This window comes from Schistocerca serialis, chromosome 2, assembly GCF_023864345.2.
Source record: "Schistocerca serialis cubense isolate TAMUIC-IGC-003099 chromosome 2, iqSchSeri2.2, whole genome shotgun sequence".
Taxonomy (NCBI): domain Eukaryota; kingdom Metazoa; phylum Arthropoda; class Insecta; order Orthoptera; family Acrididae; genus Schistocerca; species Schistocerca serialis.
Window position 1 is genome coordinate 765,258,848 of NC_064639.1, and position 72,089 is coordinate 765,330,936.

General features: G+C 45.0%; 1 protein-coding gene across 1 annotated transcript; it reads left to right on the forward strand.

Annotated features, from left to right (window-relative positions):
- Positions 1–13,087: 13,087 nt before the first annotated feature.
- LOC126457986 (uncharacterized) lies at positions 13,088–53,594 on the forward strand. The gene is made up of 3 exons (XM_050094751.1): positions 13,088–13,194; positions 25,965–26,127; positions 52,007–53,594. The coding sequence occupies exons 2-3, from the start codon at positions 26,054–26,056 to the stop codon at positions 52,272–52,274; spliced, it is 342 nt and encodes a 113-aa protein (XP_049950708.1). The 5' UTR covers positions 13,088–13,194; positions 25,965–26,053; the 3' UTR covers positions 52,275–53,594.
- Positions 53,595–72,089: the final 18,495 nt, after the last annotated feature.

Here is a 72,089-nt window from a genome sequence, read left to right on the forward strand (position 1 = left end):
TATGATAAACACATAAGTAAATAAATGTTTTTAGCTAAATATTGCTGTCACACTTGTAAGCGCCTATATGGTAATATGGTTTGTTGCGTTATTCAATCGTACCAACCATTTTCAATCCATCAAGCCAAACTGTTTAGCCTATAATCGTATATACATATTACGAACTTAAAGAAGTGAGATGTGTTCATACGTTTGTTAATACCTACCTGTCATACAACACACTTATTTATTTTTTATTTACATGTCAAGTTCAAATGGTTCAAATGGCTCTGAGCACTATGGGACTCAACTGCTGAGGTCATTAGTCCCCTAGAACTTAGAACTAGTTAAACCTAACTAACCTAAGGACATCACAAACATCCATGCCCGAGGCAGGATTCGAACCTGCGACCGTAGCGGTCTTGCGGTTCCAGACTGCAGCGCCTTTAACCGCACGGCCACTTCGGACAGCATGTCAAGTTCCGTAGGGCCAAATTGAGGAGCAAATCTCCAAGGTCATGGAACGTGTCAGTACATGAACTTACAACATAAAAGTAATAACAGATAAAAATAAATGTTCATGAACCTGAAAGAAAATCAGTCCATAAGTTTAAGCAAACGCTATCAGCAATACAATGAGAATCAGCTTAATTTTTCAAGGAACTCCTCGACAGAATAGAAGGAGTGACCCATGAGTAAACTCTTCAGTTTCGATTTGAAAGCGCGTGGATTACTGCTAAGATTTTTGAATTCGCGTGGCAGCTTATTGAAAATGGATGCAGCAGTATACTGCACACCTTTTTGCACAAGAGTTAAGGAAGTCCGATCCAAATGGAGGTTTGATTTCTGCCGAGTATTAACCGAGTGAAAGCTGCTCATTGTTGGAAATAAACTAATATTGATAACAAGAAACGACAATAAGGAATATACATATTGAGAAGCCAATGTCAAAATACCCAGACTCGTGAACAGAGGTCGACAAGAGGTTCGTGAACTCACACCACTTATTGCCCGAACCGCCCGTTTCTGAGCCAAAAATATCCTTCTAGAATGGGAAGAGTTACCCCAAAACATAATACCATACGACATAAGTGAATGAAAATAAGCAAAGTAGACTAATTTACGTGTCGAAGTATCACTCACTTTCGATGCCGTTCGAATAGTGAAAATGGCAGTATTAAGTCTTTGAACAAGATCCTGAACGTGGGCTTTCCACGACAGCTTACTATCTATCTGAACACCTAGGAATGTCAATTGTTCAGTTTCACTAATCATATGCCCGTTCTGTGAGATTAAAACGTCAGGTATTGTTGAATTGTGTGTTAGGAACTGTAAAAACTGAGTCTTACTGTGATTTAACGTTAGTTTATTTTCTACAAGCCATGAACTGAGGTCATGTACTGCACTACTTGAAACCGAGTCAATGTTGCACACAACATCCTTTACTACCAAGCTAGTGTCATCAGCAAACAGAAATATTTTACAGTTACCCATAATTTTAGAGGGCATATCATTTATATAAATAAGGAACAGGAGCGGTCCCAACACTGATCCCTGGGGCACCCCCCACTTGACAGTACCCCACTCAGATCCCACATCGGAGCCGTTATCAACATTGTGAATAATGACCTTTTGCTGCCTGTTGCTAAAGTAAGAGGTGAACCATTTGTGAGCTACTCCCCTTATTCCGTAATGGTCCAACTTCTGGAGCAATATTGTGAGATCAACACACTCAAATGCCTTTGTTAAATCAAAAAAATACGCCAAGCGTTCGAATCTTTTTGTTTAGCGAATCCAGTACCTCACAGAGAAAAGAGAATATAGCATTTTCAGTTGTCAAACGACTTCTAAAGCCGAACTGTACATTTGATAGCATCGTGTGATATAAAATGATCAATTAACCTTACATACATAGCCTTTTCGATAACTTTTGCAAAAACTGATGGCATAGAAATAGGTCTAAAATTATCTACATTATCCCTTTCTCCCTTTTTATAAAGCGGCTTTACTACTGAGTACTTTAATCGCTCAGGAAACTGACCATTCCTAAAGAAAAATTACAAATATGGCTAAATACAGGGCTAACATGTGCAGCACAGTACTTTAATATTCTACTACACACTCCATCATAACCTTGAGAGTCCTTAGTCTTCAGTGATTTAATTATTGACTCAATCTCCCTCTTGTCTGTATCACAGAGGAGTATTTCAGAAGTCAATCTCAGAAAGGTATTTGCTAAGAAATTTATATGATTTCCTGTAGAAACTAAATTTTTATTTAATTCGCCGGGAATGCTCAGAAAATGGTTGTTAAATACTGTACACATATCTGATTTATCACTAACAGAAATATTATTACTGCAAACTTCCTTCACAACTGACCATATGGCTTTAATTTTATCCTGTGAATTAGCTATTCTATTTGCATACCACATACTTTTTGCCTTGCTAATAACATTTTTAAGCACCTTAAAATACTGTTTGTAATGGGCTACTGTAGCTTGATTGTGACTACTTCTAACATTTTGATATAATTCCCGCTTTGTTCTACATGATATCCTTATCCCACTAGTCAGCCAACCGGGCTGTCCATTACTGCTAGTACCCCGTTTAGAATGTTCTAATGGAAAGCAACTCTCAAAGAGCATGAGAAATGTGTTATGGAAAGCATTGTATTTATCATCTACACTCCTGGAAATTGAAATAAGAACACCTTGAATTCATTGTCCCAGGAAGGGGAAACTTTATTGACACATTCCTGGGGTCAGATACATCACATGATCACACTGACAGAACCACAGGCACATAGACACAGGCAACAGAGCATGCACAATGTCGGCACTAGTACAGTGTATATCCACCTTTCGCAGCAATGCAGGCTGCTATTCCCCCATGGAGACGATCGTAGAGATGCTGGATGTAGTCCTGTGGAACGGCTTGCCATGCCATTTCCACCTGGCGCCTCAGTTGGACCAGCGTTCGTGCTGGACGTGCAGACCGCGTGAGACGACGCTTCATCCAGTCCCAAACATGCTCAATGGGGGACAGATCCGGAGATCTTGCTGGCCAGGGTAGTTGACTTACACCTTCTAGAGCACGTTGGGTGGCACGGGATACATGCGGACGTGCATTGTCCTGTTGGAACAGCAAGTTCCCTTGCCGGTCTAGGAATGGTAGAACGATGGGTTTGATGACGGTTTGGATGTACCGTGCACTATTCAGTGTCCCCTCGACGATCACCAGTGGTGTATGGCCAGTGTAGGAGATCGCTCCCCACACCATGATGCCGGGTGTTGGCCCTGTGTGCCTCGGTCGTATGCAGCGCTGATTGTGGCGCTCACCTGCGCGGCGCCAAACACGCATACGACCATCATTGGCACCAAGGCAGAAGCAACTCTCATCGCTGAAGACGACACGTCTCCATATGGCCCTCCATTCACGCTTGTCGCGACACCACTGGAGGCGGGCTGCACGATGTTGGGGCGTGAGCGGAATACGGCCTAACGGTGTGCGGGACCGTAGCCCAGCTTCATGGAGACGGTTGCGAATGGTCCTCGCCGATACCCCAGGAGCAACAGTGTCCCTAATTTGCTGGGAAGTGGCGGTGCGGTCCCCTACGGCACTGCGTAGGATCCTACGGTCTTGGCGTGCATCCGTGCGTCGCTGCGGTCCTGTCCCAGGTCGACGGGCACGTGCACCTTCCGCCGACCACATCGATGTACTGTGGAGACCTCACGCACCACGTATTGAGCAATTCGGCGGTACGTCCACCCGGCCTCCCGCATGCCCACTATACGCCCTCGCTCAAAGTCCGTCAACTGCACATACGGTTCATGTCCACGCTGTCGCGGCATGCTACCAGTGTTAAAGACTGCGATGGAGCTCCGTATGCCACGGCAAACTGGCTGACACTGACGGCGGCGGTGCACAAATGCTGCGCAGCTAGCGCCATTCGACGGCCAACACCGCAGTTCCTGGTGTGTCCGCTGTGCCGTGCGTGTGATCATTGCTTGTACAGCCCTCTCGCAGTGTCCGGAGCAAGTATGGTGGGTTTGACACACCGGTGTCAATGTGTTCTTTTTTCCATTTCCAGAAATGTATATTATCGGCACTATAAACATCTTGCCACTCTTGTTCCTTGACAGGTTTTGAAAAACTCTCTATTGCTGTTAGATTAATTTTCCTACGTAGTTTGTAATTAAATACGACATTGGTTTGAGTACAAAAACCTTTTAATGTTAAAATTTGTGCATCATGGTCTGAAAGGCCGTTCACCCTTTTACTAACAGAATGCCCATCTAGTCATGAAGAATGAATAAAAATATTGTCTATGACTGTGCAACTGTTCCACTGCACCCTAGTTGGAAAAAACACAGTTTGCATTAGATCATATGAATTTAGGAGATCTACCAACATCCTTTTTCTTGCACAATCATGTACAAAATTAATATTGAAGTGACCACATGTAACTACTTTCTGGTACTTCCTACAAAGTGAATCAAGAACGCTCTGTAGCTTAAGCAAAAATGCTCTAAAGTCGGAGTTAGGGGACCTATAAACAACAGCAATTAGAAGTTTAGTTTCACTAAATTCAACTAATGCTGCACAACTTTCAAATATCTGTTCAGTGGAGTGTCGTGATACGTCTATGTACTCAAATGAAATACTGTTTTTTACATACAGAGTCACTCCCCCACCCCGGAAGGAACTCCTTGAGAAACAGCCAGTTAATCTGTAGACTGGTAAAGGAAGTCTCTGAATCATCAAATTATTTAAGTGGTGACCTGATAAACCAATAATTTCAGAGTTAACATCTATTAGCAGTTCACTAACTTTATCTCTAATACCTCTTATATTTTGATGAAATATGCTAATTCCTTCTCTACTTGGAAACATTACATCCTCTGGAGGTGAGCCCTTAGTTAGAGGCACTTTCTTTAAGCAGCTACACCTATCAGCTGACTTCAGTCTAAAAAAAGGTGCAGCTCTAACACCAACTGCTACAGGAAGTTTTCCATGAGTGATACCACTACCACCACCACCACCACCACCCACTACACTGTCACCTATAAGCTTAGCCAGCCACCCCTTCCCATACCTATTGAGGTGCAGGCCATGCCTAGTGAAACCCCATCTACTGATAGTTTAAATAATGTGTATAGGGACGATGACCTCAGCAGTTTGGCCCCTTGGGAATTCACACACATTTGAACATTTGATAACCCCACCCACTGAATATTATTCAATCACCCCTTGATGGTTTGTCTGCTGCAATCACTGTCCGTACTACAACAGGTCATAGCTGAGAGCGCTAAGTATACTCGTATATTCAGTGGGTGGGGTTATCAAATGTTCAAATGTGTGTGAATTCCCAAGGGACCAAACTGCTGAGGTCATCGTCCCTATACACACTATTTAAACTAACTTATGCTAAGAACAAGACACACAATCATGCCCGAGGGAGGACTTGCATCTCCGGCGGGAGGGGCCGTGCAATCCGTGGCATGGCGCCTTAAACCGCGCCGCCACTCCACGCGGCGGTAGCGCTATCGAATAATGTCCCACAAAGTTCATAGATAAGTTCAACTGTAAGTTGATTTTTGCAAAAAAAGATAACAGCAATCAGTCACTGTTAATAATGCCATTTATTTAGGCAAAAAACGCCGTTACCTGTTTCGAACCGACAGATTCATTGTCAGTCGGCTGTTCTCGTTCAGTCATTGTTTACATTAATTTTCTTCTATTTTTTTTTTCCACCTTGTGGAAAGCTTCACGTTACGGTAGTGCCACACTACATTTCAATTGTCTACGACTTTCTTACATTCGCAGCACCAAATTTGTACCTGATGGTCAAATTTGGAACTTTTTTTTTCAGCGTGAATCGGTTTCGCACTAACATATTAGAATATCTACCAAGTTTCGCTGTCATGTATGTGATGATTACAGCCCACGCTGTACCTCGGTGAGTAGCTACTAAACAACCACCTGGTATACAAAGCTGCAGCGTTCTTAATGCGCAGATAAATCGAATTAGTTTCAATTTAAGTAGATGAACAATTCAGTATAGTGGAAACACAACCTGTCTTAGGCAGTATGTCAAATGTAAATTTCAGCAAATGAAAAAGATGTGTGTTTAGATACAGTCATTCCCTGTACTTACGGACGTTACTTTTATGTTTTCGGACTGAAGAAGAAAAGTGAAAAGGCTTCCCAAGGCTTCCCGACTACTTTCAGTTCATACAGCTCATTTCGCTCAGAGTTTTCGGAATTTTCGTCGCGGCAGTCTGCTGCCGATTGCCGGGGAAAATTCAGCAGCTGACTCGGCGCCTTTGATAGCGGAGGAGGGCTTTGTGTAGGACAGGCCGCGCTGCGCTGTGACAGTCGTAAGCCGCTCAAAGGAAGTCCCTGCCTGCCGCCGCCGCCGCCGCCGCCGCCTTGGGCGCCTCCGCCTCCACTACCAACACGCCTCCCTAATGCAATTTGCTGGCCACTGCTGCCTCTCGCTGCCCCGTCGATACCTGCCACTATTAACATTTCTCCCCGTCCCCTACCCGCCATTAAGCGTCACTGGCATTTGGTTTATGACTGGCTGGCCCCAACCATGTTTGGAAATTAAATTGTGGGAACTGGGTTCTGTCTGATTATGGAAACAACAATATTTTCTTGCTGTAACGGTTTAGCACATTTGTGCCATCAATAGTGGGGCATATTTTATTCAGTCTGGTTAGTAAATCTTTTACGGAATAGTTACCTAAAAACATTAGACCCAAAATATTTTATGACTACTCTAATCCTGAACTTACAGCAGCGTACGGTAGTTAGCTGGAAAGCGAAGCGTTCCTGTAGATTAGAATCCAGATCATTCCCATTTACAAGAAGGGTAGGCAAACATACCGTCAAAACTACAGGCTTATGTCGTGACGTCAGTGTGTTGTAGCCTATCAGAACACGTTTTATTCTCGCGTAGTACACTTCTCGAGACTTAAAATCTCCTCTGTAGATTCAATGTGGAATCTGCAAAGAACGAATGCATAGAACCCAGTTTCCCTTTTCGTGGTCGACACCCGGAAGGCAGTGCATACCACCGCCCGTTGATGCTTTATTCTTGGAACTCCAGAAAGCCTTCGATACAATTCTGCACTGTCACCTAGTGGATAAATACGTGCGTACGGAATATCAGACGAGATTTGCGGCTTGAGTTCCTAGCAAACAGAGCATTCTTAATGGAGTGGAATCTTTATAGATAAAAGTAACTTGACGGTACCACAACGGAGTGTTATAGTACCGTTACTCTTCACAACATTTACTACACTGCCTGTTACGATTAGTCGTAGTTCGCTACGCGTTCACAAGGCTGTCCCCTTTTCGTTTTGTCGGAGGAATACAATTTTGAGAATGGGGTTTCCTGCAGTATGGAGATGGGGGTTAATTCTAAAGTCATTGAATAGCATTTTGAAACATATGATTTTCTACCTATTTTGACTTTTCCATTTATAGCGCCATCTGCCGCGAAACGAAAAAAAAAAAGTTTCAGACAAAACTTGCGTATTTTTTTCTGCAGAATCCGAATCTCTAATAAAAACTAGGGTTCCCATTTAAGATTTCAAACTTTCCACGCGCTCCGCCCTCTCCCCCCCCTCGCCCACTCCCCCACTCCACACACACACAGTCGGGGTAGGATGGGAAGTACAGTTTGGTGTTATTGGATGTGTTAGCTCCCCCCCCCCCCCCCCCCCCCACCTCCGTCGAGAAGAATAAATTTTATTTTTATCATAAATTGTTTGGATCCGATGAGAAGTTATCGAGATATTTCAACGTCTTCAGATAAACTGAACACCCTTTATATCAGTAAACGTATTTGCACATCTCAAAAGGAAACAGGCAGTGGCCCACTGGACAATAAAAAAATATGTTTCGGTGACACACAGCTGGAATGGAAATTGAGAAATTCATCTAGGATTTGTAAATAAACTTGAATTCTGCGTTCATCTTTACTCCACAAAGAGAATATTAGACCCGGCTGTCCAGGAGCTAACTTGGTCACGTCGTTAGGTACAGCCAGTTTCCATTAGCATATGTTGAAACTCACCACCATTCATCTCTTGGCACTTCTGAGCCCTGATCAGCATCGAAGCTGGACTGCTAGAATTATTGCAGCCTCATCCGAAATGTGCTGTTGCAGTTCTTGAAAGACTATTAGGATTGTTGTGATACACCTTAGACTTGAAGGCTTCCCACACAAAGCAATCGCACACTAGCAGATCAAGCTGGGGCCGCGACCAGACTGACCTCTGATAACTACTCTGTCAGCTTAGAACATAGAGCAAATGTGCTCTAAGGTTCGGCCGGCTGTATGGGCACCTCTCCCACTAATGCTGCCACAAATTCACGACCAATCGTATGCACTCATCTGGGCCACTTTTATTTGCTCCACCCTGTACAAGTTGAAATACGTGCTTCCAGATTGAATATTCACTCTGCGGCGGAGGGTGCGCCGATTTCAAACTTCCTGGCACATGAAAGCTGTTTGTCGGATTAGACTTCGAACCTGGGACCTGACGGAGGTAGGGCTCGAGGCGTGTTTGCACAGCTTAGTTAGTAGAGCACTTGATCACGAAAGGGAAGGTCCCTGGTTCGAGTCCCTGTCCGGCACATAGTTTTAAAAAGCCAGGAATTTTCAAGGCTGAGGTCCTTTTCTAAATTACGTTTAGGATCGAAGTTTTCATTTAACCTATAAAATTTTCAATGTGCCCTCCACTTATTCTCAAACTTCCATACGATAGTAAAAGCCGTCCCACATCTTGCTTGTGTTCTGTTACTTTATTTTCTGCAGTTATTGACACTGGCGCTGCAATATCGTGCCCGAATCATGATGGCCGGACGCGGATTTTGAACTGTCGTCCTTCCAAATGCGAGTCCCATTGTGCTAACCACTGCGATGACGATATGACTGTCTGGTACCGGTTCTACATCGTCGGCGCTAACCAAAGCGACCAGTCTATTCCTGTAAGGTCATTTTTGCAGCAGCTGTTTATAAATTGCAGCGGTATCAAGAATAACACTTTTGCAAGTTGCGTTTTAATTTTTTATGCATTCATACGCTTTTCGCCAAGCCATCTTTAGCGAGTGTCCTGGAATATTATAGGACGTTTTCGTTGTCACATATTGGTTGTATATTTCAAACAGTTCATAGGAATTTTTCATAATTAAATAGAAAGGTACTTACAGATCAGCGTTCAATTCATTCTTTGAAAACCAAGTAGCCCTCCCTCATGTGGAAAACCGGTCGAAAGCCTCCAATTTTTCTTGTAGTCGCCGGCCGCGGTGGTCTCGCGGTTCTAGGCGCGCAGTCCGGAACCGCGCGACTGCTACGGTCGCAGGTTCGAATCCTGCCTCGGGCATGGATGTGTGTGATGTCCTTAGGTTAGTTAGGTTTACGTAGTTCTAAGTTCTAGGGGACTGATGACCACAGCTGTTAAGTCCCATAGTGCTCAGAGCCATTTTTTTTTCTTGTAGTCAATGTGTTTCCGTAGCGTAACACTTTAACTGCCATTATCTGGGTGTAGTGTGTCATTTGTGTTTGCAAGTGTTGCAAACTTTCACTTGTTTTTTTTGTTTGACTATACGTGTTGATGTATACTGTTTAAAGACAAGTTGTCGTTACCAGAAATGTCGAAAAGGTCTTGATCAGTTTACTTCAGATTTATAGACGATGCTCATATAAACTTTCGGACTGAAACTTGCTCACATCTAACATATTACGGAGAAACTTTGTTAGGAGTCCTTCTGCAATTTATTTCAAGTTGTTACACAGTCCTATTCGAACGCCAAAGCGCACTTTTCTAAACAGTAATGTACGGTTTTCCTTTTAAAATTGACTGCGAGAAAGAAAATACTGTGCTGTGAAAATGCAAGGTTTCGTTTGCATTCCAGCAGTCAGTTTTAGCTTAACTATGAGAGCATTTAAACCATTGGACAAATTTTTTCTTCCACATATATTCTTCCTCCTAATATATAATTTTAAACGAAAATTATGTACAAAACGGTGTGTTGTTTTGTTTTCTATGTTTAAGAGGAATAACGAATGTTGTATTTATAGCTTATCGACTTATGATTAGAATACTATCATGGAAACTTTGCAGTCCTAGCCGGTCACAGATTAAAACTATGAGAAAAATTGTCGTTAAAGTTACTATCATCACACATCATGCAGCGTAAGAGGTCTCTCGCCCACCACTTTATACGGGGTGTTCAAAAATTCTCTCCGCAGTGCCGTTTGATTGTGAGCTGCGCGTGCCGTTATGATTGTTCGCCTGCCTGGATTTTTCAACGAAACAATAAACGCTCAACGATACTGCAGTGGTATTCTGTACCCATTCATTGCAGAACTTGTGTTAGGTGAAATACTGAACGGTTATTTTCAACAAGATGGTGCAACCGCGCGTAGAGCTCGCGTTTCAATGTCAGTGCCTGCTGATGTTTTTGGTGATCGCACGATTTCACAGGGACTTTGGCCTCCTCGATCGCCTGACCTAACACCACCTGACTTTTTCTTCTGGGGTGCAGCGAAAGCAACTGTCTATAAAAACCATCCAAAATCCAACTGAAAACTGCAATATCCACTTTCAGTGCTTCTGTTACAGAAGGAATGTTACAGCTTTTGTTTGGAAACGTGATTAGACGAGCTGAATTGTGTATTCAACAACAGGGTGATACTTTCACGATTTAATTTGAAAACTTCTAAGTAAAAATGAATATTCAATAAATTAATAACTTGTATTTCACTGAGTTTCATTTCGTTATATTCACTGCGGCATAGAGCACGCGCGGCTAACGATCATACGGCGCTGCGGAGAGCTTTTTTGAACACTCCGTATTAATGATAACAAGCGATTTACCCATTCAGTTTGTCTTCATTTCCCAACTGTGGTTTCAATAAACAAGGCTTAAAGTGAGATAGAGAGATGGGAAGAGGAGATAGATAGCGAGGGGAAGGGGGGGGGGGGAAATGGACAGAGAGAGGAAGAAGGAGGACATAGACAGAGAGAGAGACGAGGAGAAGATGGGCAAAGAGAGGTGGAGGAGGAGATTAGGACCTATATACAATTTCCGAACATATGTAGCTGTTGCGAAGCATTGCCGGGTTCGCTAGTCTTTTACATAGTCAGTTAGTGTAAACAGTGAGTGGTTGGTCATATTCGCTTGGTAGTTTAGTAGTAGCTTCTTTTCTGATGGTTGTTTTGTAAATGTTTCCTCTACAGTTAGCAATGTCTTTCATTGTTTGTTCTAACTATTTTGATATATTTCTCTATTGTAGTAGGCTTTTGATTCATTTCTCTTAAATATTCTCTAGAAGTTGAATACCTTGTACCAGATTCCCATGGTCTGCTATGTGGTTTACATCGGTTGTCGAATGTTGTGTTGGTTTTTCCTATATACCTTCCGCCACATGTGTTGCATAGTAGTTGTAAACTATTGCAATTTAAAAGTCTTTTATTGGCATGGTATCTCTATGTCGACTCGACTTACATTGAGTAATGAATGAACGAACGAGCTAGCTCCACCTGGGAGTCTCCTACAGGCAACTGCATAAACCCGCAAGTTACAACTGGCGCCAGCGTTAATATTTCATTTCAATGCGTAAATTACCATTTACCCTCATCCGTATAAAATGCGCAGTCTTGAGAAAAGGCATGAGCGTTCTTCAAATGCCTTGTAGTTTCTAGCCAGTCACCCCATTCTTGGGGATACAACTGCTACACAGTGGCGTGATGCGAAAGAAGATACTGGGGACGATGACTGAGCTAAATGAAATAAAATCGTGATCACTTCTGAATTAGGACGTTCAAGCTGCAAGTTGGCCGCGATGCACGCTACGAATTAGTATGAAACTTCCTGACAAATTAAAACTGTGTGCCGGACCGAGACTCGAACTCGGGACCTTTGCCTTTCGCGGGCAAGTGCTCTACCAACTGAGCTACCAAGCACGACTCACGCCCCGTCCTCACAGCTCTACTTCTGCCAGTATCTCGTCTCCTACCTTCCAGACTTTACAGAAGCTCTCCTGCCGAAGGTCCTGAGTTCGAGTCTCGGTCCGGCCCACAGCTTTAATCTGCCAGGAAGTTTCATATCAGCTCACACTCTGGTGCAGAGTGAAAACACCTCTTTCAAGAATTAGTATGATTTGGTTTAGCGACGAAGCCCACTTTCATTTGGATGGGTTCGTCAATAAGCAACATTGGTGCATTTTGGGGACTGAGAATTTGCATTTCGCGATCGAGAGTCTCTTCAGCCTCAATGGGTAAATGTGTTGTGTGCAATGTCCAGTCACGGAATAACCGATGCGATATCCCTTAACGGCACGGTGACTACCGAACGGTAAATGAAGGGTTTGGAAGATGATTTCCTCCCCATTATCCAAAGTCACCCTGATCTCGACAAGATGTGGTTCCTGCAAGACGCAGCTCGACTCCCATCGAAACAGGAGAGTGATGTCTTGGAGGAGCACTTTAGGGAGCGAATTCTGGCACTGGTGTACCCAGAGGCCCCTGGCATGGGCCTCGATTGGCCACCATATGCTCCGGATCTGGACACACGTGACTCCTTTTTGTAGGGCTATATTAAAGACAAAGTGTACAGCAGTAAACTCAAAACCATTGCTGAGCTGAAAACAGCCATTCAGCAGGTCATCGACAGCATCGATGTAATGACGATTCAGCAGGTCATGCAGAATTTCGCTATGCATCTGCGTCACATCGTCGCCAATGATGGAAGGCATATCGAACATACGAATATCTTAAGTGCCGTATACATGTTGAATAATATGCTCGCACGCCGTAGTTTGTAACTAATCTGCTTTTTTTTTTTTTCATGTAGTTCAGTAATCGTCACCTTGTCGCTGCGCTGTGTTGTTGCTGAGAGGTTGGTGCGCCTGTGTGCAGGGTGGCGCGCCACCTGTCCGGCGTGCCCGACGGCGGCGAGGGCGGTGCGGAGCCGCACCGCGTGCGCCACGGCAAGGCGCGCCACCACCAGCACCAGCACCAGGGCCGCCCCGCCCCCGCCCCCACCCCCGCCGCCCCCGGCGCGCCGACCGCAGCCGCGGCCGCAGCTGCCGCCACCGCCGCCCCGGTCGTCGCCGTCGCCGCTGCCGCCGTCGCGCCCGACGTCGACACCGTCCCTGACGCGGCCACCACCACCGCCTACAGTCACGAACCGGGTAATGCTGCTTGCCTCTGGCCCAGGCTGCCAACTACACTGTCTGATCAAAACTAACCGGACACCTATTATTGGCCATTAGTGTGTGTCCACCTTTACGACGGCTTGAACTCTGCTGGAGGCACTTTCAGTGAAGTGTAGAGGAATGGCCGTCCATTCTTCTTCAATAGCCGAAACCGTGAGGGAGTGAGGTTGGACGCAGGGTTTGGAGCGACATCGATGTCGTAACTCACTCTAACGGCGTTCCCTCGGGTACAGTTCGGGTCTCTCGGCAGGAAAGTCCAGTTCAGTAATGGTAATGTCCACAAACCATTGCCTCCTAGGTGCTTTATGATAAGCTGCATTGTTGAGATTATACAATCATCGTCTCCCCACTGTTCGTCTACTGTACACAATACTCATTTCTGTAAAATTTGTTCATATTTTTGTGCATCAAACGTTTCCATAAGCACGATGAGAGAACCACACTCCAACCACGAAAAATACCCAATCCCTAATACCACCATACCTCACTTTTAGCACTACACAAGATACAGGAAACGTTCTCCAGGCATTCGCCAAATGGCTTCAAATGGCTCTGAGCACTATGCCAATTAACTCCTGAGGTCATCAGCCGCCTAGAACTTAGAACTAATTAAACCTAACTAACCTAAGGACATCACACATCCATGCCCGAGGCAGGATTCGAACCGGTGACCGTAGCGGTCGCTCGGTTCCAGACTGTAGCGCCTAGAACCGCACAGCCACTCCGGCCGGCGCATTCGCCAAACTCAAGCTCTTACATCCGATTGCTACAATGCAAAGCGATTCCTCACTCCAAATCACGTGTGTCCGGTCAGTCACTGTCCATTGGCGTCGGTCTTTACACCACCTCAAGGGCCGCTTAGTTTTGACGACAGAAATGTGTGGCTTATGATCTACCACAAGCCCATTGTTTTTAATTTCCTACGCACGCTAAATACGTTAGCCGGACTGATGGCAGTACTCTGGAACTGAGGAGTGACTACTTCCACTGATCTCATGCGCTTCTTAAAACCACCCTACGCAATGTTCGACCATAGCTGTCCGCGAGTACATGAGGTCTCTTTGGTCTTGGTTTAGCTGTGTCTGTTCCTCCTCATTCGCACTTCACAGTCACATCACCCACAGTCCACTTGGGCACCTTTAGACAGGTTGAAATGTTCTTCATGGATTTGTAACTCATGTGACATCCAGTGACTAATCCAAGTTCTAAATCACTGAACCTTTTTATATGCTGATGAGTCCGCCTGTCGTGATATCCGGTGATCATCTCCGCATTTGGATATCCGGATACTTTTGATCAGCTAGCGTACTTAACAGTGCCTGAATGATTACATTCTGCCACTGTAGCTGTCATTGGAAGGATTAAAACACCCCTTTATTTTGTTTCCCTTACTACAGTCTTTTGACTGTGAAGACTTACATATTTTTGGCCCACTTACAGTCATTTCTATGTATTGTGCTTACGGAGAGTCGAAGAATAAAATCATTTAAATAATACTGTAAACGTATTAATATGGCCGTATTCCAGTACTTCACTTCAGAAGCATGACAAGTGCATCTTGTACTAATAATATGCGGAAATTCACGGAGTTACACTTACATGGATATGGTTTCTGTTCTTTCGGACATCTCCGCAAGAACAGACACCATTGATGACTTGCAGCCGTCTACAACGAAATTAGAATTATATTAATACATTCAGCTGCTAACGGGCGTTAATATATATCAATGGGGAAAGGTGAAAATGTGTGCCCCGACCGGGACTCGAACGCGGGATCTCCTGCTTACATGACAGACGCTCTATCCATCTGAGCCACAGAGGGCACAGAGGATAGCGTGACTGCAGGGACTATCTTACGCACGCCTCCCGCGAGACTCACATTCTCACCTTGTATGTCCACACACTGTATTCGCAGTGGCCCGCCGCCGCGACCGAACCCAGTTCCCTCTGAGCAGCCATAGCGTACGGATCTGCGTGCCAGCACGTTCACAGGAGCTCAGTCCGTCAGTTCACCTGATGATGGCGACATGTATGATCGCCGAAATATTGTGCCCGTTGGACACTGTAGACCGGCAGTACACCCGTGGATATTTTGATTATCAAATACGCCGGGAGAAACTCAAGAAACACATCATACACCTTCACGGGAAGGAGATGTACCGCAGCATGAAGTAATTTGAAAAGTTGCGCCACCGTAGATGTCGTTTGCTAAGTACTTCTGCCTTTCTAAAGAGCTGTCGTTCCGAGAATGTTGTTCCAAATTTTGCTAACGTTATACATCACATCGATTCTGCAGCAGCTAAGAGAACCAAGAAACGAGCCAGCCTCGCATTGGTACGTGAGAGAGTGCAATTCACCCGCGGGAGCCTTGAGTTTATCTCACAGGAACTACTCAAACTACATTTGCAACTGGCTAGTAAGTTCACTTCCTTTTCCTGGGATTGGATTGATGGTGTCACCTGGGTGTCAGCTGATTCCGCCCATAAGAAGGCAACGGGACGTCTAACAGCTAAGTTCTCACGTCTCCTTGACAAACCATCTCTGCAGGTTCCGTGCAAGACTGTCGTCAATTTGAGTGGCATGGTGTTGAGTGATGATGCGGTCTCGGTTTTGCAGAAAGGTCTCAACTTCGCTCCCACCCCCAATTTCACTCCGGTCGCAGAAATTGTTAGTGCTGTTGAACAGGTTGCAGCTCGACTTCCGCCTGAATCAGCTGAGGAAATACGTCGTGAAACTTGTCATGCGTTGACGAAATCCAAGCCGATGAAGTCAAATATCACCAGTAAAGAGAGGGCGGACATTCGTGATCTGAGGGAGCGCTCTGAAGTTGTTGTCTTACCGGCTGACAAAGGCAATGCTACAGTTGTTGTCTCCCATAAGGACTACACTGACAAGATGCAGAGCCTGCTAAATGACGATTCCTACCGGAAGATCAGCGTTGACCCTACAAAGAAGGTGGAGAACAAGACGAGGTCGCTTCCCAAGGACGCAGATTTACCCGAGGGTGACGCTAAGAAATTGTTACCCCAAGGTCCGGTACCGCCTAGGCTATATGGACTCCCGAAGGTTCACAAAGAGGGGGTACCATTACGCCCCATTGTCAGCAACATCAGGGCACCTACATATTTGTTGGCCAAATACCTGACTGGAATATTAAGTCCTTATGGGGGTAAATGCCCTCATCACATCCGTAATTCCGTGGATTTTGTTAAACGCCTTGATAGCTTCAGGTTGGATGAGTCAGATATCATGGTGAGTTTTAACGTAGTTTCCTTGTTTACGAGGGTACCCCTGCGAGAGTCACTAGAATTGATTAGTCAGAAGTTTGACGAGAAGAACACTGAACTTTTTAGGCATGTCTTGACTTCCACGTATTTTCTTTTTAATGGAGAATACTACGAACAAACGGAGGGAGTCGCCATGGGTAGCCCACTCTCACCGGTGGTAGCGAATTTGTACATGGAGAACTTCGAGGAGGAAGCCCTGTCGTCATCCGAATGGAAACCTACTTACTTTTTCCGTTACGTGGACGACACGTTCGTCATCTGGCCACATGGTATGGATAAACTCCTTGACTTCCTTACACATCTAAACTCCATACACCCCAACATCAAATTCACTATGGAGACTGAAACGGAGGGTAAATTACCTTTCCTTGACGTCTTGGTCAAGAGAAGGGCTGACGGCACCCTAGATCATGGGGTGTATCGGAAGACTACGCACACTGATCTGTATTTGCACGCAGACAGCTGCCACCACCCTTCACAGAGGAATGGGGTACTTAAAACTCTAGTACATAGGGCGCGCACTATCTCTGACGCAGAGAGTCTACCCCAGGAATTGGAACATCTGAGAACTGTATTTCGAAAAATTGGGTACTCAGAGTGGCAGATTCAACGTGCTCTCCGCCCAACCACTGCAGCACAACCTCTTGAGATGGATGAAGTCACGAGGGAGGAGGTAGGCACTGCATTTATTCCATACACAGGCGCACTCTCGGGGAAAATCGCTCGCATTCTGAAGAAACACCGGGTCGGAACTGTGTTTTGTCCTCCAAATAAAACTCGTGCACTGGTGGGGAGCGCCAAAGATGACCTCGGTTTGAGGAAGGCCGGCGTGTACCAGATTCCGTGTCAATGTGGCAAGTCGTATATTGGTCAGACGATGCGTACCGTCGAGGATCGATGCCGTGAGCACCAGAGGCACACTCGTCTGCTGAATCCGAGCAAGTCGGCGGTCGCTGAACATTGTTTGTCGGAAAATCACGCCATGGAATATGACCGCACGAGGATTCTGGTACAGGCGTCGAGATACTGGGACAGCGTTGTTAGAGAGGCCATCGAAATTCGCACCAATGACGACCTCATAAACCGTGACTGTGGCTATAATCTTAGCAAGGCTTGGGAACCAGCGATCGGGTTAATCAAGAGTAAATCGAGCAAACGTATAGTTGTGACGACCACGGCGGACAGAGCCATCACTCCGACGTCATCTCAGACGCCGTCGCAATCTGTTCCACCGCGCAACCGTGGCGCGGGGCGCGGACGGCGGAGGGAGCGCGCCGCGGGCGGAGGGTATTTAAATCGGCCGCCGCCGCGACCGAACTCACCAGGAGACAGAGTACGCACGCAGATCGCGGCAGACATTCCGGATTCGCGCGAGAGATGTCGAAGCGAACGGAGCTACGTACTGCGAAGGGTGTGGCAGATCGCCGTCCGGCGGAGCTTGCTACGTCGGCGACCCCATCTGGCCCCCCACTTATGACGGACCACGCAACGAATGAGGACATGATGGATATCGCTATGGATGCGCTTACAGTTCCGCTTCCGGAGTCGGAAGAAGACGAGCCGTCTGCCGTACCACCACCTCGTCGGCAATCCGGCAAAAGCAGAAGAGAAGACGATACGGCCCCTACCGGCGGGCGCAGCTCCCCGGCTGAGAAGCGATCGAAACGAACGCCTGCTGACGATGCTGACGGATTCACTCGCCCGAAGCGACGCCATACAGCGCGACGACGGGTGCTGTCCACCCACGAGCCGGCATCCACTGCCAACACTTTTGCTGCCCTTGAGGATGCCCCAGAGGAACCACCGCGCCCTTCCACGGCGCCAAGGCGGGATGCGCCACTTCCGCCGATCGTTCTGAAATACGAACGGACCTTCCGACAGCTGCAACAGCTTCTCAATAGCTGGACGACGGCAGTCTACAATGTGAAGGTCGCCGGCGAGACATGTACAAGATTACGCTGCGCTCAGCAGACGACTACCGACGCGTGACGCAGGAGGCTTCTGAAAGGGCAATCCCTTTCTTCACTCACGCCACCACACCGGACCGCGTCCTGAAGATTGTCATCCGGCATCTGCCCTTCAACATGGAGCCGGATCACATTAAAGAAGAACTCGAAGAGCTCGACTTCAGTGTCAGAACTGTGGTCAAGATAAAGCAGCCCAAATCACGTGACTACATGCCCCTGTTTCTCGTCATCGCAACCGATACAATCGAGAACAGGAAGCTCTACCAGCTCACCCGACTCGTCAACGTCTCGGTGACCAGACAAGACTTGCGCGCCAAGAGAGGCCCTGTTCAGTGCTACCGGTGCCAGGGCATCAACCATGTCGCCCGGCATTGCTCCATGCCTGAAAAATGTGTGAAGTGCGCCGGTGCACACCCAGCGAAGGACTGCCCCATCCCTCGGAAGCAGCAGCCAACGTGCGCTCTCTGTGGGGGCGCTCACGTTGCCAGCTACCGCGGCTGTGAAGCTTGGAGACGCGCCAGCGCTCGTCAGCGAGGCCAGCCAGTCGCCGCGAAACAGAAGAAGTCTGCCAAGGCTGAACCTACAATCTCCCACGCCACGGTTGTCGCCAGAGGACTGGCGCCCTACCGACCCAACAGCGATGACGCCGACCATGCAGGCCCTCAGGCACGTCGCCGCAATGAAGACTCCCACACCCGCGATGTTTTTGAAGACGCAGGGGCACGACATCCACTACTAAACTGCGCCACTCCACCTGTGCAGAATTCGTCGGACCCGGAATCGGGCCCCTCCTCTGCTGCCCTACCCGTGACGTCTGGTGCACGCCCCCAACGCCGCGGCGGCCGGCGCAAGACGGGGGGTCGCACAACCAACGCCCCAGAAGAATACAATGGCGAAGAGGTGGCCACCTCCATCGGCGCCAGAGAAGATACGACTCCTGCCGCCTCCGCCACGGACGTCGCCAGTCTGATTACTCAACTCACCGCACTTGTGGCGAGCGCAACAAAACTGCTTGATGTCCTCACGCAGCACCTGACCGCTGCACAGAAGATTGCCGCTCCGGCAGCCACCAGACGCTCCTCCACTACTCATTATGGGAAGTGTTAGAGGACTCACGGTCGTCGCGTGGAACACCCTCTGTCCACGCACACAAGCTGGCGAATTTCGTCAATTTCTTCGTGATGAAGCCGTGGACATCTGTCTGCTCAGCGAAACCCGCCTTAAACCAGGCATTGCAGTCAAAGCGCCGAACTACTCCTGTTACCGTGCTGACAGGCCAACTGCCGGCGGAGGAATGGCCATCTACATACGGAATGGGATCCGTCACCACCAGATTCAACTGCCGCCGCTCGTGACTCTGGAGGCGATTGGAGTTGTCGCGCACACGTCAGCGGGAGCCATAACTTTCATTGCCATCTACAAACCACCGTCGCATCCTTGGGTAGATGCGGACTTAGAATCTCTTCTCTCCATCGGAGGCAAGCTGTTCATCGCTGGAAACTACAACTCCAAGCACGTCGCTTGGCGTTCACGACTCACCAACAGAGACGGACGCCGCGTCCTCCGAATCGTGGATCGCAATGACGCCGTGGTAGTGGGTCCCTATGATCCCACCATCTTCCCCGCTAATGGACAACCGGACATCGTCGACTTCGCGGTCGTGAAAGGCATTCCGCACCGCATCCTCGCCTCGACACGGAATGTTCTCTCCTCTGACCATGTGCCAGTTGTTTTTGACGTCGACCTCGACCCACCGCAGTTACCCAGGCGTGGGGTGTCACTCTCTGGAGTCAACTGGGATCTCTTTCGCCACACCGTGACCGAGTCCCTAGCTGGGATGCCACCTGTAGACGACGCAGAAGCTGAAGATTCCCTCCTCCACTTCACAGACGCCGCCCTCGCCGCTCTCGCCGCAGTCAATGAGGCGGCTCCGCCCAGACGCGAGCGCCAGGACCACTCTCGACAGCTGCCCCCCGCTCACCTTGCACAAATTGCCGAGAAGAACAGAGTGTACCGCGAATGGCAGCGTACACGGAACCCCGCCACCAAACGGCAACTCAACCGTATGCGGCGCGAAATCACGGTGGCTGTGGACAATCACCGCAACTGGGAGTGGGCTAGCCGTGTGGCGACTCTTCAGCTTGACGACGGGTCTGCCTGGAGGACCGCGAAACACTTCCTACGGCGAACGCAGCGTATGCCGCCTCTCCGAACTGCAACCGGAACTGTCTGTGAACCAAACGCGATGGCTGATGCCCTCGCCGATGTTTTTGGAGAGAACTTCAAGCCTGTAGAGGATCCACTGGACGCAGAACATGAAGAGATGGTCACTGACCGGCTCCCTCGCTATCTGGGAACGGAGGGCGATGATGACATCGAGGCCACAACTCCTGAAGAAGTCTCGGCGGCTCTGAAGGCCCTCAATCCAAAGAGAGCTGCAGGCCCTGACGACGTCTCCACTGCCATGCTGAAACAACTGCCTGAGGTCGCCTCTACTCACCTGGCTGCAATCTTCAACAAGATCTTTCGCACCGGTCACTTTCCCCTGCAGTGGAAGCATGCTGAGATTGTGGCTATTCCTAAGATGGGAAAAGATCTCCGGCAGCCGAAGAGCTATCGCCCGATTAGTCTGCTGCTTGCCATCTCGAAAGTTTTCGAGCGCATCTACCTGAAGAGGCTACAGCAACACGTCACCGCCGAAGCTCTACTCCCAGATGCCCAGTTCGGCTTCCGTAAGGGCCACTCTACGGAGCACCAACTTCTACAACTCGTGGTAGAAGCCTTCGATTCCCTGGAGAGGCCCGAATACTTCGGAGCAGTCTTCCTTGATGTCTCGCGCGCTTTTGACAGCGTCTGGCACGATGGGCTGCTCTTCAAACTTCTCGAAATGGGGGTCCCTGGATCCCACATCCGTCTGCTACGGTCCTTCCTCGATGGACGGACTTTTCACGTCCGTGCAGAAACTGGCCTGTCGACAGCCCGTCCCATCAGAGCAGGCGTGCCACAAGGGTCGGTCTTGGGGCCGATCCTGTACACGCTCTACACGGCTGATACGCCGACGGTCCCTCGTGTGCATCTAGCACTGTACGCCGACGACACTGCGCTCTACTCACGAAGTATGCGCGCGGACACACTTCGCCAGAGGTTGCAGCACGCTGTCGTCACCCTAGCCGATTGGGCCGTCAAGTGGAAACTGCAGTTCAATGGCGCCAAGACGCAATTTTTCATTGCAACCCGTCGTGTCATCCCAGCCGCTCTGCCCCCACTCGTCGTTGGAGGCAGTCCTGTCAACTGGCGACCGACAGCGCAGTATCTTGGGGTCACCATAGATCGCCGCCTCACCTGGGGCCCACACGTGAAGGGCGTCGTAAACAAAGCAAGGGGTCGACTTCTCCAGCTCTACCCCCTGCTCAACCCGACGTCGACTCTTCCTCCGCGACTGGGCGTCACGTTGTACAGGGCGCTAATCCGCCCTGTCTTCGATTACGCGGCTGTCGTCTGGGGGAATGCGGCAGACGACCACCTGAAGAAACTACAATATCTGCAGAACAGGGCTCTCCGCCTCGCGCTGCACCTGCCGCGGGACTTCCCATCTGGACCACTGCACGACCTCGCTGAGGTCCGCAAAGTCAAGGACCACGTCCGTATGGTTGCCCGCCGCTTCTACGAACAGGCGCGGCAATCCGAGAACCGGTACATACGCTCTCTGGGGCAGAAGATACGGCGCAATGCCAACGCACGCTGGCCCCAGCTCCTTACGGCATAGGCTGTCACTGAAGAAGAAGACAGAGTGGAACCAACCGGAAGCCAATCACCTCTAGAAGACGCACCACCAGAATAAATAGGAGGCAAAACATGTATATGTTGTGAACTCCGCTTTACTCGAAGACAAGTTTCTTCGCGAAGAAGCCACGCACCCGACCGAACCCAGTTTCCTCTGAGCAGCCATAGCGTACGGATCTCCTTGCCGGCACGTTCACAGGAGCTCAGTCCGTCAGTTCATCTGGTGATGGTGACATGTATGTTCGCCGAAATATTGTGCCCGTTGGACACTGTAGACCGGCAGTACACGCGTGGGTATTTTGATTAACAATTCTTGTAATCGAGGGCCAATGTTGTGAACAGCACTGTACAGCATATCGGTAGGTATGATGAACTATTACCGGCTAGGGAGGATGCGATTCTGTAACATATCGGCGTACCTCGCACCCGTCATGATGACAGTTCGAAAAGCAGCACCATGCATTTCCGAAAAAAAATGGGTCCGATCACAACTGTTGTAGTAAATCCACACCATGCCGTGACTTTCTCGTCATGCAATGGAGTTTACGCAACAACTGTAGGATTTTTGGTAGCTCAGATTACATAGTTGTGGGTGTTGACTAATCCTCAGAATGTAAAATGGACTTCGTCGGTCCTCAAACAATCGTTATTTTCCCCCAGTTTTTGAAGTGGCCACACCGCAAACGTTCTCCGCGTCACAAAGTCGGTGACTAACAGTTCATAATGACGTTGGATTTAGTACGGATAGCACTGGAGGCTACGCCTTAGTGCTCTCCAAACAGTAATGCATGGAATGCCGAAGCGACTTCGGTATTCACGAGCTCTGACTTGACCACATGGAGATGAACCGCTCAAGTCTCCATTGCTTCCTGAACTGACCGAGCAGCAGGAGTACTCGTGTCTGGTCACCATATATGGGCCCGATCCTCTAAATAACCCGCAGCTTTGAACATCGTGATCATTTTCTTCACAACACTTGTCGCAGGATCTTTACTCGTTTGACTACCCATCTTGTGGCAATAGGATCGTAAGGCTGTAGTTGCGGATACTCCATTCTGATAGCAAAGCTTCACTAACAGTACCTTTTCTGGTGAAGTCAACATGCCACTATTGCTGGCACATCTGACTCCCTCACTCACTACAGTTCATCTTACACACGATTCTTATGCAGCGTCACTGACGTGTTGTTGTCCGGCGCTCTCTCTTGGCCGGTTTGTGCGCTCGTTTTTGGTTTCAATAAAACTTCATTCCATTTCAAGCATGTGTGTCAAGTTTTACCCCTCTATGTACGTTATTCGGTGAATTAGTGCATTTTCAAAAAATAACGGACTTTTGGATCACTCTGCACATGAAACCATTCGAAATAGGGCGCGTGCCCATAGTAGTTTCTTGCTTCAAATGATCGTTCCTGTCATATCCCTAGATACTGACCATTTCTCCTGGGACACCGCGTGTATACAGACCGTCTTCGAGAACCGTCAGTTTCAACGCCCCAGAGTATTGCTAAAAGCACGAAACACTCGTTCTTATTTTTAGCGAAACAAACAGCAATGTGGAAAACAATGAAGCGCGAAATAGACTGGTATAGGAATGTGTATTCAAATACAGAGATACATAAACAGGCAGAATACGGCACTGCGGTCGGCAACGCCCATAGAAGACGACAAGTGTCTGGCGCAGTTGTTAGATCAGTTAATGCTGCTACAATGGCAAGTTATCAAGATTTAAGTGAGTTTGATCGTGGTGTTATAGTCGGCGCACGAGCGATGGGACACAGCATCTCCGAGATCGCGATGAAGTGGAGATTTTACTGTACGACGATTTCACGAGAGTATAGTGAATATCAGGAATCCGGTAAAATATCAAATCTCCGACATCGCTGCGGCCGGAAAGAGATCCTGCACGAACGGGACCAATGACGACCGAAGAGAATCGTTCAACTTGACAGAGGTGGAAACCTCCCGCAAATTGCTGCCGATTTCAGTGCTGGGTCATCAAGTGTCAGCGTGCGATCCATTCAACGAAACATCATCGATATGGACTTTCGGAGCCGAAAGTCCACTCATGTACCATTGATCACAGCCCGACACAAAGCTTTACGCCTCGCCTGGGCCCGTCATACCAACATTGGGTTGTTGGTAACTGGAAACATGTTGCCCGGTCGGACGAGTCTCGTTTCGTATTGTATCGAGCGGATGGACACGTATGGGTATGGAGACAACTGTATGAATCCATGGACCCCACTTGTAATCAGGGGACTGTTCAAGCTGGTAAAGGCTCTGTAATCTACATCTACATTTATACACCGCAAGCCACCCAACGGTGTGTGGCGGAGGGCACTTTACATGCCACTGTCATTACATCGCTTTTCTGTTACAGTCGCGTATGGTTCGCGGGAAGAACGACTGCCGGAAAGCCTCCGTGCGCGCTTGAATCTCTCTAATTTTACATTCGTGATCTCCTCGGGAGGTAGAAGCAGGGGGAAGCAATATATTCGATACCTCATCCAGAAACGCACCCTCTCGAAACCTGGACAGCAAGCTACACCGCGATGTAGAGCACCTCTCTTGCAGAGTCTGCCACTTGAGTTTGCTAAACATCTCCGTAACGCTATCACGCTTACCAAATAACCCTGTGACGAAACGCGCCGCTCTTCTTTGGATCCTCTCTATCTCCTCCGTCAACCCGATCTGGTACGGATCCCACACTGATGAGCAATACTCAAGTATAGGTCGAACGAGTGTTTTGTAAGCCACCTCCTTTGTTGATGGACTACATTTTCTAAGGACTCTCCCAATGAATCTCAACCTGGTACCCCCCTCACGAACATTTAATTTTATGGTGTGGGGCGAGTGCAGTTGGAGTGATATGGGATCCCTGATAGGTCTAGACACGACTGTGACAGGTGACATGTACGTAAGCATCCTGTCTGGTCACTTGCATACATTCGTGTCCATTGCGCATTTAGACGGATATGGGCAGCTCCAGAAGGTCAATGCGACGCTCCACACGCCTAGAATTGCTACAGAGCTGCTCCAGAAACACTCTTCTGAGTTCCGCTGGCCAGCAAACTTCCCAGACATGAATATAATTGAGCATATCTGGGATGGGCAACTGCCTTGCCGCAGTGGCTACACCGGTCCCCGTCAGGTCACCGAAGTTAAGCACTGTCGGGAGTGGCCGGCACTTGGGTTGGTAACCATCCGGGTCGCCACGCCCTGTTGCCATTTTTCGGGGTGTACTCAACACTCGAACGAGTAGTAGCGGCTCCGGTCAAAGAAAACCATTATAACGGCCGCGAGAGCGGTGTGCACATGCCCCTCCTATCCGCATCCTCAGCTGAGGTTGACACGGCGGTCGGATGGTCACGATGGGCCACTTGTGGCCTAACGACGGAGTGTGCATATCTGGGATGCCTTGCAACGTGATGTTCAGAAGACATCTCCATCCTCTCGTACTGCTATGGATCTATGGACAGCCCTGCAGGATTCATGGTGTCAATTGCCTCCAGCACTACTTCAGACACCAGTCGAGTCCATGCCACGTCGTTCTATGTGTTCGCAGGGTAGGGGGGCAGTGCGATATTAGGCAGGTGTACCAGTTTCTTTGGCCCTTCAGTGTATATTGTGATATGTTCCGATAGTTGACACAGCCAGAAGCTGCTGCGACGCCTGCAGCTGGACTGAGTGTGTGCGGCGTATGTTGGCAGGCGAGCAGCGCGCCGTGTCGGGCGCGTGCTACGGCGGCAGCGAGGTGCTGCTCGTGGTGGCCGCTACCTGCGCCGTCAACCTCACCTTCATGCTCGCCGTGCTGGCCATCGTCCTCGCCTGCAACAGGCACTCCAAGCCAGACCCCGATTGGAACGCCGCCAGGTGAGGCCCGCTCTACAATCCCCACTGTGACTGGAGATTAAAACCTACATTGTCTGATCAACCGCATCAGGATACCTGTTACTAGAGATTAATGTGGTTGCCTCCCTTCACCTTTACCATGGTTTGAACTTTGCTCGAAACACTTACAATGAGATGTGTGAATGTGTGTAGGGCAATGGCTGTCCTTTCTATCCGTTCTACCTAAAGAGATGACACCAGAGGAGGACGCTGGGGTCTGGAGCGAAGTCAACTTTGTAACTCATTCCATAGGTCTTCTGTTGAATTGAGGTCGTAAATCTCGGCGGATCAGTCCATTTCGAGAATGTTACTGTTCACAGACCACTGTCTTACAGATGTTGCTTTATAACAGGGTGTATTGTCACACTGATATAATCATCATCTCCAAATTTTTCCTGCACTGTGCACGGTAGACAATGCTGTGAAATTTATTCGTGCCCTTCCACATGTAGCGTTTCCTTAAGCGCAATCGGGAGGACACACTCTAACCGCGCGATTTTTTTCTTTATTGTCATTTTACCCCTTACACAAGGTGGGTTGGCAGCGGCAACAGTACGCCGCTCTTCAGCCACAGGTTGTGCAAGAGAAAACAATGGTGACACAGAATGAACATACCATAACGGGGGACAAAAACCAGTAGACATAGTAACGAAATAACACGAAGTCGCTCACACGGAAAGAAAACCAAAGAAACTGTGAGCACTGTACACGAATACTGATGATGGAGATGACACACGTAAACGATGGAGTGTGGGCGGCGAAAAACACTGAAGCACAAATACGACGACATACACACAAAACCGATGGCGATGATCTCCGGCGCGCTAATGTTCACTTAACGTGTGGGAGTCTGGGGACCTGCCAAAAGGGGGAAAAGGTGGGGGAGGAGGGAGAGGGGAGAGAGGAGATGCCAGTGGCAGAGGAGATGGGGGGAGGAAGGAAGGTATGGGGGTAGGGAAAGCCCAGAGGTGGAGGAGGGAGGAAGGAAGGAGGGAGGGAAGGGAGGGAGGCTGCCCTGAGGAAAAAAACGTGGGAAGTGGAAGAGGAGGATCAAAGTTGATAGGAGGGGTAGATGGAGGGGAGGAGGGCATCATCAGGCAGGAGGAGCTGGCGGAAGCCACCTTGGGAGAGGGTAAGGAGAGTGGAGAGATGGAGAGCAGGTGGAACGTGGGAATACAGGCGCGGCAGCGGACAGGGGTGGAAGAGGATGGGAGAGACAAGTGGGTGAGGGGGATCTAGTTTACGGGAGGTGTAGATGATCCGTATCTGTTCGAGGAAAAGGAGGAGGTGTGGTAATGGAATAAGGTCGTAGAGGATCTGCGTGGGGGAGGGGATGGCCATAGATGGTGACATAGAAGTCGAGGAGACGGAAGGAAGGGATGGTTTTGCCTACAATGATCGCCTGTAACCGCATGATACACTCCCATACCGTAATACTACTTCCTCCATACTCCTCTGTAAGCACTACACGTGATGGCAGATAGTCTTCTCCCAGCATTCGCCAAGCCGAAACCCTTCCATCGGATTGTCACAGTATACAGGGTGGTTCATTGATAGTGACTGGGCCATATATCTCACGAAATAAGCGTCAAACGAAAAAACTACAAAGAAAGAAACTTGTCTAGCTTGAAGGGGGAAAGCAGATGGCGCTATGGTTGGCCCGCTAGATGGCGCTGCCATAGGTCAAACGGACATCAACTGCGTTTTTTTTAGATAGGAACCCCCCATTTTTTATTACATATTCGTGTAGTACGTAAAGATATATGAATGTTTTAGTTGGACCACTTTTTTCGCTTTGAGATAGATGGCTTAGTGCTGTCCGTGCAAAGCCTGGGCGTGTTGTTAATGATTAATAAACATCTCACTGATACCCGTCATCCTGCCACTCAGGTAACGTTAAAAGTTCTACCGCTGCTGTGGCATCATTTGACATAATCTCACTCTCTCTCGCTCATTTTCATTTTGTTGCACATTTCAGCACTTACTGTTTCTGATTTTCTCGTGTTTACCGAGCAGGGACTGCCTGCTCAGTGTCCTGCAAAAGAGAACAGTTTGAAGACAATTTTCCACTCATTTCAAAGATGTCGTATTAACTGATTGGATGTATTTCATTTCGGCGCACATATTCTGATTAAGTCCTTATCGAATTATGAAAAGCTTGCTGTATCATGTTCCGATAAAAGCCACTGATTTCGCGGTCATTCCTCATTTTTCAGTGCAGGACGTTTGCTGTACATGTTTCTGTTACATTGTTATGACGGACAGAAGTCGCAAACATTGAGACCTGGAATGTTTAAATGAAATGTAACCGCCTATCTGAAATTTCGTTCCTTCTAAAAAATTGTCAAATGGTTTCCATCGACTGTAACGCGTTAAGAGAATACGAAGCGGCTCCGTCCAGGGGAAACCATGTTTGCGAAGGCACTAACAAACAGAGCCAATATCATTACACAGTCCACCATGACGGTTGCGTGTTAGCATGTAATTATCTTTTACACAATAAGGGCTATTCTGTTCATGTCCTCATAAGCAGAGATTATGTATTTTTACATGGCTGCTAAGATGGAAATCTGCTTTGTCTAACTTAAACAGGAAGTTAGTTAAAATTTACGAGCATAGCACTTTTCATAACACCCTTTGGCGAAGTTCCAAAGACAATACGTGTGTTTCGAGGATTTAATTCCTTTATCACCTCAAAGTGTGTAATTCAAGTCGAACAGCGTCGTTACTCTCAGGTGCACAACTAAAACATATTTCTTTTTCTCCCTAAAAACTACGCACCGATGATGACCTAAACTCTGGTGGTCGGAGGTTCAAATACCCGTTCAGGCACCCTTTTTTAGCCTCTGTTTTTTCTCTTAACCGCTAACGACATATACTTGTATAGTTCCTGTGCACATAATGCGACAAACTTGCTCACTTACTTTTTACCCAACCTTTTATCAAGCTTGTGTTGTGTCTCTAATTCTCAGTGCATCACCACATTGTAGCCTTCGCCCCTACTCCTCCCTCCCCCCCCCCCCCCCCATTCACCCAGCGTGAGGTTGTTGGTTTTTACCCCACAGTATTTCATTCCAGACAGTAAGTAATATGTGTATCAAGTTCAGTTGAAATCAGTTCACAGGCTTAGCAGGAGGTGTTGAACATATGCATAAGTGACATAAATTGCGCAGATGTGAATCTGATTCTGTGCTGTTTTACACCACACGACTCCTGAGAGGCTGTTAAATTTATCAACCGTATGGGCTGATTTAAGGTCACGAAACACGTTCACAAAATTATTGTCTCACTTTAGTGGTCATTCTTGCGATCTTGTTGAAAAACTGAACAGCACAAATAAGAGAGAAACTGCACTTCATACTTTTTAGCGTATTCCACGTCAACTAATTACGGGAAATAAATACCAACAGGTCGTTTTCGAGCCTTTTTACTTCACCTCTTCTCATCTAGACCCCTTTTCCTGGCGGTATTGAGGAATCTTACTCCCACAGCATTTTTGTAGAAATAATGTCATGTGGCTAACAAAAAGGTTGAATTTGCTCTAGGTGTTCCAGAGCTATGCTTCAGTGTCACCCATTTCTTATCCCCACCCGTATGGAATGTAGGTCGTTCTTCCTTCACAGTGCATCTTTGCCGACTGCAAGTGATATATGTATCAAATTTGGCTGAAATCGATCCAGTAGCTTAGGAGGATAAATGGAACATACATGCATACTTACATACATTTTCGTGAAATAGAGAGATTTTCCACTTGTGTATTTATTTTATCTGGCGGCATTAAGACTTTCAGTTTTATATCCAAACAGACATCTTTAATAAGTTAGCATTATAGTATGTATAGTATGTGAGTAGTAAATGATGTTCATATCCTAATGAATATATAATATTTCTGAGATACCGGTCTAATTAACACAGCTAAGTAAATTCCTCATTGAATGTTTGTCGAATGTGAGTAATGACAAATAACAGACATGTAAGGCAGCGATGCAGAAGGAATGAAATCTGGGGAGGAAGATGACTGGAATGGAGAATAGTGAGGAATCGCGAGACGAGGATAGCAGACGAAATAGAAGAAAATAACAGAAATAGATAGAAATAGGAAAGAATGGATAGTCTTCACCTAAAGAGATTTAGGAAACCGACGGGAAACTTAAATCTGGACGGTCAGAAATGGATTTGAACCCGGCTCCACCCGAATGAGAGAACAGACTGTTAGTATGAGTTCAATGTGGGTTTGTAATGCTCTCTTCGGGTAACACAGGAAAAAGCGACATTTAGCAGCTTTTCACTAGATCTAGAGGTAATCTAAGAAAAGTAAAAGACTTAACTGGTCAGTACATCACCGACAAACAATTAAATGAATGGATTCCTGATGAATGGCAACTTGATTGAGGCACAGAAAGTACTCCACGGCGGGTGCGTGGATTTTTACCGAGCGTTCGTGAAAGATTTCAACCTTCCATAGGAATATTCACAATACGAGTATTTATGTAGAATTAACACAGGCGTGCAACTGGGGATTGGTTGGGTACCTCAACATATTTTATTTAAATGTGATCAATACATTGAGGCCGTGTGCATAAGATCAGGTAGTGTTTGTGGCATAGCCAGTAATGAAGAAATTTGGCGGTTACTTGCTATTCTAGCGAATAATACACTACTGGCAGTTAAAATTGCTACACCACGAAGATGACTTGCTACAGACGCGAAATGTACCCGACAGGAAGAACTTGCTGTGATATGCAAATGATTAGCTTTTCAGAGCATTCACACAAGGTTGGCGCCGGTGGTGACACCTACAACGTGCTGACCATGAGGAAAGTTTACAATCGATTCCTCATACACAAACAGCAGTTGATCGGCGTTGCCTGGTGAAACGTTGTTGTGATGCCTCGTCTAAGGAGGAGATATGCGTACCATCACGTTTCCCACTTTGATAAAGGTCGGATTGTAGCCTATCGCGATTGGGGTTTATCGTATCGCGACATTGCGTTGGTCGAGATCCAATGACTGTTAGCAGAATATGGAATCGGTGGGTTCAGGAGGGTAATACGGAACGCCGTCCTGGATCCCAACGGCCTCGTACCACTAGCAGTCGAGATGACAGGCATATTATCGGCATGGCTGTAACGAAACGTGCAGCCACGTCTCGATCCCTGAGTCAACAGATGGGAACGTTTGCAAGACAACAGCCATCTGCACGAACAGTTCGACGACGTTTGCAGCAGCATGGACTATCAGCTCGGAGACCATGGCGGCGGTTACCCTTGACGCTGCATGACAGACAGAAGCGCCTGCGATGGTGTGTACTCAACGACGAACCTGGATGCGGGAATGGCAAAACGTCGTTTTTCGGATGAATTCAGGTTCTGTTTACAGCGTCATGATGGTCGCATCAGTGTTTGGCGACATCGCGGTGAACGCACATTGGGAGCGTGTATTCGTCATCGCCATACTGGCGTATCAACCGGCGTGATGGTATGGGGTGCCATTGCTTACACGTCTCGGTCACCTCATGTTCGCATTGACGACACTTTGAACAGTGGACGTTACATTGCAGATGTGTTACAACCCGTGGCTCTACCCTTCATTCGATCCCTGCGAAACCCTACATTTGACCAGCATAACGCACGACCGCATGTTGCAGGTCCTGTACGGGCCTTTCTGGATACAGAAAATGTTCGACTGCCGCGCTGGCCAGCACATTCTCCAGATCTCTCACCAATTGAAAACGTCTGGTCAATGGTGGCCGAGCAACTGGCTCGTCCCAATACGCCAGTCACTACTCTTGATGCACTGTGGTATCGTGTTGAAGCTGCATGGGCAGCTGTACCTGTACACGCCATCCAAGCCCAGTTTGACTCAATGCCCAGGGGTATCAAGTCCGTTATTACGGCCAGAGGTGGTTGTTCTGGGTACTGATTTCTCAGGATCTATGCACCCAAATTGCTTGAAAATGTAATCACATATCAGTTCTAGTATAATATATTTGTCCAATGAATACCCGTCTATCATCTGCATTTCTTCTTGTTGTAGCAATTTTAATGGCCAGTAGTGTATATCTAAAGGTAAACTATATAAATGTCAAAGTATACGATGTCTCGAGCAAGGAAATGAAGTCAGTAGCACTCAAAGCAGTTGATTAGTAATTAGGGTCCAGGAAGTTTTAACTTCCGCACATTGAGAAACATAACTAGGAGTTATGTCAAGATCAAGACGATGCGAGTAGTCGAGATTCTACGGAACGTCAGGGACAAAAGACAATTTCTGTGAGTCCATGGGACCAAGTCGGGCATTCGTTGCCTAGCTCTCCCGTGACGTTGGAGGAGAAATGAAGTGAATTCTGTTGAGTGCGGTGGGGACGCGGCATTGGATGCTCTGAGGTCGTAGAGGCGACAGTGTTGTGCCAGGAAAACTTTCCTGATAAGCCGCTCAGAGCGAGGAAAAAAATTATTCTCCGAAAGTCTTCCAGAGGACTCGATAATGTGCAGTGGACAGAGTAAACCATTAGTAATCTGATTTAAATAATATAGCATATGGTTATAGTCTGTAGTTGTACTTAGTTCTTCTTGAATCATTGAATATAGATTCTGAGTACATGGCCACCTGTCGTTGCAGGAATACTAGTTCAGAATTCCTATATAAAATGGCGCATCTACTAAACGTAATATAATACTGATATTTAGTTTTAAGCGATTAGAAAATGTGTGCTTAGGATGAATTATTTTAGCTGTAGAAATTTTATTCAACGCCGAATAACGATTGTATGAAGACATGCTTTAATATCTCTACAATTACATTTCGTGTTATACGACCTGAAATACGCAACGAGACTACACCTTTAGTTTGCTAGCAGCAATAAATAAATAACATATAGCTATAGTCAAAGACAGCGATTAAGAGCTGAATACTGAAACTCGGAGATAGAGAGGTCATGAACGAACTTTCAAATCAGGTGGCAATAACAAAGAAAGGAAGTGGTACGTCTTATATTCTGTACTGCATAATCTAAAATTTACCTACATTTTTCTGTTGCGAGATGTCATTTGTATAGCAGGCCGTAGCTTTTGATGTGGGTGTTTCACACGTATATTCTACCTACAACTCTTTGTAAATGTTCATGAAAAAGTAAAAATCAGTATAACGTCGCAGGACCAACCACAATCAAACGACCTAAGTACCTTTCGATAGTATTTTCTAGACAGCTGCTACTCTGTGCCAGACAGCTTCAGCGAACAAACATTATTATCTAACTCGTTTGGTTTGCAAGCAAACAGGAACTCACGTACTTGCTATTTAGAACAGAGAACATTGAACTAAACAATCAGTTCTACCGAATACGTACTTTATGTAAATCATTGAAACATCGTTGTTTTGTTAGGTCAAAATCCATTTAGGTGTTCAAAAACATTTCATTCAGATTGACACCGGCTTTGAAATCCTACGCACTTATAACGTTGGTTTGCTCCCGGGAAGTTACCGATTGGCCACTCAGTTATTCAAATGGTTCAAATGGCTCTGAGCACTATGGGACTCAACTGCTGTGGTCATCAGTCCCCTAGAACTTAGAACTACTTAAACCTAACTAACCTAAGGACATCACACACATCCATGCCCGAGGCAGGATTCGGACCTGCGACCGTAGCGGTCTCGCGGTTCCAGACTCTAGCGCCTAGAACCGCACGGCCACTCCGGCCGGCTCAGTTATTCATATAGATATTTGTTTAAGCAGTAATTTCCTATGTCCAGTTGGCACACATGCTCTTCCCTTGTTGCCAAAGGACGTTGACTGTTGCTACAAATACGGTGCTATAAGCTTATTGACAAGCAGAGAGATAACGCCTTGTTTATATGATAATGACTCGCAGGATAACATCAGATATCTCGCCAGTAAACCACCTCATATTACTGTCTGGTTTGCACGATTTGAGCGTGATGGCTCTTGAGGGTGATCGTTGTCAAGCATTGGTCGTAATGTTGATTTGGGGCCGTTATCGTAATGTGTTTGCGAGGAGGGCTACTCTGTCGGCTAGTAGATGTGTAACAGTAGCGGTACAGTGTACCACATAGCTAATGACTAGTTTCCTTAAATATAAATACATCGCACTGCACTTGGCCGACAGTAGCAATGTGGGACTTCGACATCACAGCACTGCATAAAATCGTGTCACAAAGTAGATGCGCAAGTAAACAGAAACTGAAATAGTCCCGTAACTCGAGGTAATCTGATTGGCAGCCGTTGTTCAAGCACTGCACTGCATAAGAAGCGAAGAGGACATCCGCTATGCGTGGGATTACCCACATTTTAGTGGGAGTGTGGAGAGTGGAGGAATTTTGAGGTCTCCTCTTGTCCTTGCTTTATACTTAAAAGTAGAGGTATTAGCAGAAAACATTGGAAAATACAGCGTCACAGACAAAAAAATCAACAGTGTCTAACGAACAGGCGATTCCCTTAAGCAACCTCATGATAAACTTGTACTTGGCAAAAGATTCCTGCGGAGCGCAACTTAGGAAAAGCTAACGGTCTGAGAACTGATACGTGGAAAGTTAGAATGAACAAAGTCTCCAACAATAAAATTCTGTGAAGAAGTAGATTTAACACATGAATTTTTATTTACTAAGGCCCAGTGAAATTTAATATAAAGACGAGTAAGACTTCTAGGAGTCGACTATACAAAAGTTAACAACAGCGGCATGTGTGAATGGTATGGCAAGCGTTTCTATGCAATGCCGTAGCATACAACCTTAGATTATTATTAGTGACTCACTGAATCTTTCCAGGTTAGGAATGACGTCGGTACAAGCCACTATTGTACAAGTTTACGCGTCCACGTTACTAGCTAAACAAAGAAATTAGAATGCTATCAAATTTTGATTCAAGAATGAAACACAAGTTTCTGAAAGTGTGTGTCTAGAGGCTAGCACGTATGGAAAAGTATGTAGACCATAGGCAAACCGGAGTAGGAGATACTGGAATCATCAGAATTGTAGAGTTATTAGGGGTTGTTCGACATAAATAAACGCATAAACATTTTAATCAATACGTTCTATTAGGAACAACCCAGGAAAGGAGGCTATGCCTACTTCAGCTAGAAGGAGGTTATAGTATATGTTCTCAGGAATCAGGATTACTAAAATTAACATTCCAAAAATAAGTGTAGAGTGAACATTTTACGAGCACAAAAAGTTTAAAATACCCTTACCACAGTCCAGAGGTCCTTACGCATTATTTGTGGTAAGTATGAAGAGACTGGAACAGCAGCACAAAACAGATAATGCGAGTAAATAACGTTACACCACTTCGGATACCTGAAACAAAATTTTTATTGAGATGTTACCGATGCAAGTTTTTTCCTCACGCGATTTATGAATAAATGTGTAGTATAAAGAACTGAAATAGTCGAGAAAGCTACCTACATTTTCTGTAGTTCTTGTTCGTCTACTCAAATGTCGATTCAATTGTTAACATTAATGACTGTAAGCATAACGTGCGCGACCGAAGAAAATTCTTAAGTGGTGCAGCTATTAACTGACTCATTTACAATGAACCGTTATCGTTGTATCTCTGATACGCAAAGCAGTAGCATGAAAAACTAAAACACAATTATCTTGTAGGTAAGCCAAAACGGTAATGAATTTAGACACGGGCTGTAACAGCTAAATTACTTATTTAAAACAGCCCATCAAATCTTGTAAACGACGTGATTACGTTCACGATTATGCTCGTCAATTTAGATTCTCCGTCAAAGAATTATCGAATTGAAAATAAGTTCCGCGGAGATTAAACCTGGCGCCTTTTCATACCCTTCTAACAACCCTATCTGAGTCTACTCAGAGAACCAGGGCATAACTCATCTAATAAAATAGATGGGCGAGTGATCTTGCTGAACTTAAAACACAGCTAGTGGATACAATGGTGCACATTTGATTACATAAGATGCTCCACGGTATGAAGAAACAATCGGCGTTGAGTTTATTGCGAAACCTTTGATACAAGCCAGGTTCCACAAAGAGTATACACCCGTGTCCAAAATGTTTAAGAGGATAGAACAGGTAGCCTACAGTGACAGAACACGTGGTCGACCGTCACCTTGATTAAGGAACCATCCCGGCATTTGCCTAAGAGATTTAGGAAATCGATGGAAAACGCAAATCAGGATGGCCGAACAGAGCAGCTCCTTCCTTCAGAATATGAGGTCAATGTCTTAACAACAGCCCTGCCTTATTCGGTAATTCTCTATTGTACTCGATAATTCTCTACTGTTTTCTGTTTTGTACGTAATTAACGCTGTTTTAAATAAAATCTCCAAGAAATCCTTAATAGAATAAAAGGAAAGATGTCGTCAGAGTCTTCCAGACTGACGCATATGCAAAACAGGGAGTAGGACCCCAGAGTAAATGCGAGTGAAACGGGAGTGCTAGACAGTGAGAGTGAAGTTACCAGTGACTGTGCTACTGGAGCGATCATACCTTCGTAGCATGTGTCCTCACTGTCGACAACATTCACACTTAAAAGTTACCTGAATGACAAAAAAGTTTGTACCATATGTAGCGTAGATGACATTAGTGTAGCTTAGATTTGTATTATCTAATAATAGCAGTAGGTGCGATGCAAGCCGTATCAGATGTTGGGCGGTTCAACAACATTTTTCCACCCGAGTGACCTATCGTTCGCCTCCCTCAGCCCTACTGCCTCCTCTCCCTCCTTTTCCCTCGCGTCTGCAGCTCGTGAGGAGGAGGAGGAGGAGGAGGAGGAAACTAGTGTTTAACGTCCCGTCGACAACGAGGTCATTAGAGACGGAGCACAAGCTCGGATTAGGGAAGGATTGGGAAGGAACTCGGCCGTGCCCTTTCAAAGGAACCATCCCGGCATTGGCCTGAAACGATATAGGGAAATCACGGAAAACCTAAATCAGGATGGCTGGAGACGGGTTTGAACCGTCGTCCTCCCTAATGTGAGTCCAGTGTGCAAACCACTGCGCCATCCCGCTCGGTCCCTGCAGCTAGTGGTCTAGTGGCTAGCGTTGCTACCTCTGGATCACGGGATTGAGGGTTCGATTCTCGGCCGCATTGGGATTTTCTCCGCCCTGGGATTGGGTGTTTGTGTTGTCCTCGTCGTTTGATCATCATTCGGTAAAGTGGCGAGACTGGACTTCGTAAAAACTGGGGATTTTTACGAGCGCTGATAACAGCGCAGTTGCGCGTCCTACAAACCAAACATCATCGTTATCTTCCCTCATATACTTTCGCGAGTGTCACTTTTCGCTGCTAATTGTGATACGCACTGTACACAAATGTTGCACTTATGTGCCCCTGGCACCTCTCGCAACTCGGCGCCCCAAGTGGCCACAATTAATTGTGAATCTTCCAGCTGTGACACCTCTGGAGCCCTCTTACATTGGCACCTCAAATGGCGGCTTATGTCGCTTGGGCTTTAAACCAGACCTGTTCGCAGCACCCACTATTGACACAAGATATCACTCCAGACCCCAGTTGACGGTCGCAGGGTAGCAATAACAAAAAGCGCGGCGGGACCCGCGGAGAGGCCTGCGAACAACAACAACACAACGGGAGATGACGGACACGACCAACGAAGGGCAGAACGAATACAACAAGATCGAACAACGGAGTCACAAGGAAACAAACACTCGTACACAGAACAAGGAAGCAAGCTGTCTAGCGCGAAGCGAGGTGTAAACCGACTTTTTATTTATTTATTTATTTTTTTTTTGTCGTCAGTCTACTGACTGGTTTGATGCGGCCCGCCACGAATTCCTTTCCTGTGCTAACCTCTTCATCTCAGAGTAGCACTTGCAGCCTACGTATTCCAATCTCTGTCTTCCTCTACAGTTTTTGCCCTCTACAGCTACCTCTAGTTCCATGGAAGTCATTCCCTCATGTCTTAGCAGATGTCCTATCATCCTGTCCCTTCTCCTTATCAGTGTTTTCCACATATTCCTTTCGTCTCCGATTCTGCGTAGAACCTCCTCATTCCTTACCGTATCAGTCCACCTAATTTTCAACATTCGTCTATAGCACCACATCTCAAATGCTTCGATTCTCTTCTGCTCCGGTTTTCCCACAGTCCATGTTTCACTACCGTACAATGCTGTACTCCAGACGTACATCCTCAGAAATTTCTTCCTCAAATTAAGGCCGGTATTTCATATTAGTAGACTTCTCTTGGCCAGAAATGCCGACGTACGCGAGATTAGACTGGCTGGCTGAGCGCGAGGAAGGCGCTTAAGTACGCTATCTGGGACGCCGCTATTGGCCGCTGGGACCACCTGTTCCACTGTTGGGCCCTCACACTAATAGCGGGCCAGGAGGCGCGCGCTGCCACAGCGTACGGCGCGATGGTGCAGAGACCTCTATGGGTCTTCGACGTCCATGACGTCTGGCGCGGATTCAAATTCCGCGGACTCGCGGTACCAGATCCCTCCCCCCTGAAACTTGCGCGTAGGGCGGAAACGCCCCGGACGCTGTCGAGGTGCGCGGCAGTGGGAAGAGGAACTGTGCGTATCAATCGCAAGTGGCGGGGAGGAAGGGACGCCCGACGTATCCATGACAGCCGATCCAGAGTCCAGGGCGGAGGAGGGAGCCGCCGATCCACCCGGAGGCGGAGAGGGCTGGCGGCAGGTACGCGGGGAGACGGCTACCGGGGGCTGGGACGGTGACTCGAGGACCACGCCCTTACCCGAAGGAGGTAGGGAAAGAGGCGGCGGCGCGAGTCCCGTGGCAGCACGAGGGCGGAGGTGATTATGATGGCGCCGCTCCAACCCTTTCGATGTCTGCACTGACGTCACACGCCGCCCATGGGCCGCGACGACCGTGACGGGTGTCCAATCCACCTTGGGGCCGTACGCGCGGGCCCACACGGCCGTGCCAGGGGCATAACACTGCGAGGGCCGGGAGTGGGGGGCCGGAGGAGGACGGCATCAGCAAATGGAGTAGGGTCCGCGGCTGCCTCTCATGAAGGGGCTCTGCCGGACTGCGTCTGTCAATTGGCATAGTGCGATAGGTGCTCAAAAACAGGGTGAGGGTCGACGTGGTTGAAGATGTGTCGAGTGCCTTAGTCAACTGGTGTTTAAAAGTGCGGACAAGCCTCTCCGCTGCGCCATTGGACGAAAGATATGTTTGATACCGTTGGCCTGACAGAAGTTGCGGAAGGAGGATGCTGTGAATTGGGGACCATTATCGCCGGCAGGGTCGCGGCGGGTAGCCGAAGCAACTTCAGCAGCCATAAGAGGAAGACTGTCCAGCGCATCCCGGCGGGCGGAATCAATGTGAAAGCAGAAGACCTGTTGGTCAAAGGCAGGATCGGGGCCTGCTGGGAGACGTGACAGAGCTTCCGCATTAGCATGGTGGGTGGTGGGCTTGTACCGGATGGTGTAAGCGTGATTACGTAAAAACAATTCCCAGCGCTGAAGACGTTGAGCCGTCCGCTCGGGAAGGTGAGAGTGGGGTCCGAAAAGTGTAACCAAGGGTTTATGGTCCGTCAGGAGGGTGAACTTTGCCTGAAAGAGATAGGTGTGAAATTTTTGGATGGCGAACAGGGTCGCCAGGGCCTCCTTTTCAATCTGGGCGTAGTTCCGTTGTGCTGGGGTCAACGTCTTAGAGGCATAAGCGATGGGCTGTTCGGAGCCATCGGCATCCCAGTGCGCGAGGACGGCCCCAATGCCGTATGCCGACGCATCAGCTGCCACAACCAAGGGGCGGTCCGTAGAGAAGGGAGTAAGACAAGGGGTGGACTTCAGCATCGTCTTTAAACGGAGAAAAGCCTGGTCACAGGCAGGAGTGCAAACAAAAGGTACCCCTTTGCGACGCAAGTGATTGAGGGGTTGAGCAACGGAGGCAGCCTGGGGAAGAACTTTAAGTAATAAGTAACCTTGCTCAAAAACATGTGCAGTTCAGATAAGTCATTGGGACGAGGAAGGGCCTCAATGGCCGCGACATTACGACCCAAAGGGCGAATGCCATCTTTGCTAAGCCAGTGGCCTAAGTATTCCACTTCCGGTTGAAAAAAAAAACAACACTTGTCCAGCCGACAGCATAGACTAGCAGACTGCAGAGTATGAAGTAAGGCGCTGAGGTTTTGCAAATGTTCCTGGCAGGAACGCCCGGTGACTAAGATGTTATCCAGATAATGCACACATGCAGGGATAGGCTGTGTAAGCTGCTCCAGGAATAGCTTGAATATGGCCGGCACCGAAGAGACACCAAAGGGAAGGCGCTTGTACGTATACAGTCGTGTGTTGATAACCATGATTTTCTGAGATTCGGCATCCAAGGGCAACTGGTGGTACGCCTCAGCCATGCCGATCTTGGAAAAATACTCTCCCCCGGCAAGCTTGGCAAGAAAGTCTTCCTGTCAGGGAATGGGGTAAGTGTCAACGAGGGACTGAGCATTGACTGTAGCGCCGAAGTCCCCACACAGCCGAAGGGACCCATTGGGTTTCCGCATGACCACCAGTGATGTCGCCCATGCACTGTAAGTTACATGTTCCAGCACGCCATCGCCCTCAGCCGATCAAGTTCCTACTTGACCGCTGGCCTGGCCTGGAAAAAGCGAGGCTGTGCATCTGGCCATAGGATGATGTGCGCCTGAAAGCCAGAAGCACATCCGAGATCTGGTGCAAACAACGATGCAAAAGCGGAGCACAGATCGTCCAAGTCCTGAAAGGGAACAGCCATGGAAACGACCTTAACTTCGTCGGAAATTGAAAAGCCAAACAGTTGAAACGGATCCAGGCCAAAAATATTCGAAGCCGACGGATGGTCGACGACAAAGAGAGTAAGGAGCCATGGAACACGCTTGTACGTCGCGTGGACGACGAACTGCCCATGAAGGGGAATAGAACCGTCTCCGTAGGCGACCAAACGACGAGAGGGAGGCGACAACGTAGGAGAGCCCAGCCGTGTATATGTCGCCATATTAATCAGGGAGACAGTAGCCCCAGTGGTGACCTGAAAACTGACATCCTCTGTGAAAATGCGGAGCGTGATGAAAAGCTTCCGCGCTGATGGGTCATCCTGTGCGACGACCAATTGCAGAGCGTGGACGGTATCTTGAGGCCCAGGAGGGGCAGGACTGGATCGAGTCGAGCGACTACGACAAACCGATCGGATGTGGCGCTCCTTGTTACACAGCGTGCACTTTTTCCAGCGGTGGGGACAATCAGCCCGCGAATGGGCAGTAAAGCACTGTGGGCAAGATGGAAGTGGGCCGCGCGACCGGCGACGAGGGGCGACCGAAGGCGCCGACGCAGTAGAGACGTCGAAACACGAGGAGTCCCGACGGCGCTGGCCCCTGTCGGCCGGGCCACGTCGACGTCGCGAGGGCGGAACCTGCCGTGACGCCGCAATCGCTGCCACCTGCGGTCGCGCCATAAGACGCTCGTTAGCCACTTGAGCAGTTTCAAAAGGAGTGGGCAATGTAGAGAATCTCTTCCAAGGAGGGGTTGTCGAGTTTCAACGCCGCATTACGGACCTCAGGGTCGGGAGCCAGCTGAACCACCACATCCTGGATCAGGGAGCCCGCATACGAAGCCTTACACTGCTGAGTGGTGCATGTAAAAATCTCATTGACGGCTGAGACCCTGCAAGTCCGTGACCCAGGAATGATACGATTGACCAGGCTGTTTATGGTACTGGTGGAACTCCAGCCGAGAGGCGACTACATGGTAGCGTTTGGAATAATAGTTTGTCAGCAAAAGGCAGATCTCCTGGAAAGAGAGAGCCACAGGATCGGACATGGTTGCCAACTTGCGGAGAAGAAAGAACGTGTCCAGAGAGGCCCAAGACAAAAACAACGACCGCTGCAAGGAGTCGTCTGTGACTTCAAAAGCCGTGAAATGTTGTTTCAGCCGATGTAAGTAGGTTTCCCAGTCCTCTTTAGCGTCATTAAAGGGTGGAAACGACGGCGGACGCGGGACAGCATCGGAAACCCGAGGACTCTGAAGCTGGTGCGGTAACGCGTCCCGGGCATCGACTTTGTCCGTTAGAAACTGCAGCGACTTTTGTAAGATGTCTAACTGGAGTTGCTGCTGCTGCATGAGCTGCTGCTGTTGCTCCAGCAGACAGGCCAACTTCGCCTCCTTTCCATCCTCGTCGCCAAAATGTTGTAACTGCGACCTGGGCGGTCGCGGATTAGCAATGACGGAAAGCGCTGCGGGACCCGCGAACAACAACACAACGGGAGAGGACGGACACCACCAACGAAGGACAGAACGAATACAACAAGATCGAACAACGGAGTCACAAGGAAGCAAATACGTCCACTCGTACACAGAACAAGGATGTAAGCTGTCTAGCGCGAAGCGAGGTGTAAACCGAAGTACGCAAGGTTAGACTGGCTGGCTGAGCGGAGACAGGCGCTTAAGTATGCTATCGGGGGCGCCGCTATTGGCCGCTGGGACCACGTGTTCCACTGTGGCGCCCTCACACTAAAAGCGGGCCAGGAGGCGCGCGACGCCACAGCTTACGGCGCGATGGTGCAGAGACCTCTAGGGGTCTTCGAAGTCCATGACGTCTGGCTCGGATTCAGATTCCGCGGCGCGCGATATCAGACCAGTCAGATATAGAAAACATAACATTCATGCCTCCTGAGGACTTTTTTGATGTAATGTAAGCTGCATGAAAGTGATTATATTCATCTATCTAACGTTATTCTCTGAAGTTTAATCCTAACAGTATGCACTGGTCTGTAAACTAAATTATCATTATGCCAGATATGTTATCAGGCCGTAGAAACTTAGTGCTACGTGGAGCTGCGCTCTACTATAACCACGGTTCAGTAGTTTTGGTGCAATACGTAAATGGCGTACTAAATGGAGGATTACCAGTAGTATCGGTACGGAAAGAAACCTAAATGAGTGTGTAAGAGTGTGACTGCGAGTTGACAACTTCTCTTTCATTTTTTGTTTCTTTGTTTGCTTGTTTGTTTTATACATTATTAGAACTGCAAATCCGTTGTAGTAGCGATTCCGTATTTTATATCTTTACAGAATATGAACTGCGTTTTACAAGTAATAAAAAATAGCTGATCGCTTAACTTCTGCGCTTCTGTGCAAGCAAAGCAATTACTTTTGATGCAGGTACAGTTTACGTGCACAAATATAAAAGCATGTATATTTAGTTGTTGTTGTTTTGTACTCAATAGAGCGTTCTTCGTCATGATCAAAGACAATAGTTTCCTCTTATTATCCATATACATGCGAAAGTTGTTTATGAATAACAGAGACATGTTTTATATACGTTCGACGAAGTATTGAAGTAATGTTCGCTATATCTTCGTTTTGAGTTTTCTGTAAAATTTTATAATTTTTGTGGAGGAAATTTAGTTTTCAAGCGCGAAAGATTTGTATTCTTTTCTTTATTTTTAGTACAACAGCCGTATGTTTCACTTTACAAATCAACGATTTTCGAAAAAAGTGTGAATTAATCATTGACAGTTCCAATTTGGCTATAAATATTTATTATCCTTAAGTAACAAAATGGTTCAAATGGCTCTGAGCACTATGGGACTTAACTTCTGAGGTCATCAGTCCCATAGAACTTAGAACTACTTAAACCTAACTAACCTAAGGACATCACGCACATCCATGCCCGAGGCAGGATTCGAACCTGCGATCGTAGCGGTCACGCGGTTCCAGACTGTAGAGTCTAGAACTGCTCGGCCACCCCGGCCAGCCCCTTAAGTAACAGACAGGAGGATAATGATGTAGAAAAAAATGTGCCGTCGGCTACCTGACCTTTTAACACCGTCACTCAGTTTCTAGACGTTCAATGCTTCAGGTTTTTTGGAGAATCAAGGAAGGCACTGATCGCATTTGTAAAGAAAGCTATATTTATGAGGTAACGCCCGATAGTTATGAACAAACTATACTATCTCTCCTGTTTCTGGATATAATTTAATTTTTCGGTAATTGCTTGAAAAATAATCTTTAAACTTGACTAAAACAAATATTACTATAATCACTTCTATATGAGATTAATTCTTGAAATGTAAATAATGTTTTTCAGTTATATAACGAGATTTTGTTTTCCAATGGTTCAAATGGCTCTGAGCACTATGGGACTTAACTTCTGAGGTCATCAGTCACCTAGAACTTAGAAGTGCTTAAACCTAACTAACCTAGGGATATCACACACATCCATGCCCAAGGCAGGATTCGAACCTGCGACCGTAGCGGTCGCACGGTTCCAGACTGTAGCGCCTAGAACCGCTCGGCCACACCGGCCGGCAGATTTTGTTTTGATGTACAGTATACGTATATTGGAGAGAAGTATAAAGCTTGTCATATAATAGGGAATGAAGGATTGTTACCCTGCTTAAATAAGCTGAAAATACAAGAAAATCTTACGTTACTAAACTGATTTCCTTATGTAAGTGTTAAGTCCCATAGTGCACAGAGCCATTTGAGCCTTATGTAAGTGCTTTCAACTGAAAAAAAAATGTTCGAATTCTCCAAACAAGATCCTATGTTTCTACTCGTATGTAAGTTCAGGCCAAAGCGTACCTGGGATGTTTTCAGTCAATGAACTAGGAAAAAAAAAAAAAAAACTAATTTGAAAAGTATTCTCGTCCGTAGCAGTGCTGGAAGAGAAACTGTTTAAATTACTTCACTCTATGTTACGCATCTTTCGCGAAGTTCAAATAACTTGAAATGTATCGCTAATGGCAGTGGCTGCAGCTAACCAGCGATGTTCCTTCTGTCGCTGCAAACGGAGCTAAATTCTGAAAAGGGCTGGATAATTTGACGTGGAATGTTACCCATATACATTAAATAATTTCAACTCATGATTTTAATACATATATTAAAATATTTAGAACTTTTACACACGTTTTGTTCTGCAGAGTTTTTTTCTAATTATACATTCAACCGAACACAGAGGCAGCTACTAATAGAGACAGACGAGCTTTTTTTTAATAGCGCTGTTAGTAATATGAATAGCATGAAGATCTCAGATGATAGATGGATTTTCTTTCTGCGATTAACATACATCATAATCAATGATTATTATTTTTGAACACAAGTGTGTCTCATATTATAAATGTTACATACGAGAACTGTTCGGAAAGTAAGGTACGATGGGTCGCGAGATGAAAACCACAGTGAAAATAAATTAAACATTTATCGCAACAATTAGTCACACTTTCCAGCAACATCTCTAAATAGTCGCCAGTCGGACTTAGACATTTGTCGTGACGTTGTACAAACATTCCAGTACCCTGTATTGTGGGTGATCAAACACTTACCATCGAAAAAGCTGCAGGAGCCTCTTCATTGCACCCTGCAGAACGCGGTTTAAAATTGTCTTGAAGAAAGAAACGCATGACATTTATGTTTTGTGGGCTGCATACCTTCAGGCGAAATCTCTCACCAGATCCACATACCTGGCGAGAGACACTGTTGTTTTAGGCATTTCTACGTGATCACTTTGCGCTCTGAACTGAAAAGAGCGACGTGAAGCTATCGACAGCCACATTAAAGACACTGCCCAACACATCTGTGGAAAGTTGCATCGGATTTCCACAGTGGTTTCGATTTCCCGCCTTATCGGATCTTACTTTCCAAATACGTCTCGTAATTCACATTACACAGAATATACTGTACATATACGTAATTATTCTTGTTAATGATTTTTACATAAGTTCACTCGTCCATTCGTATGCGGACGCTACAACACCTAACATAGAGGTAAAGTGGATATGATCTTAGCTGATTAAAGCTATTAAGAAAACGGTCGTAGCCTTCTCTTACTTACGGTAGTGTACGGTAGCATACGGTATTTTTACAGCTCTAGTCCTACTCGTGCGAAGCCAGGATACGTTATTCTCTGATGTTTAATCATAACTCTACACATCACCATTATGCCAGAGCTGTAGTCCACTGTAGATACTTAGTGCTACTCATGCAAAGACGAAGTGGGTGGCTAGTATGGAGAGGAAAAACCTACCGGGTAAAACCTATACCGCCGACCGGAGTGGCCGAGCGGTTCTAGACGCTGCAGTCTGGCACCGCGTGACCGCTACGGTCGCAGGTTCGAACCCTGCCTCAGGTATGGATGTGTGTGATGTCCTTAGGTTAGTTAGGTTTAAGTAGTTCTAAGTTCTAGGGGACTGATGACCTCAGAAGTTAAGTCCCATAGTCCTCAGAGCCATTTGAACCATTTTTTAAAACCTATACCGATATTCTAGTTCTGAATAATCGGTATTTATTTGGTCTCAGCTATAACAGGTGTTTGTTATTTTTTACTAATAATCAGTTAAAAAACGGAAATATCACTTAGCCACAGCAGCAGTGCTATATTTTTTCGTTTTTAAATAAATCTTTTTTTTAGAAAACGAATAACTTTTATTAGCAAAATTTGCATTCTTCTTCTTCTTCTTCTTCTTCTTTTTCGTCCTTAGCGTTTGTGCCGCGTGCTGGCGCGGTCTGCTGTTTTGGCTCCTTGTCGCCACTTCTTGCGATGTTGTGCCTGACCAGAGTGCGAAATGTGTCCTTTCTGGTCTATATGGTAGATTCTCACGGTCTTCACCAGACATCCGTTGTACAGGGTGGTCCATTGATAGTGACCGGGCCAAATACAGGGTGATTCAAAAAGAATACCACAACTTTAAAAATGTGTATTTAATGAAAGAAACATAATATAACCTTCTGCTATACATCATTACAAAGGGTATTTAAAAAGGTTTTTTTTCACTCAAAAACAAGTTCAGAGATGTTCAACACGAGCAATATCAACCCGATACTCCAACTCGTTCCACACTCTCTGTAGCATATCAGGCGTAACAGTTTGGATAGCTGCTGTTATTTCTCGTTTCAAATCATCAATGGTGGCTGGGAGAGGTGGCCGAAACACCATATCCTTAACATACCCCCATAAGAAAAAATCGCAGGGGGTAAGATCAGGGCTTCTTGGAGGCCAGTGATGAAGTGCTCTGTCACGGGCTGCCTGGCGGCCGATCCATCGCCTCGGGTAGTTGACGTTCAGGTAGTTACGGACAGATAAGTGCCAATGTAGTGGCGCTGCATCCTGCTGAAATATGATTTGTTACGCTTCTTGTTCGAGCTGAGGGAACAGCCAATTCTCTAACATCTCCAGATACTGTAGTCCAGTTACAGTAGCACCTTCGAAGAAAAAGGGACCAAAAACTTTATTGGCTGAAATGGCACAGAAAACGTTCACCTTAGGCGAGTCACGTTCATACTGAGTTGTTTCCCGTTAGTGTGGAAAGTTGCTTCATCACTAAACACAATCTTTGAAACGATTCATCTGTTTCCATTTCAGCAAGGATAAAATCACAGAAATCGATTCTTTTAATCTTATCAGCTGCAGATAGTGCTTGAACCAATTTCAGACGATAAGATTTCATAAATAACCTTTTTCGTAGGACTCTCCATACAGTTGATTGTGCAATTTGCAGCTCTCTGCTAGCTCTGCGAGTCGATTTTCATCGCTCGTTCTCGGCCGTCCAGAACTTTTCCCTTTGCACAAACACCGATTCTCTGTAAACTGTTTATACCAACGTTTAATACACCACCTATCACGAGGTTTAACACCATACTTCGCTCGAAATGCACGCTGAACAACTGTCGTCGATTCACTTCTGCCGTACTCAATAACACAAAAAGCTTTCTGTTGAGCGGTGCCATCTTAGCATCAACTGACGCTGACGCCTAGTCAACAGCGCCTCAAGCGAACAAATGTACAACTAAATGAAATTTTATAGCTCCCTTAATTCGCCGACAGATAGTGCTTAGCTCTGCCTTTTGTCGTTGCAGAGTTTTAAATTCCTAAAGTTGTGGTATTCTTTTTGAATCACCCTGTATATCACGAAATAAGCATCAAACGAAAAAACTACAAAGAACGAAACTCGTCTAGCTTCAAGGGGGAAATCAGATGGCGCTATGGTTGGCCCGCTAGATGGCGCTGCCATAGGTCAAACGGATATCAACTGCGTTTATTTAAATAGAAACCCTGCAGTCCGGAACCGCGGGACTGCTACGGTCGCAGGTTCGAATCCTGCCTCGGGCATGGATGTGTGTGATGTCCTTAGGTTAGTTAGGTTTAAGTAGTTCTAAGTTCTAGGGGACTGATGACCTAAGATGTTAAGTCCCATAGTGCTCAGAGCCAACCAAATAGAAACCCCCATTTTTGTAACATATTCGTGTGGTACGTAAAGAAATATGAATATTTTAGTTGGACCACTTTTTCCGCTTTGTGATAGACGGCGCTGTAATAGTCACAAACGTGTAAGTACATGGTATCACGTAACATTCCGCCAGTGAGGACGGTATTTGCTTCGTGATACATTACCCGTGTTAAAATGGACCGTTTACCAATTGCGGTCGATATCGTGTCGATGTATGACTATTGTGATCCAAATGTCCAACGGGCGTGTGCTACGTATGCTGCTCGGTACCCTGGACGACATCATCCAAGTGCCCGGACCGTTCGCCGGATAGTTACGTTATTTAAGGAAACAGGAATTATTCAGCCACATGTGAAACGTCAACCACTACCTGCAACAAATGATGATGCCCAAGTAGGTGTTTTAGCTGCTGTCGTGGCTAATCCGCACATCAGTGGTAGACAAATTGTGCGAGAATAGGGAATCTCAAAAACGTCGGTGTTGACAATGCTACATCAAAAATCGATTGCACCCGTACCATATTTCTATGCACCAGGAATTGCATGGCGACGACTTTGAACGTCGTGTACAGTTCTGCTACTGGGCACAAGAGATATTACGGGACGATGACAGATTTTTTACACGAGTTCTATTTAGCGGCGAAGCGTCATTCACCAACAGCAGTAACGTCAACCGGCATAATATGCAGTACTGGGCAACGGAAAATCCACGATGGCAGCGACAAGTGGAACATCAGCGACCTTGGCGGGTTAATGTATGGTGAGGCATTATGGGAGGAAGGATAATTGGCCCCCATTTCATCGATGGCAATCTAAATGTTGCAATGTATGCTGATTTCCTACGTAATGTTCTACCGATGTTACTACAAGATGTTTCACTGCATGACAGAATGGAGATGTATTTCCAACATGATGGATGTCTGGCACGTAGCTCGCGTGCGGTTGAAGCGGTATTGAATAGCACATTTCATGACAGGTGGATTGGTCGTCGAAGCACCATACATACCATGGCCCGTACGTTCACCGGATCTGACGTCCCCGTATTTCTTTCTGCGGGGAAAGTTGAAGGATATTTGCTATCGTGATCCACCGACGAAGCCTCATAACATTCAGAAATGATAAGTTCACAAAGGTACACGTATCACATTGGAACAACCGAAATAAAATGTCCAAATGTACCTACGTTCTGTATTTTAATTTAAAAAAACCTACCTGTTACCAACTGTTCGTCTAAAATTGTGAGTCATATGTTTTTGACTCTTACAGTTCCATCTATCACAAAGCGAAAAAAGTGGTCCAACTAAAACATTCATATTTCTTTACGCACTACATGAATATGTAATAAAAATGGGGGTTCCTATTTTAAAAAGCAGTTGATATCCGTTTGACCTGTGGCAGCGCCATCTAGCGGGCCAACGATAGCGCCATCTGGTTTCCCCCTTCAAGCTAGACAAGCTTCGTTCTTTGTAGTTTTTTCGTTTGACGCTTATTTCGTGAGATATTTGGCCCGGTCACGATCAGTTGACCACCCTGTATATCTAAATGGAACCAAACCTAATCTGGAAGTAATTTACGAAGTAACGTAGCAATGCTTCATTTGCTTTGAAAGATTGAACATGTCTGCCATTTGTTGAAATAATAGGAGGACGGAAGTTATAGTAAGAGGAGTAAATTAAAAACTTAACAACAATTAATTCATAGTTTACAATAAAAATAGAAAGTATCTGATCTGCTGCCCTTATCTATATAACATGACTTTATTTGCTTGTAGCCATCGAAAACGGACAAATGAAGATGGGAAAAGAGGTTTTCAATCTAAGTTTCCATTCTTCAGCACTGACAATTCTTAGTGCTCAGACAGTGTTATGATCCCCGATTACAACATGATCTTTGAGCGAAGTTTCGAAATATTTCGTGTTTATTGTAGTATTCAGCCACTTGACTTTTCGAAAAAAAAAAGTAAACGGTGGACGGACTAAGTTTTCTCTGATCTGCTTATTTAATTTAATACTTTGATCAAATGTATCTTGAAACTGAGAGAGTTAAAATTTTTCAGTCTTCGTTCGACTGTTATTACAGGAAATAATAGGAATAAAAACAACGAAAATTGGTTATTTCAGATATCGGTTATTTTGAACGGCTATAACAGTCGAGTTAAAATGGAGTCAAAAGAAAACCGATATAACCGAAAACCGGTTGTTTCAGCGATAACCGCCGTCCCTACTGGCTAGTAAATAAGTACACTACTGGCCATTAAAATTGCTACACCAAGAAAAAATGCAGATGATAAGCGGGTACTCATTGGACAAATATATTATACTAGAACTAACATGTGATTACATTTTCACGCAGTTTGGGTGCATAGATCCTGAGAAATCAGTACCCAGAACAACCACCTCTGGCCGCAATAACGGACTTGATACGCCTGGGCATTGAGTCAAACAGAGCTTGGATGGCGTTTACAGGTACAGCTGCCCATGCAGCTTCAACACGATACCACAGTTCATCAAAAGTAGTGACTGGCGTATTGTGACGAGCCAGTTGTTCGGCCACCATTGACCAGACGTTTTCAATTGGTGAGAGATCTGACGAATATGCTGGCCAGGGTAGCAGTGGAACATTTTCTGTATTCAGAAAGGCCCGTACAGGATCTTCAAGATGCGGTCGTGCATTATCCTGCTGAAAGGTAGGGTTTCGCAGGGATCGAAGGAAGGGTAGAGCCACGGGTTGTAACACATCTGAAAAGTAACGTCCACTGTTCAAATTGCCGTAAATGCGAACAGGAGGTGACCGAGAAGTGTAACCAGTGGCACCCCATACCATCACGTCGGGTGATATACCAGTATGGCGACGACGAATACACGCTTCCAGTGCGCGTTCACCACGATGGCGCTAAACACTGATGCGACCATCACGTTGCTGCAAACAGAACCTGGATTCATCCGAAAAAATGACGTTTTGCCATTCGTGCACTCAGGTTCGTCGTTGAGTACACCATCGCAGGCGCTCCTGTCTGTGATGCAGCGCCAAGAGTAACCGCAGTCATGGTCTCCAAGCTGATGGTCCATGCTGCTGCAAACGTCGTCGAATTGTTCGTGCAGATGGTTGTTATCTTGCAAAGGTCCGCAATTGTTGACTCAGGGATCGAGACGTAGCTGCACGATCCGTTACAGCCATGCGGATACGATACTTGTCATCTCGGCTGCTAGTGATACGAGGCCGTTGGGATCCAGCACGGCGTTCCGTATTACCCTCCTGAACCCACCGATTCCATATTCCGCTAACAGTCATTGGATGTCGACCAACGCGAGCAGCAATATCGCGATACGATAAACTGCAATTTCGGTAGGCTACAATCCGACCTTTATCAAAGTCGGAAACGTGATGGAACGCATTTCTCCTCCTTTCACGAGACATCACAACAACGTTCACCAGGCAACGCCGGTCAACTGCTGTTTGTGTATGAGAAATCGGTTGGAAACTTTCCTCATGTCAGCACGTTGTACGTGTCACCACCGGTACCAACCTAGTGTGAATGCTCTGAAAAGCATATCACAGCATCTTCTTCCTGTCGGTTAAATTTTGCGTCTGTAGCACGTCATCTTCGTGGTGTAGCAATTTTAATGACCAGTAGTGTAAGTAGGTCGACAAAAAGAGCAGGTGGAGGGCGCGCTGTAGTACGGTGTTGCGTGTGTTGCAGGGGCAGCCCGCCGCCGGTGGTGGTGAAGGGCGGCGGCGAGCGCGCGGGCGACCGCAGCTGCTCGTACAGCAGCGTGCAGCAGTACGTGGACTCGCTGCCCGTGGAGCTGGACGCGCCCGGCTCGCTGCTCAGCCTGCACTCGCTGGGCCGCGACCGCGCCGCCTCCGCCGCGCCCTCCGCCCACAGCGGCAGCCCCCGCACCGCCGCCGCCTCCGCCGGGGGGCCCGCCGCCAGCTTCTCCATGGAGGACCTGCTCTTCCTCGACTGAGCTGCTTCTGCCGTCCGCCGCTGCCGCTGCCGCTGCTGCTGCCGCCACCGCCGCTCCTCCCTCTCCACTTTGCTTTGCCACCATATTCGCTACCACTGGTTCCCTGTTGTACCATTTTCCGCTCGTGTACGAAGTTCTTGTTCCTGTTTACTACGCCTCCTTTTTCTCTTAGCCCACGTAATTTAGCGTGCACGGAAGAAGAATAAATGCTGAAAGCGATTTTTCTTTCGGAAAGCTTACAGAATTTGTTTGTTCGAACAGTAAATATACCTTGAGAATTCTGCTTTGAGCAAAATACAGTATTTGTTTTTCTTTCCATACCTATACACATTTCGGTGGTATTGCACCGTGCTCAGTGAGGAGCTCTGTATTTTACTTAAGAGAACATTTTGTTCACATCCAGATAATTACTCTGCAGTTCACACTTACGTATTTGACAGAGGATGCATACAAACATTGACCGAAAAGTACATTCGTCGACTTTACGGTCAACTAATAAGCCTGGAAAAACTAAAGAATCACATACATCGACATGTCTCCACCGTCCTATTGCGTTCTGTTTCTTTCGTTACTGTACTGAAGTAGACAAACAGCGACAAGGCAACATTAACAACAGGCCATGTGAAATCGGAATTAAAACTCGAGCCTTTTCCAGTTCATAGCGGAATTGGTACATCAACCAGTATATCGGTATGAAGAAACAAACAGTCTTGGTTACAATGTTGATTTTTTAAATTATTTCCCAATGACGTGTTTCACCTTCATTTAGGCATCTCCAGATTGGCCGATATTTGGCAACAATGGGTGGGATGCCACGCATAAAATATCCCAGCAGGTAAATGCCCAAGCCTTAAAAACACTGCACGACGTCCTTATAACGGGTTGTGGTGCAGTCTAATGCAAACCGAAAGGCGTCAGGCCTACAGTAAAGCTTTACATCATAAACATGCCGGAGGTGCAGTTCATATTTTGGTCGCACACATCATACTTGTTTGAAACCAGTTTACATCCAGTGTGATGTGAGCAACCAGAAGATGCTCTACACCGCCGGTGTTTTTATAATGTAAAATTTTACTGTAGACCTTGTCGCATTTTGTTTGCGTTGGAGTAGACCACATGCCTTAATACGGACACCACGTAGTGTTTTCAAAGCTTGGGGATTTACTTGCTGGGATATTTTATGCGCAGTAGCCCACGTACTCAGCGCTACCAAATGTCAGCCAAGCCGAAGATGAAACCCATCATTGGGAAATAATAAAACATTTAAACACTGCAACCAGGACGCCTTGTTTTTCCATATTAAAAATTGAGGCTTCGAATGTAAACACAATCTTTCTCTTCAGCGGATGACTGTACGCTGGGAGCGCTGTATTTTTTTTTTTTTACAGTGGAGCTGAAGTTTGTGACTGGTTTTGTGATGTCGCTTACAGTTCTAACTTCTGTTGGCGGTGACGTAGGTCCGAGGGTGGGATTCCCATGCACAAATACCGAAAATCAGTAATGCGGCGCTACGCTCCTCCTTCCTCCACCTAATCCGTTTGAGGGGCCGACGTAAGAGACTACCCCCAGCAGCATCTATCGCAATGAGAGATAGTTTTTGATTGTTCGTACTAATAAATCTGATCTGACGCGGTATAAACAGCGACAAGATTTGACACAAAGATGCCGCCCTGAAAATCTTCGATGCCGTAACAAAATATACCGTTAAGTAAAATGAAGGATGTTGAAATATCATCGAAGGACGCAGGAGCATACTCAGCATCTGAGCCTAGGGAGGAGGGGTGGCAGTAACAGTTCGTTTTCGTTTTGATCTGAACGACAAAATAGTTTTGAAATTGCGTGTCAGATGCCTCTAGCTACACTAACTATTAGTATTCATTAACTTTTTTCTTCGAACATACTGAATTTATCTGCCCATGTTGTTTGGTGGGACAGGATTCGAGTTCGGTTTCAGAAAGCATTTTTGTAGGGTCAGGGAGAAGGGACAGGTGCCCTTCCTGCTCATCACTGGGTACTTTCTTGTATGGATGAATAGAGAAAATCAAGAAATCATGTTTTGATCAAGGCAGAAATCTCAACAACGAAAAAGTTTTGAAAATGTATCCGATTACTTCGTAGTGTATCTGGAAATGCCCTTTTGGTAGTTACTCTTAAGGACTTCTCTAACAGTGCCCCCCTGCTGCCTGAGGACTGCAAGTCGCATACCACTCACCTGCAGTGTTTGCTGAGCGAGCACCTCGACAACTACAGCGTACGCTTCCTGCTATACATTCGCAATAGTTGCTGCACGAACCCGAAAAAAATTCGACGTTCCCGCGCATGTCAAGGTGTTTGCCTCTCCAGCGGTATTGCCGTCACTACTGCGATTAAGGATGGCTGCCTTTCACTTGACAGATACCACACACCGTCTGTAAGAAGACTGTCGGCGACGTGACAGAGTAACTGAATCAATAGAAATCGATGTAAACAGACTGATATGTAATGTTTTGCAGTCGCTACCAACTTCAGCCAGCAAAGAACAGTGTTCACTACATACAGCATCTCAATGAATAAGAGTTTTTCTTTTCCAGTCACACAAATTATTCAGTCAGCAAGACTCTGCGGGCGCTTCTCCTTTCATCGACGTAGGTGGCCTAAACACTGTGTTACCTGATAACCTAACGCTGGCAACAAGCAAAAAAAAAAAAAAAAAAAAAAAAAAAGAAAAAAAAACAAAAAAAACAAACTAAAACCGGTCGATCTCATTAGCTTTTCATAGATTCGGCTACTCCTATCAGCCACCTCGACGACAATTTCCGTAGAGTATGCATATACTAGCTGCACGTACTCCTGTTGACTCCACCCTTATTAGTCGAGAAGTGCCTAACGTGAACGCCGAAGCAGAAACATCATAGATCAGGCACTGAGAACATTTCTGACGTTCATTATGCAGTACCTTGTATCGCAAACATCAGGCGTTAACTTTTCAGCGTTTGTTTTTTAATTTCAGTTAAGGACTTAATCTTGTGGACATTTTTCTTGTATTATCAAACTTACATTATTACTACTTCTGACAGGTCACAGTACAGTGGCAGAGTTAAGTAACTGAAATAACTATTTTTCTGGTACTAGTCACAGTTTATTTTATTTTCACTTCGCATTTCAGAAATTGAATCCTCTCTCATCAGGTCGATTCATGTGAGTTAATACGACATGTTTTTGTTGTGTTTAAATTCAACCGATGATAGATGTTTGGACATCTGAAGCGCGTAGTGGAAATAAATTGTCACTGGTAACGTAAACCTTTTTCAATCGCTTTTAATAACACCAACGTTAAAGCCTAAAATATATGCATTTAAAAATACAAAGATACGTTTGATAATATTTCTTTATCTTAAGGCCTAAAGCTGGTAACTGACAGGAGCTGGACACACACGTCGGAAGACAGATCACTGAGGCTGTATGGAATGAAACAGCTGTGTCATGTAGATAACTATACATTCTTAGTGTCATGGTGCAGTGCGGAGCTGCTAAAATTGTCCTAGAAACGAATACAAGAAGGCTCTCTGTAGGCCGACAGTAACAACCACCACCACCGACGACGACGACGACGACGGCGATTGTGATCACAATTCCCATCAAAATAGTTATTTCGCGAGGATTTCATATTGACTTCGATATTCTGTGCAAAATCCAGTTATGTAGAGGAAACTAGGTTACGATATGGGAACAAGGAACTAAAGGTAATTCTCCCACTTCCTCTGTATGTATGATAACAAGACAGAGTTTCAGTGTTTGAACAGGATGATTCAAAATTGCAATCTGAATACTGATAGACCAGTTGAGTCGCGGATATGCGCTGTTGTGAACTTGCATGAAGTAGGAGTTACTAACTTTACAGCTCTGAAGAGCTCTCGGAAGCTACCTTATTAATGCATATAGAAAAGTATCTAGGTAGAAGACAGCATTGTTTCGGATACAGCGTGGTCTGTAAATTTTGAAACGTGATGTTTATTTCCTTGGGAAGCTTCAACTGCTCATACAGAAAACACGGGCAGGGTTAACGAGCAGGGCCCATTAGTAAACTGAGAAATATATGATATAAAAGCAGTAATTGTATTAGCTAACTGCTCATCGGTTCTTGGCAGAATATTTTATACGTTCTGAATGAAAAAGAAATGAACGAGAATGGTGTAATATTCTACAATATTTATTATTTTCAAACCGAATTTTGGTGGTCACATCATCGTGAAATACAAGGGTAAATATGTGTGTATGTGAAATTTTTATGGCATCAAACATTTTATAACAGTAATGAACTACAGACTATCTCAGTTGGCTCCAAAGGTGACAGTTTTTAATTTTTGGTTAAAGCGAGAGGGATGCTTTCAGTAAAAATGGGATGTAAACTATATAGGTTAGATAAAATATGCGACACATTAAATGCTGAACCATATAATAAATTACAACAATTGCTGTAAGAGGAAAAAGTAAATGAACAATAAATATAGTAAAAGTTAGAGACATGTTCCAACGGGATGCCTGAATAGGATAATCTCGTCCTTAAAACCTCCAGTATTACGAACAGGTACAGCATAACATGTGGGATTAAACGTGCAAATGAAGCAACAGCGATTATACAAAGTAAAATATTTTTAACACTGCAAGTGAAATTCTAGCAACTGAAATGACGGGAAAAAATGAGGAAACTGAGTGGAAGGGGTAAATTAAAAAGTGGTCTGGATGAGATTGTTGGTAGTATCTCCAGTTAAAAGTGTCTAGTAACGGAATTACGTCTGATGATTAGTACTATGCATGGACAAGATGACATATGTTCGTTAATTTCCATTATTGCGGGTTGTTAATCTTCCTTTCTTTGTCGATTTTATGTAAGACTTCATGTTATAGCTGGTAGCTGTGGCCTTCTCGAAGCACGCGGTCTGTAACAGTAGTCTCTTCCTTCCCTAATTCTCCATTTTCCATGGTGTTCCTTCAAGCGGGTAGATATTGCCCCACCAGACTAGCCTCGATACAATTTGCCACGATTATCAGTGGTTTTGTATATACCATTCTTTTCCAAAGCCGAAGCGCTCTTTGTACCATTTGGCAAAAAAATGTGTGCACGTAAAATAATGTTCTGTGGTTCCTGGATTTAAGCTTTTCGCCCAGTTGAAGAGAGACTGTTCGTAAATATGGAATGATGCACCATTTAGTAAGGTTTTGAGGTGTTGGGTCAAGTAGATGGTAATGAAGAGAAAACACTTCTTGTTTTTGTTTTTTCTGCATTATGGAGTTTGCTAAGGCAGGAGTGTAGCCATTATTTAATGGTATTGTTTGTTTGTGTTTAACTCAGTTTGTAAGTTGTCTTCACTCCTAGCGATGGATATTAGGCGATGTATCATTGGATAAAGGGTAGCGTGTTGGTGGATCACTGGGTGTTGAGAATTGACAGGTATATGTCAGTGGTGGTAGTCTTTCTGTAATTTTTGAAAGTATGAACGTGATCACTGATGTCTGTGTACAATACTATTGGCACCTGATTGTCTCCACACTGTGGGCGTCTATGAAATCACGTGCGGCTGCAGCAAAGTGTATATAGACGAAACGGGAAGGACTATTACAGGACATATTAAGGGACACGAGTGCCACACGCAGCTGAAATAAAATATGAAATCAGCGGTAGCGGGACGTCGCGAGAACTGTGGCCTTGACATTGATAACAATAAAGTACATGTGCTGAATAAGGAAACCAAAATATATAGAAGAAAAGTCCGAGAAGCAATTGAACTTTCGAAAAACACATGTATCTTCAATAGAGAGGACGGCTACTGTCTTCAGACATCGTGGTTCCCCGCCATCAGGGATGTGAATACGCGGCCGCGCCATGCGAGCAATAGAAACAACGCCCTGGAATCCACCTCTGCAGACAATAATATTTTGGATAAACATTTCCCCTCTCATGCTGTACCGAATGATATTGGCCCACCAACAGCAACGGGAGTTTTAACCAATAACTCTTCTTCAGCATACGGGAAAAATCCTATTTTAACCAGTGACGTTGGCCCTCCAATGGCAGCCGCAGAAGTTATACCCAACAGTCCCCTTTCGGTATTAGCACGGGAAAACTTCTCTTACTATCCAATGACGCTGGCCCACCGGCGGTAGCGCAAGGCTTTTACCCAATAATCCCACTTCTCCAGCACAAGCGCGGGGAAACTTCACTTTGTAAGAGGAGATGACCCTGGTCTCTGACAGTGCTGAATGTGCAGGGGACGAAGATCCCAAGAAAGGGTTAGAAACGCCGATTGTTTGAAGAAATATGTTGCAGCCTAACAACCCAGAAGATTTTAAGTTCAACGTTATCTTGTTCGTGTATCCCCACGAAACGAGTCACCACATTGTGCAATATGTTGTTCATTTTCCCCTAGAACAATTGTTGTAAATTGTCATTTAGTTCAATATTAAATGTCACATAATTCATCTAACCTTATATTTTAAATCGCGTTTTTAACGAAATAATTGCTCCTGTATTAGTCGAGAACTATCGATTGTCATGCATGAAACCAAATGAGATACAGACACAGAGCAGACAATGAGCTCTGACCTTGTGTGTTCTACAGGAGCCCTTGGAATGGGCAATGTTTCGAGTGCTCGTCATCGGGTTCTCTTGACGCCCTCTTCAAACGCGAGAGTGCAGCGCGTCCGTGGAGCGCTGCAGTCAGCAATTAGTTGCGAGCGCACCAGCGATCTTCAAACTTTCTTCATATCCGAATGGTACACTTCCGGATCCGGGTCCCTCATACAAACTTAATCAACTAAGTACCTTCCATAACTCCTAGAAATCTGTGATGTGAAACACCCTGTGTAAGAAACATTACTGGCAGGAATCGCACCACTTTAAATCCACCAATGATCGCTTCAGATCCAACATAACATTATTAACTGGTGGATCACCAAGCTCTGATATACTTAAAGGACGAGATAGGAACAGACCTTCTTATGTTGTTGACTGTCGCACCCTCTTTAAAGGTATTCGTTTACATAGCAGATTCGCAGGTACCTTACACGCGGAAAAGAATCTACAGCAGTACAGCATCGCTCAATTTGCTACCTCAGACGCTCGCAGCCAGTCTATGTGGAAAGGTGTACTAACCAAACAGGACGACGTTTGTCCACTCCGTCTTCAAAATTCCCATGTAAGTGACCTTATCTCATGTCTCTCCTTAAACAGCTTGTGTTACACGCACATAGAACTAAGAAAAGAAATATAAATGCAACTATACAGAGGAGGAAGTGACCATCGTCCAGTGGTTACCTGCTGTTAATCTTTCACAGCCACGCGGCCTGATTCGAGAAAACTTGTGTGGTCTATGTTCTCTCCATCAACACAAGAGAGAAGAAAAAACGCTTCTTGTTCTCTCTCCGCTGTTTGTGGGACAATTTACAAAAATGAATGGAATTTAGTTGAAGATGTTCACTTGAATCCCAGGTTTTGTATATTATTTTTCCTTGAAAAGAGACCTAACACCTGGTTTCTGCTTGCATTGAAGTAGTGCGGTGACGTGCTTAGTTTTATTTACACCCCTCTGCTTACCAGTGGAAAGCTTGATTCGCTTTTCTGCTAGAGTCCAATACAAAAGTATGTAAGCCCAGGCATTCCGCCTAGGTTGTGTGCTAACATTGTTTCATGTACTGTAATGACATTCGCAGTGCGTTGGCGTAAATAATGTCTAAAGATACGGTAGTTAATTCATTAGTATTTAAAAGCTAATTATACAGGCTGGTTAAGCAACTGGACTGTTTACCAGGAGATGCTGCATATACCTTTTGTACTAGTTTTTACAGTAAACTGAATGAAATATTATTTTCTCAGAAGGACATCTTGTGTTGTGAAGGATAGTGAATCCGTTTCAGAACTGAATAGTTTTGTCTTGCAAATAGAGCTACGGTATCCACAGTTCAATCCAGAGTTAATTAATAATGAGTTCTTCACTGTTTTGAGACATTGTTTAATGCTGAAATTAATTTTATAGGTCTTAGATGCCTTTTCCCTCTCAATGAAGCCATAATGGAGAAGTTAGTAGAGAGAAGTCGTCACTTGTGGAAATTAGGTGAAAATGATGATAAATTTTTGTATTTAACGACAGAAAGAAGAACCTAGTACTGTTATTTTTATATCCTACGCCCTGTGACTGTGATATTAAATTATAGTAAATAAAATGCTTGTTTTTGTGTACTGTTTATCATGATAATATTGTAACTAAGGAACTAGTCTTATTTTGTTCTTGTTGTGTATAATAAATATGGAAGACTCCTGTTTGAGGTCTACATTAACTAAGAGCATGCGTAATATTTTATGTATAGAATGAAGGTACAATAATCTGTTACACATAAACTCCTATGTACTGGGTTGACTGTTATATCAAACATGATAGCAATAAAATTTTTATCCTATATGTAAACGATAATTATTTATGTTGTACGTCCCTCGCCCTTTCTAGTAGTGCTCTAAAATGGGGAACTAATCTATTACTTTCCAAAGATCTGAGTTAGGAGTCTTTGGAGAAGGAATAACTAACATATTACAGCTCACTTTCCGAGGAAAGAAATCCGAGGGCGCTACCGAGGGTGCTGTTTGGAGATATGTCAAATTTCCGTAGAGCTGCATCAACTCTCAACATAAATCCATCTCCCCCCCCCCCCCTCTCCCCCCAACCCCTTACCAGTTCCTGCACGAAAAAGAGATAGAAAGAGAGAGTTAGACTTATTATACAGGACGGCTAGAGTCGCATGTGGGATATGTGGCGGGTATGGAAGAGGTGGATTATGACGGCAACTGAAAGTAATAAAATCGAGGAAAACGTCTTCTGTGATTGCATTTTCGGGTTACAAAGAGACCCTGCAGGACGGAGGTAGTTATTCCATTACGTCAGTCGAATAAGTAACAGGGATTGGTGGCAACAGTTAAAAGATTTTAAAAAGTAACAGCGATATTACTTGGCGAATGCGGAATAATAGAAAGGGGCTGAGGCAGAGGCAAATTTTAAAAGAGACACGGGCAGAAGACGTAAAGCTTTATGCAAACTAAATGGAACAGAGCAGCTGTAGATAGCCTAAGCCAGAAGACGCATATTCTGAAAGAGGCAGTTGCGGAAGGCATGCAGCTTTATACATACTAAATACAACACGGCAGCTGTAAGTGGCCTTACCCGTCTGTCCTGGAAGAGATGCAGAGTACAGGAGACAAAGGCCTGTAGTAAGTACAAGAGAAAATGCGGGAAACAGTCACGTGCCCCCCGTCCCATGGTTCCTGATTGTTCAAAGAATGATGGGCTACGCAATGTCTTCGAACGGGTACTGTAACGCCCATGGACTTCGATCCAGCAGTTCAACACTGATGTAGCGGCAAGTGTAACTGCTTAAGACGACTGGCTTCTGAATGTTAAACGACATAGCAAGACAATAAACGTTATTAATTTGGAGGGGACGACGCTGAGACTATTAGGGTTGTACGTTACACTGTTCAAGTTCCCCAGAAAGCCAATATAGAGGCTTAGCTATTCACCCTTCACTGCTTGACCGCGCTTTGCCACGGGTTCAGTTGCCATACACTAAGTTCCCAGTTAAAAATCGTTTAAAGTCGTGGTCAATGTTATTTGGGAACTAGGTAAAAACAGAAAATAATAAACTTATTTCGCAAAATATAAACGTTTATTGTTGAAAATTTTATATTCAAGTAACTTTTGTATTTCTGGAAGTGTTTAAAAAAGATCGTCTTTTGGAGTCGCAAGGAGGATCAAATGAACCTTGTAATGTTATGTGAGCCTCACTGCCCTTTTCTTAACTAATTTGTGCCTAATTCTATTCTGAGAAGCTCAGTAATGTATGTAAATACCAAGTGATGTGCAGCTGGACAGTTTTGTTATGTGCTTGCAAATGCTCCCTGAATCTAATTTTAAAATAATTAATTAATTTCAGCTGTTATATAGACATTTTATCTTTCATAAGCAATTTATTTATTTATTTATTTATTTATTTATTTATGCATTTATTTTACCTAACCAGACATACTCAGATTGAACGAATTTCATTTTGTACAGAACATTAAGGACATATAACGTGTTATACAGTATTAATGTTAAAGAAAAAAATAGAAATTATAACAGTAGTACAATGATAATTATAACAATCAAAAAATTATTATTATAACAATCAAGAATAATAATAATAATAATAATAATAATAATAATAATAATAATAGTAATGACTATGTATATGAAAGTAAACATATTTTTCTTTTATGAATGTCAGTCCTATTGCTAGTTGGGAATTTTCTCGTTATGTTTTTGCAGCTTGTGAGTTATTCTCATCGAGCAGAGACATAAGACGATAGAATGGGGTGAAAGAGATATAGAAGAGGTAGATAGGTTATGGGAAGAGAAATAGAATGGTAAAATTCGAAGCTATGATGGAGAGGAGAAAGAAAGAGATGAGAGGGGCACAACAATGGTGGCTATACCGTCCCTAATATGTAAGTTTTGAGTTCCCTCTTGAATGTTGTGTGGTTCTGGATAAGACGCAGATCACAGGGGAGCGCGTTCCATAGTCGTATGGCTGAGATGGAGAATGACATGGAGAAATATTTTGTGTTATGTAAAGGTACAGCCAAGATGCTAGACGTATCCGATCTGGTGTTGCGGTTGTGGAATGATGATAGGTGTTTAATGTGAGAAGATAAGTACTGGGGGCACCAGTGGCTAAGAAATCGATGAAGTAAGCACATCGTGTGGAGATCGCGTGCCTTATGTGGGCGTATCCAACCTAGCTGGGAGTATGAAGGACTGATATGATCATACAACCGTATATTGCACACGTATCTAACGCAAGCATTCATCACTAGCTCGAGGCATCTCGAATTTTCACTATCTGTGCCGTGTTGAACTACATCACAGTAGTAAAGATTAGGCAAGACTAGTGTTTGGACTAATTTTTGTTTAACATGGGTTGGAAATATTTTTCTAAATTTTTGAATTGCATGTAGGGAGGAGAGCCATTTCCGGCAAGCTGTGACTGTTTGTTCTTCCCAGTTTAGGTGTTCATCCAAGATTATTCCAAAGTCTTTTACTGTTTTTTGGGATGGTAGTTGGGTATCATTGAGGAGTATTTGAGGGACTATTTCGCGACAGTAACGGCTGATTAACTTTGGATGAGATATGAGTATGACCTGGGTATTTCGCAATATTAATTGTTGACCGTAAATTCACCATAAAAAAGGGTCGGACCTACACATTTCATATATTTTCTTTTAATAATTTTACATGGGTAATTGCATTCATCTTTTAATGTATTACAATTGGTTTTTATGATAGTCATCAATTTTAATAAGTCTGCAACATGCATTTTATCTAATGTGCTTTCATCAGATTATGTTTTTGCGTAAATGATGACTACATATAAGTAAGCCCACAGTAGCAACATCTAGGGAGGGTGTAGGAAAACAGGTTTCTGGTTGCTACTGTACCTCAGTAGCTAGTTGGCAATAATCACTATGTGGACGATGTGGCCTATTCTACACCATATTTTAAATCTATGTGACGATGCTATGCTGATTATATGCCATTATGCCATTATGGCCGTATCACTTTAGGACATGGTGTAAAGAAGGTACGTTATACCATATTTTATCTGTACATTTCCCTGGTGTATGACAGTATATTGTGATACATATTGCTGTTTTATGTTAAAAGACACACTGCTCACTAGATGTATATATTTATATATTTTAGATCTGAAGATGGTCATTGCAGACTGAAACTGGTCATCGTCTACAGAATTCATTTGTGATCAGAGACTGGAATAGAAAAGCATTTAACGACTATACTTTGAAATTTCAGAAGGCGACAGTTCTAAGGCTTTATCCTAGTGTTTTTCGCCCTTTTTCCCTTTTTACATTAGTTAGAATCATTTAACAATGATGCTACGCATCCCCAAATGAGGATTCAACAACAACAACCAACCAAAAATAAGACAGAAGACAAGATTAACTGACCAAATGCACTTTAAGAACAAAGCAATCACCATAGCAACGTCTGCAGTCAAAGTAATTTCCCTTGAATCTAATTATCACACAAAGCCAAAAAAGTACGTAGAAACTACACGGGGTCAAGATGTTAATTATAAGGTGCTTAACGAGGATGTCCCACTAACTCTCGTCAATTTATTCCTTCTTGGAATGCGTCGCTTGAGGATGAGACTCACTATGTTCAAGAAAAACGATGTTCCTGCCAGGGCGTTCGCTTTTTACAACACTAACGGGCATTTGCATGTTACGCTCAACACTGTTCCTTTTACTATACTTTGAAATTTCAGAAGGCGACAGTTCCTAGTGTTTTTCGACCTCTTCACATTAGTCAGAATCATTTAACAATGTTATAGGCGGTCAGCAGGGGCAATCCATGCTTATTGCAGAAAATATTTTTAAGAACCTCATTTCGTAAGGGGCGTCTGAAGGTGTCACTGCAGTGTAGTGCGACTCCGGTGTGGGTATTAAGCACCGGCATATAGGCAAGGGATTAGAGTGGAATTCGCGCCTTTTCGACATGCGTGTAATAAACGTGGAAACCTGAACTTCGGTGACGTTATTAACAAATGCATCCAAACAGGACTGTTATTCTTTTCTTGGCTGCCGAAGGACAAACACTGGTAGACATCCACTGGAGAATGAAGAATGTGTACGCGGAGCGTTTCTGTCGAAAACCGCCGCTGTGAAATTGTGCGACAATTTCCGTGCTGGTCGCGGTTCCACATAGGACGCCGGTCGATCTAGGAAGCCAGTCTTACTCAAGTGGGAGACGTTAGACGTTCGAGCACCAGCCTCATAGGCCTGATCTTTCCCCATGCAAGTATCAAGCCTTCAGTCACTTGAAAAGGACTTGAACGGTCGATGTTTCTTGTCGGACTAGGACATGCAGCAAATGGTTAACATCAACCAGGTGCGTCGTTAGGGTGATTGCCTCAGTACTCATAGCGATTTGGCCTGAATGGCATACCGATTCTAGACTCTACGGCCTTAGAACGCAAACTTTTTGATTGCTCTTTATACTACCAAAATGTCCGCCCCAGTAGCTGAGTGGTCAGCGTGACGGATTGCCGTCCTCTGGGCCCGGGTTCGATTCCCGGCTGGGTCGGAGATTTTCTCCGCTCAGGGACTGGGTGTTGTGTTGTGTTCATCATCATTTCATCCCCATCCGGCGTGCGGGTCGCCCAATGTGGCGCCGAATGTAATAAGACCTGCGATATGGCGGCCGGACCTGCCCCGCGAGGGGCCTCCCGGCCACTGACGCCAAACGCTCATTTCCATTTCCACTACCAAAATTATGTGTCGGAATCACCTATTTCCTGACGATGTCTTTGTGTGCTCTTGCTTTGGGCAAGGCACACCTCTAAATTTTATATTTTTCAGCTCTTCATCCATGACTGGGGTATCTATCCAATCGAGGAAATCCAACCTCAGTCACGACATGAAGACAAATTCCGCTACTGTGCTTACGTTCAATATTTGGATATAGTGGCCACCCAAGAAGCTGCAGTACCGGTATTCGCTATCAAGAACACACGACTTCGAGTCTCGTTTTCCACTCACAGAAACGCGCTTTTTCAACGAGAGTCCTGCTCAGTTTCTCGGAAGTGAAAGACTTTATCCCTAATTACCTCCAATAAGTGGCCTGAACATGAAATCGCGCCTATAGCCACGTGGCGCAAGTCATTTCACATATGAGTAATATAAATGCAACGCATCCCCGAGAAGACAGCCAAATGAGGATTCAACAACAACCAAGTAAAAATAAGACAGAAGACAAGATTAACTGATCAAATGCACGTTAAGAACAAAGCAATCACCATAGCAACGTCTGTTGTCACAGTAATTTCCCTTGAATGTAATTATTACACAAAGTTAACTGAATCTTCCGTCGGTTATTGGTAGAACAACATTATAACAAATGAAAAGCACCAGTTTGCTTTTGCTCCACAGTATTATTTTTTTATGTTAACCAGTTTTCGGGTGCTAGGCCATCTTCAGAGATTTTTTCACCAAAGAAGTTATAATGTTTGTAAACTACATTGGAAGAGAAGTTACACATGCAGATTGAAGCAGAGACATACAGTAAGTGACATCTTTGACAGAGTGGTGGTAATGCATTGAAAAAGTAAAAAAAAAAAAAATGGATAGAAAATAAAAATGGAATAGACAGGAAAAAACTTTAACACAAAATAGGAACAACATGCTTACATAAGTTTCTATTAATAAACAATATCAGACTTTTTACCTTTTAAAAGTGCAGTACCACAACACTCTCAAAGATTGCATTTACTGTATGTTCCCTCAAACTCCTCCATTTTCCTGCATTTATTTATGTATGTATTTATGTTTAACTTATTGATTGCTCAAATTTTATTTTATTTTTTAAATTTTGTTTATTGGTAGAAACTGTTACGTAGGCATGCTGTTCCTATTTTGTGTTAAAGTTTTTTTCGTGTCTACTGCATTTTTATTTTCTGTTCATTTTTTTACTTTTTCAATGTATTATTGTCACCACTCTGTCAAATGTGTTACTTACTGAATGTGTCTGCTTCAATCTACATGTGTAACTTCTCTTCCAATGCAGTTTACAAACATTATAACTTCTTCGGTGACAATACTCAGTAAATGTCTGAAGACTGCCTTGTAAGCCGAAAATCGGTTAACATAAAAAAAATAATACTGTAGAACAAAAGCAAACTGATGCTTTTCATTTATTATTACACAAAGATTTTGCTCCATGATACATTCCCTCGTCATCTTGTTAGGAAATTGTTCTTCTCTACGTCCAGTATTTTCAAATACCTTGTAGCATGATAAGTAAAGTGTATAAAATCCAGCGTGCAACACTTTACAGGATCATCGAGGGAACTGAAGATATGCACACGAGGCAAAAATTAACAGTCGAATTTTTAGATAGTCTGCAGCACTGTTCGTTAATGAAAGGTTGCGTTTGTAAATTTACAATAACTTACAAAAATAAAAGATATACAGCTTGAGATAAGTGAATGAAATGGTGGAAACTGAAGTTTTCAAAAAAATTAGCTCAATAATTTGAGGTATCTATCCTCTAAGAGTTCCATGAACCACACTAAAACTTACAGAATGATATGAATAAAAAGTTAAAAATATTATGTAATCAGAGAAACTAACTTTATGAAATTGTTACAAGTACGCATTCTTCATCAGTTTCTACAAAAACGTTATTGAAATATAATCAAAATGGTAGTTCATAAGTTAAAAAAAGCATGAACCAAAGAAATATGTATTTTTATTACTTTGTTTTGGTTAACATCTTAATAGTATGGTTGTTTGGACATTGAATTAATATTTAACCATATTTTTTTCTATAATGCACGGATTTGTTACACTGGGTCGACTTCGTTATAAACGAGAAAATTACCAAAACACATTTAATTCGAATGAAAAGTAATTTAATTTTTCAGTATGGACAAACGATTTATTGAAGTGCAAATACGAGTATCTCTCTTTATTAGGTAGGAAATGTGTGTCCAATGACTTGTATTTACTTTCTGTCTTCTCCTGAAAGCATTAGTGCAGAGTTTTGTTCGATAAATTTATTGCTGTAGGTCTGGGTTAAGTTATCAGCATTAGTCTCATAACATACTGGTATCTATCGTCCCTGACTCTGAAGTCTTGATGCAAGCGCTTAACTCGTTCCTCACTGAAATGAGACTAAGTTTTTAAAGATACAAGTAGTCAATATTCAAAAGATTGTTACTGAGGCTAATCAATCAGTCATCTTCTAGAGCTTTTGCAGTGCTTTAGCTGCAGCAGAAATGTAGTATGGGCTCTTTCCGTCTCCTAAGAACTCAGTAACAACGTCCCTCAATAACACGCAAACTTCCCCATCTTACAATCATTTTTGATTCTGAGACGAAGCCATCATTTTTCATGTTCATCAAACTAGCCTTTTTTCCATTCCGGTTCTGAAGGAGGAGGAAACCAACAACGTTTCCGTTGTGCGTGACTCCAGTCGGTGGTTGTAAAAGACTGACTGTTCATGCGGGGGTTGTCGTTGGAGATGAACATCATCAGGCCCTATCTGGCGTCTTCTAAAGATGTCCTTCTCACTGCAAAAGATAACACTTGATCGTGTCATCGCTTATGATATGATGCTGTAACAATGAAATTCGTAGGAATATCGATACCTACTTTCCAGTAAATGGAACTCAATTTTTGTTCTAAGCATGCCTTTTATTACGTGCTATACAATTAACATAGCACAGTTAACGGAAGTACTGTCCAGCATAACACTCACATAAATCAGTGTACCACACTTGTGAATCAAGGTGAAGTCGAACACTGTTTACAATTAACATAATTGCTGATATACGCTGCTGCACCCAGCTCTGGTCCGTGCCAGACTGACGATTTATGAAATGAATCACTTTCTTAGCAGTTGGTTCGAGCCATAACCTGCGAGACCGCCCAACTGATCATCGCCATCGGACACTCTCTAGCAACTGCCTTAAGCCTTTCGGCCAATCAGGGGCCAGGAGATCCCTTGCCAACAAATACGGATGTTCTTCCCTAAGTCAATAGGCAGCGCGACTGTGCTGTCTCCAGGTGCGTGGTGTCGCCGTATAGCCTCCCCCAACAGTAGGACTTGCTATATTGTAAAATATTGCACTAGGATTGATACTGATTTGCTACAAATATGATAAACCTCCCGCAGAGACGAAAAAAGCATTCTCCGTAGTTAGGTCCTACTTCGTTAGAAACAACTAAACGTGTAGATGTGGTAATACACTTTTCTCGAATCCACGAAATTCTTGCACATTTTTCAAATCAGTTTATTCTGCATAAATATCGATCCCTTGTCTAACTATCCCAATCACACAAAAAACAAGGATTTTTAGTGAAAATAATTTGCTGACCAAGAAGCACACACAATACTTCCAAATCGTCACATACACTGTCTGATTAGAAGATCTGGACACCCCTGTGTCATGCGGAATTGGCCACTAGATGTCACCAGCAGTGGACCAGCCAGTATAAAAGAATTCCATAGTGTTACCACCAGTCCAACTAGCACGATGACTGTACATTTCTTTATGAGTCATCAGTCTGACTGGTTTGATGCTGCACGCTGCGAATTCCACTCCTGTGCCAGTCTCTTCATCTCAGAGAGGCACTTACAACGTACGTCCTCAGTTATTTGCTGGATGTACTCCGATTTCCATCTTCCTCTACAGTTTTTGCCCTCTACGGCTCCCTCTAATACCATGGAAGTCATTCCCTGATATCTTAACAGATGTCAAATCATCCTGTCCCTTCTCCTTGTCACTGTTTTCCAGCTATTCCTTTCTTCTCTGATTCTGCGCAGAACCTTCTCGGTCCTTACCTTATCCGTCCATTTAATTTTCAACATTCATCTGTAGCGCCACATCTCAAATGCTTCGATTCTCCTCTGTTCCAGTTTTCCCACAGCCCATGTTTCATTACCATAGAATATTGTGCTCCAAACGTACATTCCCAGGAATTTCTTCCTCAAATTAAGGCTTATCTTTCATACAAGCAGACTTCTCTCGGCTAGGAATGCCCTTCTTGCCGGTGCTAGTCTGCTTTTGATCTCCTCGTTGTTCCGTCCGTCATTGGTTATTTTGCTGCCTAGGTAGCAGAATTCCTTAACTTCACCTGCTTCGTGACCATCAATCCTGATGTTAAGTTTCTCGCTCTCCTCATTTCTGTTACTTCTCATTACTTTTGTCTTTCTTCGATTGACTCTCAATCCATATTCTGTACTCATTAGATTGTTCATTCCATTCAGCACAGCACGTAGTTCTTCTTCACTTTCACTGAGAGAAGCAATATTATCAGCGAATCGTATCGTTGATATCCTTTCACATTGAATTTTAATTCCACTAATGACCTTTCTTTTATTTCCATCATTTCTTCTTCGATGTACAGATTGAATAGTAGGAGAGAAAGACTACCTCCTTGTCTTACACCCTTTTTAATCCGAGCGCTTCGTTCTTGGTCGTCCATTCTAATTATTCCCTCTAGGCTCTTATACATATTGTATGTTACTCGTCTCTCCCTATAGCTTACCCCCTATATTTCTCAGAATTTCGAAAATCTTGCGTCATTTTACATTGTCGAAGGCATTGTGCTGGTCGACAAATCCTAAGAAAGTGTCTTGATTTCTCTTCAGTCTTGCTTCCATTATCAACCACAACGTTAGAATTGCCTCCCTGGGTCTTTACCTATTGTGAAGCAAAACTGATCGTCAACTAACTTATCCTCAGTTTTCTTTTCCATTCTTCTGGATATTATTCTTTTCAGCAACTTGAGTGCATGAGCTGTTAAGATGACTGTGCGATAATTCTCGCACTTGTCAGCTCTTGCAGTCTTCGGAATTGTGTGGATAATATTTTTCCGAAAGTCAGATGGTATGTCGCCAGAATCATACATTCTACACATCGTCTGGAATAGTCAATTTGTTCTGATGGAATGGTAACTATCACTTCTGCCTTATTTGATCTTAAGTCCTCCGAAGCTCTCTTAAATTCTGAATCTTATACTGGATGCTCTATCTCTTCTAAACTGACTCCTGTTTCGTCTTCTAACACATCCGACAAATTTTCTCCTTCATAGAGGCCTTCAGTTTACTCTTTCCACTTACCCGCTCTCTCGTCTGCATTTAACTGTGGAATTCCCGTGGCGCTCTTACTGATACCATCCTTGCTTTTAATTTCATCAAAGGTTATTTCCACTTTCCTACATGCTGAGTCAGTCCTGCAGCCCATTTCTTTTTCTATTTCTTCACATTTTTCCTACAGCCATTTCTTCTTAGCTTCCCTGCTCTTCCTGTTTATTTCTTTCCTCAGCGACTTTTATTTCTGCATTCCTGGATTTCCCTGAACATTTTTGAGCTTTCTTCTTTCATCGATCAGCTGAAGTATTTCTTCTGTCACCCTTGGTTTCTTCGCAGTTACCTTCTTTGTATCTATGTTTTCCTTTCCAACTTCTGTGATTGCGCTTTGTGGAGATGTCTATTCCTCTTCTACTGTACTGTCTGCTGAGCAATTCCCTATTGTTTTATCTGCATCCTTAGATTCACTCTCGGAGATCTGAATGGGGGACGATTCCGGAACCTTTTGCCAATGGAGAAATGATCATGTCACTTTTTTTCAATTACAGACCACATGTCCTGTGTCTTTAATGCAGTGGTTTCCATTGCCTTCTGCATCATCGTGCTGTTGATCATTGCTGATTCTTCCGCCTTTAGGAGCAGTTTCCCACCCCTAAGACAAGCGAGTGCCCTGAACCTGTGTCCGCTCCTCCACCCTCTGTGACAAGGCCGTTGGTAGAATGAGGGTGACTTCTTATGCCGGAAGTCTTCGACCGCCAACGCTGATTATTAATCAAAATTTAAGCTGTGGCGGGTTTCGAACCCGGGACCGAGGACGTTCTGATTACTAATCAAAGACGCTACCCCTAGACCAAGTGGAGTTAAAAGCAGAATGGGATATTTTGGTCGAGCAACTGATAGTGTGCCACACAATCCTGTAGTCGATACTAAGCGTCACTTGATGTGTAAAGAGCGACGCCATTGGACAGTGAACGATTAGAAACGCACTTTACCCTGTGGCAGTTTGATGGAAGGGTTAGGATTTGGCGAATACCTGGGGAGCGTTACCTGCCATCGTGCGTAGCGCCAACGGTGAAGCACGGAGGGGATGATGATGTGGTATGGGTGTGTATTTTATGGTCAGGGTGTGTTTCCCTTA

Coding starts and splice junctions, on each gene's coding strand:
- LOC126457986 (XM_050094751.1), top strand. CDS start 26,054: ATGCTCGCCGTGCTGGCCATCGTCCTCGCCTGCAACAGGCACTCCAAG. Junction 26,128..52,006: donor CCCGATTGGAACGCCGCCAG/GTGAGGCCCGCT, acceptor CGTGTGTTGCAG/GGGCAGCCCGCCGCCGGTGG.